Source organism: Onychostoma macrolepis, chromosome 22 (genome assembly GCF_012432095.1).
Source record: "Onychostoma macrolepis isolate SWU-2019 chromosome 22, ASM1243209v1, whole genome shotgun sequence".
Taxonomy (NCBI): Eukaryota; Metazoa; Chordata; class Actinopteri; order Cypriniformes; family Cyprinidae; genus Onychostoma; species Onychostoma macrolepis.
In genome coordinates this window covers 23,046,244-23,118,332 of record NC_081176.1, presented here as the reverse complement: position 1 = coordinate 23,118,332, position 72,089 = coordinate 23,046,244, and the positions used below count along the sequence as shown (strand labels likewise).

The window sequence follows — 72,089 nt, the reverse complement described above, 5'->3', positions numbered from 1 at the left end:
TCTTCTGCACCTTTTCTGAGCGCGAGGAAGCGCTGTTATACAGCGCCTGACAAACAGGCCTGGCGTCTTAGCCCCACATACTTCATTTAGAAACAATTAAGATGCCTCGTTAATTTTAAAGACATAGCCTTATTATTAGCCTGTTTTTGCGGTGAGATTTATGCATATTCCTCCATGCACCCAGTATTTAAGCAGAAATTAATGTGCAATTTAGTCAACCAGAAAAATCTTTTGTCTATGGTAACTCTAATCAATACATTTACTATTTAATTAGTTATAAGTATCCAGTTATTTATATTTAATTTGTTGAGTTAACAATTAGTTCTGATTTAATAAAAAAATAAACATGATTTTTTTTTTTAGAGTCACTTGGCCTCATAAATTGTCCTTATGAAAGATGTCACTGCAAGCTAATCCTTTGCCTCCCTTTAATTCGAATACATCCATGAACATATTGGGCAGTTTTGAAAAGTGCTTTGAATGTAGTCCGTCTCATACAGCCTCAACAAAAATGCGTTTCTACCCAGAAATATAAAATGATTTAACTAACTATGAGATGGCAAGATGAGAGAGGGGGTAAAATCTTTGCGTGGCAGGTGGAGCTGCCACTCGACCAGTCATGGATATATGTTATAGCACATGTGACAGAAAATTACGTGATGTGACGTGATATAGGTATCTTGTCCTTAAATATAGTGAACGGAGTCCATTATTATTGAATAAATATTGTTCAGTCTTTAGAAAAACCTTTGCAAGCCCAGTTTAAAAGACATGTTATCATCTGCTTTGTGGGGAAATACTCAGGGCAGTGATGATTCTGAATTAAATTGCTGTTTACTGACACTGTGATTGACTTTTTGTCCTTTTTTTCAGATCATTAATCCACATCGTTTTTCAAGTAAGAAAGTCTTTAGTATAATAAGCCTCATCTGAAGTGGCTGCGCGACGCCCCAGACCGAGCGGGAGGAGCTGGAAGACAGACGCAGCAGGAGTTAACACTTTAAAAGAAAAAAAGAAAAAGAAATAATACAATAAAAATGATTGTTTAATTTTTAAAGAATGCGTGGGGTGTCATTTGTGCTAGTCTAGGTTATAGCCTAAAGGTATAGTTTCTATTTTCTATATTTTGCTAGCCCATCCTGGCTGTCGATAAAGCAGGATTATAGCCTAATAATAATGTTTTTAATATTATATTAAAATTACAGACCTTCAGATTAAACCTGTGGTATATTAAAACACCATTGAAGTTTTGTTGATATGCTGGGATTTCAACATTGTTTCAATATCCATTGTAATCGAAATACCATTGAAATTCTGTTGATCTCTAGGTATGATTTAAACGTTGTTTCAATGATAATAGAGGGTGCAACATGATGAAGAATCAACATCAGAGTTCGACGTTGATTCAATGATTTTATCGTTGACAGCGGGATGTTGATTTAACATCGTTTCAATTACTATTTGCTATCTGGGCAGCTTTTTCTATGCGGTTTGGCAGTTCGTCTTCACGCAAACTCTGCACCAGGTCACTGAAACCGAACATTTTGAAAACTCCTGCCAGGGAGAAGATTTAAAAAAAAACTCCGGTTGCAGTTTTATCATGTAACGTTAGACAGCAAAACCAGAGTTTTTGGCTTGTGACATCGGAGCCTGCGCTGTTATCTCCGCCTACTTGAAACTTTGTCAGGCTTCTGATTGGCCAACATGGCCTAAAACACATCAACGTTACGCATTTACATAAATGGTACAAAAAAAATGACAAATAAAATGTCCTGAAATTTCATCATGTATTGTTTAGTAGGCCTACATCAAACTGTAAATTGAATGAGAATATGAAAGCAGTGAATGCAAAACATTGTTTGAAGTCAGTTGTATATAAATAAAACAACAGGATATACTATTCTATAATATAACATGTAATATAATATAATATAATATAATATAATATAATATCATATGAGGCATGAATATAATTTCACATGTAAACACAATTAAACACAATATGAGCTTTATGTTATGCATTTTAAAAATATATTTTCAAAATGTATTTCAATATATTTAACAGTGTTTCACATATATGTGAATATATTATCTTTCTGTATGGGAAAACATTGGGATTTTAGTCAAAAATATTTGAAATGGATTTTAAATGTGGGTCAAGTTCGGCAATACTTATGTGGCCCACATATCTACATTTGACATCTGGCCCATGTCTTGTGTGCCGTCTTAAACCCGGTACCACCGCTGCCAAACTCGGGCCATGTTTGGCCCACATGCTGTATGCCAGTGCCGGATGAATGGCAGATGAATATATGAATATATATATATATATATATATATATAAAACAACAGAATATATTATTCTATAATATACTATATAACATCATATATTATATAATATCATATGAGGCATGAATATAATTTTGCATACAAGTAAACACATAATAACACAAAACATGAGCTTCATGTTATGCATTTTAAAAATATATTTTCAAAATATATTTAACAGCTTCACATTTATGTGAATATATTACCTTACTGTATGGGAAAACATTGGCATTTTACTCAAAAATATTTGAAATGGATTTTAAATATGGGTCAAGATCGGCAATACTTATGTGGCCCACATATCTGTATTTGACATCTGGGCCAAATACTACATTTGACATCTGGCCCATGTCTTGTGTGCCGTCTTAAACCCTATACCATCTCTGCCAAACCCGGGCCATTTTGGCCCACATGCCGTATGCCAGTGCCGGATGAATGCCAGCTGTGCCAGATGCATGCCAAATCTGGGCCAAATTTGTTTGCTGACTGGGATTTAGCTTGTGGATATCAATGCAGTGTGTTTTAGAGTGTGTTTTGAAGTATTGAGGCGATTACCCATCCTGAACTAACTCACACTAAGATTTGCATATAATTTCTATCTCTCTTTTACTCTCCCTATCTGTTATCGCTCACCTCCCATTTAAAATAACTTTAACAAATACAAACTTAAACAAACCATCTCGGTGCACTGCGGCTAATTATCATAGGAAATTAGTTAGCGATCTCACCTGTGGTTTAATAAGCATTTGTGTAAGGTTTTTAACGGGTATCAGTTTAATAACTGGTTTTATTAGGAATTAATTCTGGGTTGGCCTCATTACTTTGATAATACAGTTATTAAGTAAATTATGAACTGTCCCTATGATTTTAACGACATCAGTTGATACGTTGCTATTGACAAGTATTGGAAATTGTTAATTGAATGTCAGAATTAATTACAAATTTGAAATTAATTTCATTTCATTAAGTAATTTCAGCTCCTGCTCCCACCTAGCAACGTAGTCACGTATTAGTTAATCATAGGGGCTTTGATAATTTGACAATAACATTAAGGTCTTAATCATTGACTATCAAAGTGTTTAATTTTCTGGCCTGAAAATTTTTAATTTTCTTTAGAAGTAATTAGGATGGTACAGATTAATTTGTTCTTGTGACTTTCATGACACAAGGAGGAATTAGTAACTTGTTATAGGGATCCAAATTCAATTCAAGATTGGGAATTTTAATTTCAAAATTAATCCCAAATTTGAAAGTTTAATTTCATTTCATTAAATAATTTCAGTTCCTGCTTCCACATAGACTGATTAACATAATTATAAGTGCTTTTATAATTTAATGAATTATAAATTGCTCTTATGAATTTCTAATGACATCAGTGAATGCTCGGAACCTGCTATCCTTGGGAAACCAAAATTTGTAATTTAATTTCATAATTAATTACGAGTTTGAAAACTCTAATTCAATTTAATAATTAATTACAGTTCCTGTTTCCAGATTGCAACAATAATTGCTGATTAATGAAATGTTAATTGCTCTGATAATTCGAATGACAACCATCTTTGGATTTTGATAATTGATTATCATTATTTCTCTGAAATTTTTAATTTCATCAAATTTTGGTTTTGGCTTCCCTATTTCAATGATACATTATTGAGCAATTTTAATCCTAATCCTCCTATCAGTTTTAATGATAACATCATTAAAGTATAATTAGAAACCACAATTTCTAATTTGAAACTCCAAATTAATTTGCAATCAAGTTCTGGTCCTACTTGTTAGGCCTTATTTTCTCTCCTTCAGTTATTTAATTAACTCAGCTAAAACTTTATGGAGTTACTCTTTGTTTAAGCCTAATAGTAAATAGCGCTCCCCCTAGTGCTTGGCTGGTGAAGTGACATTGCCTCCACGGTAGGCCCGGCCACGGGATTCCGCTGGACAATTTAACTTCCCATCAAACCTAGGACATAAGAGCCTTAACCTCCCAATTAAGCAAAACCCCAAAAGGAAATTAGAGTTTCCTCAAAACTTAGGACAGTTGGTTTTAGCCTATTAAAACAGCAAAACCAACCCCCTAAGGGTATCAATTCAACAGCACCACCACGCTGACACCCTTGATACTAATCCTAAAATTGGGAGCAACTCCTCACTCTTTTTCCTCTTCTCTGGTCTCCTTGCTGCTATCTTCTAATTTGATTATTGCTACTGTTTGCTGAGATTGTGCCTGTAGGATTGTCACAAGCAGAGGACTTTAACCCTTGAACAGGTATTTGTGGAACTTGAGACGACATTCAAAACTGTTTTCCATTTAATGTCCCCTCTGTGAAATCCTACCCTGCCAGGCTAAAACAGGTCACAGAGAAGATTGAAAGAAGTTCGAAAACCTTAAGCACGCAAGAAGGACACTCAAACTAGCGTTGTGATGTCAATTTGCCATTAAGGGACCAGTACTGTCATTGCTATTGTTTTCCTTCACCCCAGAGAAAATTAATAGCAATCACAGACTTAAAAAAAAATCCTCTGACTAGAAGCACCCTTCTAAATCAGACTTAATAAAAAAAAATAAAAAAAACCAAGAGAAAAATCTGACACCAGAAAGGAGTATTTTGTTTTTGTTTATTTTATTTTGACTTTCCCTTACAGGAAAAGGGAAGCATCCAAGTATTACCCTGTTCCTTGCTCTGTTGGTGTTCTTCTTTCCTTTTCTCTGTTCTCCAGCTGTGTGACCTGTGTGTGTGTGTGTGTGTGTGTGTTCAATTTTTCCCCCACAGAGGCTACAAATTAGAAGTACGCCCCCAGAGGACCACAGTCACAGAGAGGCACACTCAACATTAGCACACAGTTTACATTGCACTCTTACACCCCTGTTTGCTTTGTTTGTTTTGTTTTGTTTTGTTTTGTTTTGTTTTGTTTTTCTCTTCAAGGTCTGTGTCAGTCGCGGTTCGAGATCCCCCTCATTCCGACAAAACATGTCTCGCACAGCAGAACATGTTGGCCACTGGGAAGACCTAGAAACATGGCTCAGTGTGGCGACAGACAGCCTCCTCCCTAAGGCTGCTGAAACACTCAAACATCATACACAGGACCAGCTGGACGACAACATAACAAGCCTCATGGCACAAGACCCAAGCCAAAGCTGCACTCACAAAGAATTAGCCAAGATCACCGGCTCCTTAAGTCACACACTCATCGCCACCCTCAAATTGAGCGACAAGCACGCTGCACAGCTCCAGCAGGAGTTAACACGGGCACAACGATGCATCGAGCAGCTGGAACTGGAAGCTCAGGAACGACGGGAAAGGCCTGATGAGGTGGAACAAGGCGCTGAGGAGGAGATCAACAAGCTAAAAGAAACCCTAGTAGCTAACACCCAGGAAATGGAACAGGTCAAGGCAGACTACGTTGATCGTTCTAACAAGCTACAGTATGCAGAACAGCTACTGGAAACGGTTTCAGGGATAAAAACAGCAGAATCAAAGCCCTTGAAACTCACCTGGATGAGTCAAGAAACGAGATCAGCCGCCTAATACGACAGCTCGACGACCTCAAAGAGGAATCCGATAGTTTCCAAGAGGAACTCAAGCACGCTTACGAACTGCGCCGTGTGCCGTCGAGGAACATTGGCAAGTTTACCCCCAGCGTGCCAAATAGCCAAAATGTCCAAGCTTACCACCAAGATATCGATTTCCATCTGGAAATGCGACCTAACGTTACGGACAAAGATAGACTCTATTTACTCCGAACGACATCCAGTCCTGAAGTTTGCTGCTTCCTGGACAGGCAGCCTGCTCACACAAAGACTGATTACCAACTGCTCTGAGAAGCCCTCACTAAAGAGTTTTCCGATCCTGACTCCGAACAAGGCTTTAGTGGCTGCCCTGGAGACAAGACAAGGACGTCACAAACCTCCTCAAGTCTACTACAGCCGACTCAGACGAGCATACTTCGGAACTCGCAATGAACCTGACATGGAAGATGATTTGAACTTCAAAACTCTCTTCCTGAGAAACCTCCATCCCAGAGTAAGTCACCATCTTGGCGTTCTCGCATGACCACGAACAATGAATGCTCAGCAGTTGCAAGACCTGGCGCAGAAGGCCTACGGCAAACAAAAGATGGCCTCAGAAAAGGGCTCCAAAACTCCAGCAGTTCTTGACTTCAACACTCAAAGTCAAGGGCTGGCTCTAGAGGGCACCCAACGCCAAGACACTGCCAAGCCGCCACCCAGAGAGTGGAATGCACCCTCGTCCAACAAAGAACGAGACTCCCACGCTGGTACCCGATCTAAACAGAGGTACGAACGCTGGGATGGACCTCGTGGACGTCAACGCTCACTTGGACGGAACTGGGAGAAGTCATGAGACCAATCAAGGCCTCAGGAGAATCAATGGGAGAGATCGTGGAACCAGCCAAGCTCATTTGGAAACTCAAGAGGGAAAAGCTTATGGGAATCCGATGGAAACTCCAAGGGAAAACGACAAACTCACCCTGGAGCAACCAGCCCAAGGAATTGACGAAAGAAGTCACAAAGATCCCAAGCTGACCGAGCTCAAACTGAATCCACACAAGAACAAAAGACACCACCGTGTTTCGACTCACAAGAGCTGATGAAAATGATGATGAAAGAGTTCTTCCAACGAAAGGAGGAGGATCGGAAGTGGGAAAAGAAAGAGAAACCAGATTCAGCCTGACTAGCGGCCAGAAGAGAAGGCAGCGACCAGCTGACCCAACCAGGCACAGAAAACAGCACCCCCTCACCTCACTCTCAGAGAACCGTAACTACCCTAACTTCAGGTGGACACGAAATCCCACGTGAAAGCCTAGCAACAGAGTTAGACACTAACTCAACACTCAATCCTCTAGATCACAGCAGCGTCCAACAAACACCTGCTGACGAATCCCATCACGTTCCTGAAAGTGCTGTCTTGGTCGTCTGCCACATCAGTCCTGACATCCTAACAATTTCCTCCCAAACTCCAGTCCCTCAACTCCTAGGCGATCTCATTGAGAAAGATATAGCAAGAAAGTTTTACCTCTCCATCATCATCGAACAACACATCAGAGTCGAAGCCCTTCTGGACACAGAGGCCAACATTACGCTAATGTCTGCCGAACTCCTCGAGGAAGTCCAAGAAGGAGCAAAGAGGACTAACAGAACCCTCAAACTCCAAAGGTGTGAGCTGAACCTCCAAGCGTATTCCCACACGGGCCTACGACTGAAACATGTGGCTCCAATCCACCTGACAGTGGGATCAATGGATCTCATTCATCCAATATATGTCTCCCCCCTCAAAACATACCCACTCCTCATTGGGAAAGATCTGCTTAATCGTTTTGAACCTCTAATAGACTTCAAGCATCTAAAGATGTGGACACAAGTCCGCAAACCTCTGCCTTGCCAGTCATTAGACTCCAACGAGTCGCAGTGCCAAGTCACAGACACCGCCCCCAATTCACGGAATGATGGTGCAGTATCAGAACCAAGGCCTGAACCAAGCTCAAGCAGCAAGGACCAGGACCCTCTCCTCTGCTCACTGCAAGAGCCTGAATCAAACGCAGGCCCCCTTCGAATCATGACGGCAATAGATGTCCACGGCACGTCAGTGTCAGATGCGACACTAGCCCTGTGGGCAGAAAACTCAGCCATTAGCCTGAAGCTATTTAGAATATTGAAGCAAAGACACCAAAGTCTACCACATGTTGCTAGACACAGCCGCTTCCCTCTCAGTCCCTGGTCGACAACCATGGCCACCTCCAAGATCGTCTGCGCTGTAGACATACGATGGAACAACAGACATCTGAGTCACTACTTCCTCGTAGTCCCTGATCTACCTCATGACATCTACATTGGAGCGGATATCATCGTCCGGCTCAATGCTTGCATTGATACCGTGAACGACATAATATGGGCCCCCCCGTCATGTCAACTGACAACTTCAGTCAATCTCAAGAACCTCCAGTCTGGTCAAACCATGCAAGACGCATGCGCTATGATCACTGAGCAAGAAGCCACAATACCTGCCTACAGCAAGAGTGTCAGTGTCCGCCTCAACATGCGGCCTGGCCAGGCTCTCAACAGTAAGCTAGGTTTCTTCCAACCTTCCAGGACCTGCCTAAAACTCGGACTGACCCTGGAAGCCACACCTCTCATTGAAGTGTCATCCCATGCTGTGTACGTGTTGTTCAACAACTGTACGGCCCAAGACATCTACGTTCCCAAAGCCAGTCACCTGGGATGGCTCATCAACCAGGCGTTCCACAACTTTGAACTGACGGTACCTGTCATAGGCCCCATACCAGCCCAGCTGATGTCAGACGAATACAATGACACCATAACATTCACAAAACCTCATTCAAACCCTATTCTGCCGGTGTCCAAAGCAAGTGTCTGCCGTTCAGAACTAATAGATGACACTCACCTCGCTGTCTACGCTGTCTCAACACAGCCTGCGACAGAATCACCTACACAGGTGACCATCGGGGCCCAAAGCCCCTCAAATGATTCAGCTGCAGAAGAGCCCTGCAGAAGGTTCAGCTGCAGAAGGTTCAACGCACAAATTCAGCAGATCCTGAGTGAGGCGGATGCCCTCCAAAATGAAGTGGATCGCCAAGGACTCAAAGAGGTTCTGCACAAGTACAAGGACTCCTTCGCAAAGTATTCACTGGACTGTGGACTGACCAACATCCACACCGTGCGCATCCTGACAAACCCAAATGCGCCACCCACATTTGTGCGGCAGTATAAAATCCCAATAGCGTCATATGAGCCAGTGCAAGAAATTGTTGACTCCATGCTGAAAAAGGGGGTCATCCGGCCCTGTAACAGCACATACTCTGCCCCGATATGGCCAGTCCTAAAACCCAACGGAAAATGGCGGCCCACCATAGATTATCGCAAGTTGAACCAACAAGTACCCTTGTCACGATGGCCTATGACCCAATTGGACCAAGAAATCCCCAAAATCAAAGGCTCGACGATCCTTTCCACACTGGACGTCGCCTCCGGGTTCTGGACGATCCCTGTCCACCCCGAAGACCAACATAAGCTTGCATTCACCTTTGGCAATCGACAGTACACCTTCACACAGTGCCCTTTCGGCTACGCCAACTCACCAGCAGAGTTCAACATCTTCCTGAACAAAGCATGCCCTGACGCCAGAGCCAGAGGCAACCTCGTCTATGTGAATGATATTTTGATGAAAAGTTTAAGCGTTGAAGACCACCTCAAAGAAATCGATCATGTCCTAAACCAGCTGACAACAGCAGGAGCTAAGATTGCTCTTCACAAATGACAACCGACTAACATATCGGAATTGCGAAGCTTTCTGGGAGTGTGCAATTACTCACGACAGTTCATCGAGAACTACGCTGACATCGCACGACCACTAACGTCCCTCCTGAGAAAGGATGAACCATTAATTTGGACGGAAGCCCAGGACACAGCTATGAGCCAGCTCAAACAGCGCCTGTGCTCTGCTCCGTGCCTGGCTTACCCAGACCCAGGAAAAGAATTCTATCTGGACGCTGGATTCTCCAGCCATTGCCTCAGCGTAGGCCTATACCAGCTCCATGACAAAGACAAGCGAGTGGTCGCTTATGCCAGTAAAACGCTGCTTCCCCCAGAATGCATGTATTCAGACGAGTACGCAAATACAAAGGGTCCGTGTGAAGCAAGTACTGCGTAAAAATTGTCCCATATGCCAGCTTAGCGTGAACAGAATTAATTTAAAAAGGCACATAGAAAGGAAACACACAGGAAAACATAAGGACATTACAGCAAGTTCACACCTTCTAAGTGAATGCATAGATCCAGAGAATGGAGTTTATACTGTTCATAAATCTTTTCACGGGGTCACTACACCTCTGCACGTTCAAAATAAAGTCTGGGGGGAAAATCAACACGTTTTCTGTGAATCTGCTGAGTGCCAGGTGAACATGGAGTTGGCATGGAGAAGTGGGTTAAAAGCACATCAATGCGTACACCTTAAATCATTAACTTACTGCACATCCTATGTCTCCTCTCCTGTACTTAGTGAGGAAACACTTAATGAGATGGTGAACAGCCGGTGGTTTGGCGAGGATAAAAAGAAGGTCTGCCTTGATCTGCAAAACCTTGCAAATGCCAACCATATACCTCTGTCTGTATACTCCCAAATTGGAATCCCTCAGTCCAAAAAATACATATCTGTTTATGAGCCGACTGTTTCATATTACAGTCGTTTAGGAAGAGTCATGGTGTCATATGAGACAAAAAAGGATTCATGGCACTGTCCTTGTGCAAGGACGAAGAGATCATGCCAACACAAGTACATTGCAAAATGGCACTTATTTCAGACTCACCATGAGCTGTTCAGGAAAGTCTGGTGCACTGAGGAGGTGGAATTTCAAACATCAACAGAGGATGGAGGCCGTCATGATGAGGTTGAGCTGGGTAACATTCCTTATCCTCCAAAAGATGACCAAAAGTTCAAAGCCATGGTTGAGTATATTTTGAAGTTCAAAAAATTACCTGCTGTTCTGCCAGAACATTTACGTCATGCATTATTGGAAAAAGAATACCCAAGGCACCTCATTCCACTGGAGATGATGTGCCAGCAGTGCCCTGGCAATGTACCCATGAGTGACCCAATCCTCATTACAAATAAGGCCAAAATCCTAACCAGGTCGCGTATTATTGAAGGTAGGTCAATGAAACTATTTATATCGTATGACAATCCACTGTGGTCGATTTGCTGTGCTTTCATTAATCATTGAATGTGTTGTAAACTGTACTGAAAATATTGTTGAAACTTCTGATTTCTAGACAGCTCTACATACTGTAAATCTTGCCATCAATGCGGAACCTTCTACCGTTACCAAGAGTGGAAAGATGGCCTACACAATTTTAATGACCGGATAATCCTTGATCTCTCTTTATGCTTAACCATAAGGAACATGCTACAGGTATTTTTATTTAATTTAAGTATAACCTGTGAATGAATCTTTTTAAATGGAAAATATATGAAATTTAAACAGAACATTTTCTGTATTTTCACTATAATGTTTCTCCCTTAGGTGCATACTGCAGTGAGCAGAGTGGTAGAATATTTAGAACTGACTACAGGGGTACAGTTTCCCTCAGCTAATACAGTTCTTCATGGGTATCTTCATTTTGAAGCACTCACTGATCATGACTATCAGTATTCCTGTGTAAATTGTGGTGATCATCCACCAGTGGTCATTATGGACCTCCATAAAAAGGGAGCCTTCCATTTGTCAGGTAAAATGTTTTCATGGAATAGACTGATTTAGATGTCAATTACAGACCAGGGGTGCGTTTCCCAAAACGAACTACAGTTGCAAGTTCTGTCGTTACCAATTGAGCTCAATGGGACTTACGACCATAGTTCACTAACAATGCTTTTGGGAAACACACACCAGGTTACTTTCAGAATTTACTATTTGTGTAATGTTTTTAACATTATTTCTTTAGTAAGTGACCTTGAACGACCTCCAGAGGACTTTAATGGAGAGGTTGATATGGAGCATTTTTGGGAAGCACTTTCAACGGAAAGGATCAGTCGAGGATTTGTAACAAGTAATGCAAGCCAAGATTAATTTGTCAAAATGTAACACCTTTTTCAATGACTGAAGATTTGTGTGACAAAATAATTAACAAAATAATTAACAAACTAAAACATGTTACATTTATATTTATCAAGGTGTCAATATCAAGATGTTTTAATATATTTCTTGTGTTTTGATATTCCCAAAGGTGATCAACACAATCCATTTAAAGTTCCGCCAACTTTTCACTTTTGGGCGCCGTGGATAGGCAGAAATACACGCCGGTCAAACAGTGTCCTCAATACGGAATTTGAAAAAGTCCGTCCGGCAAAACCAGATGAGGTCTGTGAAATAACAGTCTCTGAAGACCGCCTGACAGAGGAGCTGTACAAGCAGAAGGTAAAAATACATTTAATTATATTTGTCTTTTTAGGAGTGATTTACAGGCCATTATTTCACCTGAAAACATGCAGATCCTCACATTTTATTTTATTTGACAGGTTCAAGTGGTTAGGAAATTATGCAGGGAGTGTGGGTTGGATTCCTCTGGATCGCGAAATGACCTCCTCCTGAGACTGTCCAATGAATTGAAGTCAATGCACACGTATGACAAGGTCTTTCAAAAGATTTGGGCTGCGTCAGGTAAGCAAAATGTCACAGTGTACTGTATGTGTAAGACACTATTATTGTTAAGGTTTTTGGTAACACTTTACAATACGGTGACACTAATATGCATTAATTCATGTTTAACAAATGCACAGATAATCATGAGTTAATGTGTAATTCATGAAGAACTAAACCATTTATTAACAATTACTGCATCAGCAATAAATGAACATTCGATATGATTCATAGAGTAAGTAATCAATAAATTGTTATCAGTTAAATGTGTCATAATATATTAACTACCTAATAACTTATTTTATTAACTAATGAAGTAAATTCATATGTTAATTACCACATTGGGTCGAAGCCATGCCTTTAAACTTCCAGTTGCCTGCTTTAATTAATCTTTAGCTAATGATTTGCATGGGTATCATTATGTTATGACTTTACTTGTTGAGGCACTCGACTAACTAACTAATTCAAAATCTATAACCACAATGACATATTACTTAACAATTAGTTAATAGTCATGTGCCTCAACAAGTAAAGTTAATATATTATGACGTATTTAACTGATAACAATTTATTGATTACTTAATCTTTGAATCATATCGAATGTTCATTAGTTGCTAATGCAGTAATCATTAATAAATGGTTTAGTTCTTCATGAGTTATACATTAACTCATGATTATCTGTGCATTAGTTAAGCATTATTTAATGCATATTTGTGCACCCGTATTGTAAAGTGTTACCAGGTTTTTCAATGGGTGGAATAACTTCAAATGGTGTTACTCTTTGAATATCTGAAAAGTGATTTCACATACACATATCAGTGAGGATGAAAAACGTTTTAGTTGGATAAACAAAGGTCGTCTTTTTATAATCTGTTCATTTCTGCCTCTTTCCATTTCAGGCGGATGGGCTGTGATTATGTGCCCGTGTGGCATTGTATACAGTATAAAGTGCAACATTAGAGCTGAAAGCCCACGTGACTTCACAGACATGCTCCTTTCTTGGAAATACATGCCAAATATTGTAATATATGACTTTGCACGTGGACTAGCAACACAAATGAATCTGAGAGAACCAGAAAGGTTGCCCTTCAAACCATTTGAAGGACGGTTAAAAGCCCCAACTGCAGAAAACATAGCACTAGCCAAAGATGGGAAACTAAAGGTCTCACTTCCTTGGTTGAATTGCAAGAAAGTGGTCCCAGACTGTTATGGCCATCCCATAACTGGTTCAGCAGAGCATTATGCTCTGTATGATCGTTTCCATGAAGATAACACAAAGGATGCCCGTGATGCCTTGCGGAAGCTTGGCCTGGTCCCGCAACTTGCTGGAATAGTCAACAGCCAAGTAGCAGAACAGCTGTTTGTAAAAATGAAAAAAAAAAACAATTACTTCTTAAACATGGCTTTACCATCAACTCATCTGTTTCTCATGAGGAATATCATTCACCACTACAATTGTCACAAAAACAAACAACGATTGGGAGACATAAAAAAGGCTTTCGATACCAAGATAGCTATGAATATCCACAGCCAGGCAGTGTTGGGTAACTTTTCAAATTTCATATGCAAATCTATCACAAATACAGCATATTATTATTCACTGTTTTGCATAGTTTAAATATTTATTTATAGTTTTTGAAATTACAGTATTCATTAAGACACCTTCCACTGCTTAACCTAGTACATTGGACATTCGTAGACTTGCACTAACACATATGACTATTAATGAATTAATATATTGTGATTTTCTACTTTTGATTCAGCAGAATCCGTGCCCCCGACAGTGGCCCCCGGCACAACACCGACAGCGGCCCCCGGCACGACCCCGACAGCGGCCACCGGCACATTCCAGACAGCGGCCACCGGCACATTCCAGACAGCGGCCCCCGGCACGACACCGACAGCGGCCACCGGCACGACCCCGACAGCGGCCCCCGGCACATTCCAGACATTGGCCCCCGGCACGACCCCGACAGCGGCTATTGTCTACTCTTTGGCATTTATGCTCTTTGCAAAAGAATGGAATCCTATACAGGACCAACTGGTAAGTTAATTAGTTAAAATAGTAATTGTTTTTCATGTCACACACTTATAATAATAATAATAATAATATCTGTTATTTGCAGCTCAATTATGTGCTGGACACAGGACGTCCTGCAGCTGAAATTATTGTGAAAGAAGGGCCCTTATGTATCACACGTGAAGAATTCTGGAGCCTGGGGTTGCTAAGAGACATGGATTCTCATGTGAGTACTGGGAAGTTAATAAACACAAGGAAGGGAAACAGCATTTTTATTTGCTTTTATGCTTGTTCATTGATGAGTTTTGATTGATGCCATTGAATTAGCTCTCATCACTTGTTCATGTTTACAAATATAACGAACTGCATATTTATACTTGGCATTAGTTAACATAGTCCTCCCTATCAAAAGAGAGTTTTTTGCACAACAAGTGTTTGAAATGCGGAGCCAGACCATGCGTGCAAATGTACATGGACTTTGTTGCTCCACAGGCAAAAGTCTTAGCAATAGTACTATCGGGGATCACTGCAGAAAATAGCGCACCTAAATTTAAAGAAAAAAGAAAGAGATTGAAATCAAAACATTTTTATTTGTGTGGGTGTGACTATGTGTGTTTTCAAAGTACAGCCACCACAAAGTCAGATTTCAGCACCTCTTTTGACTGAAATCATTTTGAAGCACATAAAATCATACAAATACAAATCTTTGCATACAAATCTGTGACTGCATTAAATCAAATTTTGACATTTGGTACTTTGCTGCACATAACCTTGGAATTTCAAAATGATGTCATAGGTGAAAGTTCAAATCATTTAATTTACCTGTCCCTTCACTGGAATTGAAAGAGCAGTGAGACTCAAACACCACAGGACCTCAGCTTTTAATGTGTCCTCTTTGGGAATGCCTGTGATTATTGACTGTTTGGAGGACGTGGCGATGGTGGTAGTCGTTGCAGGTGTACATGGTGTAGGATTTCAAGGACCCTGGCAGGGTTCCCACTCTTTCAAGAACACCAGATTCAAGGACTTTCAAGGACATTTTTAAGCACCATTTATTTTATATCAAGCACCTATCAAATTCACACGCCAGCATATGTAGTGTCATGAAAGACCTTACAGTACTAAACATTTTACTTACACTTAACATTTACATTAAAAATTTCAGAGTAATAATGTTTTGAATGTGTAGGTTTCATAAATTTAGACCGTTTTGGGCAGTCGTGTTCAAAGGAATTTAATTAAATCCGTTCATGAAATATTCTCAATTATGTTAAAAACCTACTTTTGTAAACTAGTCTCTGTTTTTTTGCTCAATCTCGATCAAATCACTGTAGTAATATTCTCTGGACTCTCTATATCAATAATTATCAAAAAAAATATTGAATTTTGTCCTTTGGTTAGCTGTAATGGGGTCATTAAAAGAGGGGTGTGGCCAAATATACCCAGAAGCCTATAAAACCTAAACGAAAACTCGAAACTTTACGAAACTTGTTGAAAACATGTGTCAGAAGACTCTTAACAAGTTTCATGGAGATTGGACCATAGGTGGCGCTATAACAGTGAAAAAGGCCTCTAAAACACAACATTTCTATAGTAAATGACCTCAAATTGCAATAAAATGTTCATAATATCTTCATATCATACGTTAGATCTTCTCATTCTGATCAACTTTGCCTCTAGGATCACTGCTGTCAATCAAAGTGTTCTTTAAGTATTTCAGATTATTTAAAAAACCTACTTCTGTGAACTAGCCTCAGTTTTCAACTCAAAATCAATCAAATCAATGCAGAACTATTCTCTAGACTCTCTAGGTCAATAATTATCAAAGAAATTGTTGAACATTTGAATTTGCACAACTATAAATCGGTCATTATATAATATGTTCTTTACATAGTGTACCCAAAGGCCTATGGATCCTAAAAGAAAGCCCACAAATTCTCAAAACGGTGTAAAATGATGCATAATTTCATTCTAAACAAGCATGCAAAATTTGAAGAGAGATTGGACAAAAAAATAACACTATAACAGTTATAAAGGTTAAAAACAATGTGTTGTTTGAGAAATTGCAATTTATAACCACTAGATGCAGCGGAAGACCACTAATGGGCTCATTCATCTAACTCAGTGGTTCTCAAACCGGTCCTGGAGTACCCCCAGCCCTGCACATTTTGTATGTCTCCCTCATCTATCGCACCTGATTCAACTCATCGGCTCATTAGTGGAGACTGCAAGACCTGAAGTGGGTTCATCAGATATAGGGAGACATGCAAAATGTGCAGTGCTGGGGTTACTTCATGAAGAGGTTTGAGAACCACTGAACTCACTTAAACAGTACTGTTCATAGGTTTGATGGATTCATGCTTAGATATTATAAAATCACTGTTATAACATTTGAAATCACATTTAGTCAAAATTTAAGAGAGACTGGGCAAAAAAAATAAATAAATAAATAACACTATAATAGTTATAAAGGTTAAAAAAAAAAAACAGTGTTGTATGAGAAATTGCAATTTATAACCACTAGTGGTTTCTGCAGGAAAGTGGTCAGGTTTGCCCATCACTGGCCTAGACCTTTAACAGCATTAAAGTCATAAAAGCATTAAAGTGCTTAAACCTTCATGGAGCTCTCTTCTAACGAGCCGGTGATCTAAATCAGATGCGGTCAATAAGCAAGGCAGCGCACAGCAGAAGGTCTCCAGTAAGATGTTGTATATGAATAGCAAGCATGCAAAGTTTCATGGAGATTGGACCATAGGTGGCTTTATAACAGTCATAAATGTTTAAAATCATCATATTTCTTTGGTAAATTACCTGCATTTGCCCAAAATGCTATTTTTAATCATTGATTTAGGTGGTTACAGCCATGTAAACACAAAATCTTTTTTTTCTTATGTGCTTAAATGCTTGACCCCCGGTAATCGCTGCTTGCATCTATATTATTATTATTATTATTATTATTATTATTATTATATTATTGTTATTTTTATAAGATTTTGTATTGCTTTTATGATCATTCAAACTATTTATTTCATTTAAAAATCTGCTTTCAGTATTTTTATACTAAACTTTGTTAATAATTATAACTTTATAGTGAAAATGTAATGTAAAACATAAATGTAAATATATATATATATATATATATATATATATATATATATAAAAGATGTCATGTAAGAGCTCAGTAGAAACACAGACCCTCCGCTTGCAACTGGTGTACCGACGGAGGCCCAGACCGTTGGTGGAGTGCCACCCAAAAAACGCCGGCTGACCGACAGCGTTTTTAGATTGGTCGGCTCGCCGATGGTGTGCCGACGGTGGTCCGACCGTATTAAGCCGCTGAATTTGCGCCGCCCAAAAAATGCTGGTGGAATCATTGTTTGCTGGGCTAATAATAATAATAATAATAATAATGATGATGATAATAATAGCTAATAATAATATACAAATATTACGGAAAAAGACTATAATGGACACACACAGCTAGCAAGAATGTGGGATGGATAAAAAGATTTTCTTGTAGGTCTATTTTATTTTATGTACTTCATGCAACATTTAGCATATTTGTGATAAACTTAATTCGAATGCTGGTTACATCACGTGCAATTGCCTACAGTCCCGTAACCTATTGATATAATAATTTAATTATGTAATACTTTCTATAATAATTCAATTTAATTCAAAATAAAATATTAATGAATCCCTGATAATCCCAGGTTGCTATGGTCACGTAGGTTTATTTACACATTGAACTCTTGGACACAAGAAAAATATGTCGTTCCCTGAACATGTTGTTACCTCGACAAAACGATCTTGTGGCCACGACAAAACTAAGTGAACCGAAGACGGCCCCTCCCGGGCACCGTAGGTTCTTACAAAACTGGAAGTTATTTTGCAAGAAACAAATATTTTATTGGATTATAGTAGATATTTTTCCAGTGACCTTTTATTTTGAGTTAAAAAAAAAGACTATATATATATATATATATATATATATATATATATATATATCTTTTATCTTATAAAATTTGTCTATTGCTCTAAAATAATCTAATCAAATCTAGTCAATAAATTTTGTTATTTAGACATATCAAATATTGGTAACAGCGTTTCAAAAACTGTGAACCTTATAGAAAATAAAACAGCTCATGTAATATTTAGTATCGCATTTATGTTTAGTGTTGACATTTATGTAAATGTGTGCCTTTTATTTATTTATATTTTTGAACAACAAAACCTGCATATAGTATTTTTAAAACTAATCCCTGCTTTGAACTATTGATTGTGCCAAGATTTAGTTAGCACATGACAACCATTTGCAAATAAAGCTAAAGACCTTTGAGTTTAGCACGCCAATGTTTACCAAGTCTACACTGTAAGATCCAGTAAATGACATCCAACTTTTAAGGTTAAAACAACATTTTTTTTTCATTGCGAGATAAGGGGGATCAGCAGGTCATCTAGGAGACAACAACAATTTAAGCAAAGACAAATAGGTGTCAAGCTCTTCTTCTGTCTTCTATCTTTTGTTTATTAGTTCAATAGATTGCTCAATACTAATAAACACATTTCATAATGCAATGGCAGTTACAGATATTTTGCAATGCTTATACTATTGCAAAGTTTAAAGGTTTCAAAGTGTTGTGAATTTTCTCTCATCTCACTCATTTCTAACGGGACCGATTCATTCATCACATCATGCTTTTCTGGAATCAATCACATAAAGTACATGAACCAGTCAAAAACATATAACAGGATTAAGCAGTAAACATGGCAATTATTTTAAAATCTTCCGTTTGTTTCCTTTTAATATGTTACATTCATTTGACTCAAGAAGTTTGACTTCTTCAAGATAATTTTTTGGTGTGGTTTTATTTATTGAATTTTTAATTTTAATTTTTTTTACAGGAAATATTGCTTGTGCACACAGAGGTCTGGTGTAAGACAGACGTCTTTTTGACATATCGTAAATTATTAACTTGTTGATGACCAAGCAGGCAAGCATTTCAGAGGCAGACCAAAAAAAAAAAGGGTACAGTATTTGTGAATTGAGCTCAAAATGAGAGTTCCTGTAAAACTCCTCGGCTTTGGCTTCTGGTTGTTTTTCTTAAATTGTGCCCGATGTCAAGGCAAGTGATTTGTTGTTGTTGTTGTTATTTATTTGAATGTCTTTTTCATTTAGATTTTCCTGACTTTAATGTAAATATTATATTATATGCAGTTCCCAAAACATTTAACTGACCTTATGTAGCTTTAGAAAGTGTTGAATAGTTGTGTATGTACTTCAGCATTTAATATACATAAAACAGTTACGTCTTTGTGTCTGTTCTTCTCAGAATGTCTTCGAGAGGACATTAAATATGATAACATAGAACCAGTTGCGAAAGCTTCATACGCTGATGGTGAAACAGTGAGAGTGAGCTGCATGACAGGTTATACTGGCTTGTATAAATTAAAGTGTGAAAAAGGAAAATGGAAGCAATCCATTGAGCGACCATGTGCAAGTAAGAAAATGATCGATACAATGGCCGCATAATTATTCGGGTTATTAAATCAATGTTATCATGTGAAGTAAAACTTGTTTGATTTCTGCAGAGAAGAAATGTAGTCATCCAGGCGACACACCAAATGGTGATTTTGAACTTAAAGACGGGACGGAGTTTGTTTTTGGAACAATGGTGGTGTATACTTGCAAGAAAGGGTAAAAGTGCCTTATGCTTTTTTTAATTCTCTTTTTATTGTAGGAACTGTATACTATCCTCATCAGTTTGAAAATCCTTGTACTTGTAAAAACATTGTGTTCACAGGTATGAAATGGCAAGCAGAATCAATCAGCGTACCTGCAGAGATAAAGGATGGGACAATGCTGTTCCTGTCTGTGAGGGTACGATTTCTTGAAAGTCACTGTTCTTCCTTTTTATTTATTCACGTTTAATTTCTTTCTGTCATAGAATAGTGACTCGTAAGCTAGAAGAGAATTATAACTAAAAAGATTTATTGATTTATTTATTTTTGAGTGATTGGTTTGTTGGTTTATTTATTTATATTCATATTTATATTATTATTTATTTGATATTCATATATTGTCTAGCTGTGAGATGTCCAGTCATTCGCACAGATGGGGAAGTAATTGCATCGGGCAACACAGAGGAGGGAAATTATGGCGATGTTATTCACTTTGAGTGTGTATCTTCTGACAAAAAGATCGATGGAAGTAGTGACATTCACTGCAAAGAGACGGGAGAATGGAGTGACGCTGATCCAAAGTGCAAAGGTTCAGTCCATTGTTTATTTTTCGATTTGTCTGTATCTTCACTCAGTGATCACAGATTGCTGTTTTATTCAAAGCACCAGTTTAATTAATATTGTTTCTCTCACTTTTCATTCAGAAATAACATGCACAGCACCGGTCATATCAAATGGATATGTTGTTGAGCCACTGCCAGAATACCAGAAAGATGCCATATTAAAATACAGATGCAATGAAAGATTCAAGCCCAGAGAGGGAATCCCCAGATGTGCTAAATTTGGCTGGACTCTGAACCCAGAATGTGATGGTAATCCACGTTTCATAATAATTCAGATGGGAAGTTATACTCAAATACTTAGATTCATCTTTCACAAAAAGATAAAATAAAATAAAATAAATAATTAATAATAATAATAATACTGTTAAAATTATTCATTTTAAAATTACTATTAAAATAATAATAATAATAATAATAATTTGCTAGGGTCACACTGTCACACATTAGCTGAAACTAAAAATAGATAGCCATTAAACTTACATCTAAATTTGAAAATTCAAAAATAAAACTAAAAAAATAGGCCTAAGTTAATATATTTGTTTAAGGTAAGGCAAACTTTATTGTCCCACATCTGGGGAAATTTGTCTTCGGCCATCACCTATGCTGCAGTCAGCTCACAATTAACACACAGTAATCAACAAACACAAACAATAACAACAAAAATAGCACAGCAATAAATAAATAAACCTAATACTGTATAAAAATAGAGAGAGAGAGAAAAAAAAATCTTAATAAAAGCAAATTACAGCTGCATACTGCCACTATTTAACAGCTTTATAGACACAGGAATACATGAGTTTTTAAATCTATTGAATCTGCAACAAGGAACTCTAGACCTCCTCCCAGAGGGCAACAACTCATACTCTGTATACAAAACATGGGTTGGATCACAGACAATAGTCTGCAATGATGTCTATTCTTTAACACCAATAATTTTCCAAGCAGTGTGAATCATCCAAAACAGTTAAGCTCTCAGCAGCACAGACAGATTACCTAAACAGACTGTGATGCTTTACCTAATTAAACTCTCAAGGACTGCCTGATAGAAGATTATTATCACAGCCCATCCTCCCTATACGCAGAATACGCAAGCTGCGTAGGGCCCCCGAAACACCAGCGGGCCCCCTTGCTCTCAAAGATGTTTTAATTTTAGTTTCGTTTTTTAATTTGACCAGTGGTTATGAAAACATGAATGATCGTTAATTTTAATGCAGTGCGCTGTCACACTCTCTACGTAAAAAGCAGCCAAGTCATGTAACGTGAATGTCGTACAGTCGCTCTTACTAAAAATAAAACGATTTGAAAGCGTACCGAGCCGAGCAAGAGATACTGTTTCTGAAGCACTTTCCGTGAGCGATTCAAGGCGGAGTGAAATACGGACAAATGCGTTTCATCCATTCTTCCCCATCTCTAGCCCATCATCCCCCAATATTCAGACAAGTCCTCGTTATTTTTCAATAAACCTAAAATTGCAGTATCATCTGAGAATTTAATTATGTAATTATTAGAATAACCTTCTGCACTCCGTATACAAGGGGAACAAAACCGGTGAACAAAACCGGTGAACTAACACAGCCTCTGAAGTTCTGAATTCAGATAGTGTTCCATTAACACTAACCTGCTGCCTATGATTGGTTAAAAAAAAAAAGAGTAGCACCATTTTATAATAAAAGGGTGAACTTTAAAATCATTCAGCCTCGCAGTTAAAATATGTCTGCAGCATATTAAAAGCTGAGCTAAAATCTACAAATAAAAGATGTGCATATGAGCTAGAATCCTCTAGATGCCTATTTATGAAATGTGTCATGGCTATAACAGCATCATCTCTACTTCTAATGCTCCTATATGCAAATTGAAATGGGTCTGAAAGACAGCTGACCTCTTTTTTTTTAATAAGTTAATCATAAACACTTACTCAAAACACTTAAATACTATTGAAGTAAGTGCCACTGGACGATAGTCATTATTCTCCTTATAGCTAGCCTTTAATCTTAGTTTAATCTTTATTTTAACTTCAAGGTGGAGTTTGATGAATGCAGTCAACACACCTATATTTGTAGATAACTTGAGAAAATGGAAATTGATTATTTACTTGTCTTTCTATCATGCTGTAGGAACTGTCCAATTGATGTTGATTTTAATGGTAAAGATTTTTATTTATTTTTTATTTATTCATTTATTTAGTTAGTTGGTTATTTAGTTATTTTTTTTAATTGAGGAAAATGAGGCATTAGAATTTACATGCAAATTGTGGCACAGCTAAGCCTTATTATTATTCGATAACAGCAAAATTAGCTAATAACTACTTACTACAATGATGATCAGTTCAACTGATTATATGAAAATGCTCCAAATGTTTTATGATTTGGATTGTGAAGGAAGAAAAATACCTTAAATGGAGGCATTATATACATTTGAAACTAGCTAATTGTCATGATTCCTTAATTTTCAGAAAATCAGTTCAGCAAATAATGTACAGGTGCTGGTCATATAATTAGAATATCATCAAAAAGTTGATTTATTTCACTAATTCCATTCAAAACGTGAAACTTGTATATTATATTCATTCATTACACACAGACTGATATATTTCAAATGTTTATTTCTTTTAATTTTGATGATTAGAGCTTACAGCTCATGAAAGTCAAAAATCAGTATCTCAAAATATTAGAATATTTACATTTGAGTTTGAATAAATGACCATCCCTACAGTATAAATTCTGGGTATCTCTTGTTCTTTGAAACCACAATAATGGGGAAGACTGCTGACTTGGCAATGATCCAGAAGACGAACATTGACACCCTCCACAAAGAGGGTAAGTCACAGAGGGTCATTACTGAAAGGTGTGGCTGTTTACAGAGTGCTGTATCAAAGCATATTAAATGCAAAGTTGACTGGAAGGAAGAATTTGGGTAGGAAAAGGTGCACAAGCAACAGGGATGACCGCAAGCTTGAGAATACAGTCAAGCAAAGCCGATTCAAACACTTGGGAGAGCTTCACAAGGAGAGAACTGAAGCTGGAGTCAGTGCATCAAGAGTCACCACGCTCAGATGTCTTCAGGAAAAGGGCTACCAAGCCACTTCTGAACCAGAGACAACGTCAGAAGCATCTTACCTGGGCTGTGGAGAAAAAGAACTGGACTGTTACTCAGTGGTCCAAAGTCCTCTTTTCAGATGAAAGTAAATTTTACATTTCATTTGGAAATCAAGGTCCCAGAGTCTGAAGGAAGAGTGGAGAGGCACAGAATCCATGTTGCTTGAAGTCCAGTGTGAAGTTTCCAGAGTCAGTGATGATTTGGGCTGCCAAGTCATCTGCTGGTGTTGGTCCACTGTGTTTTCCGATGTCCACAGTCAACACAGCCATCTACCAGGAAATTTTAGAGCACTTCATGCTTACTTCTGTTGACAAGCTTTATGGAGATGCTGATTTCATTTTCCAGCAGGACTTGGCACCTGCCCACACTGCCAAAGGTACCAAAAGCTGGTTCAATGACCATAGTGTTACTGTGCTTGATTGGCCAGCAAATTCGCCTGACCTGAACCCCATAGAGAATCTATGGGGTATTGTCAAGAGGAAGATGAGAGACACCAGACCCAACAATGCAGATGAGCTGAAGGCCACTATCAGAGCAACCTGGGCTCTCATAACACCTGAGCAGTGCCACAGACTGATCGACTCCATGCCACGCCGCATTGCTGCAGTAATTCAGGCAAAAGGAGCCCCAACTAAGTATTGAGTGCTGTACATGCTCATACTTTTCATTTTCATACTTTTCTGTTGGCCAAGATTTCTAAAAATCCTTTCTTTGTATTGGTCTTAAGTAATATTCTAATATTTTGAGATACTGATTTTTGACTTTCATGAGCTGTAAGCTCTAATCATCAAAATTAAAAGAAATAAACATTTGAAATATATCAGTCTGTGTGTAATGAATGAATATAATATACAAGTTTCACTTTTTGAATGGAATTAGTGAAATAAATCAACTTTTTGATGATATTCTAATTATATGACCAGCACCTGTATATCTGATAGCTTTCTAAACAGAACATGTGCATCTAATACTTATATAGAGACAAAAATTGTACTCTATTCATTGAAATCTATCTTATTTGTTTGTTTATTTGATCAATTCTGCCCTACAAAGGCAAAAGACCTTAATGTCCCAATACCAGGAGACACGGAAGCCAGGAACGAGGAGACGAGGAATTCACAAAACGAGAGTCTTTAATATTTCATTTTTCTTTATTTAACCAGTTTTAAAATTTGTTGAGATTAAAATCTCTTTTGCAAGAGTGACCTGGCCAAGAAGGCAGCAACAAATAACATAGCATATACAAATTTACATCACAACAACAATTCAAAAGGATAAAACACACAGTTTATTAAAAGTAGCTTACATTCATGTAATGATGGAAGCACGGTCAGCTTTAGAATGCTTTGTAGATTATTCCAAGCCAAAGATGCATTATATCCAAAACCCTTTTTTCCTAGCTCTGTTCGAACCCAAGGGAATTTAAAATATAACTGGTCATTAGAGCGTAGATTGTAGCATACCTTTGATTTAGAAAAGCTCAGAGACAAATAAGATGGAATTAGACCACAAACAGATAAATAAATTAAACAATACCAATTAAAACTTCTTCGAGTATATAATGATGATAACTCAGCCTTCTCATATAAAGTACATTGATGTGATAACTACAACCAGTAATAAAACGTAAGGTGCTATGAAAAACAGAATCAAGTTGTTTTAGTTAATATCCTGGGGCATTCATATACAGCAGATCACCATAATCCAAGAGTGGTAGGAAGGTAGCAGATACCAAATATTTCCTTGCTTTTAAAGAAAATAAAGATCTATTTCTGTAGTAAAACCGCAATTTGAGCTTAAGTTTTGAGAGTAATTTCAATTATGTAACTTAAAAGTTAACTGACTATCAAATAGGATGCCCAGGTACTTATTGTTATGGGGCGAACGAGACATAAGACGTACGGATCCATATGCAAGCTTTATTCAGAGACGAGGTCATAAACACAGGCAGAGTCAAAACATCCGCAAACAAGTATAACACAGACAAGACAGAGTAATCCTAGGGCAAGCATGGGTCTTTGATTGGCGAACAATATCCAGAGGGCTTGAGAAGAGGGATAGTCCAATAACATGAGTAATAGTCCAAGCGAGGTACAAACAGAGTCAGAACGGCAAGGCAAAAGGTAAATCCAAGGTACACAGGCGAGAATACAAGACTAGACTAGAAACTATGAACACAAGACTAGACTAGAGACTATGACCGGAAATGGCTCCGTAAAGTTCTATCTCTAGGAGAGAGATAAATGCGGACAATACTCGGCAATCTGACTGAGGAAGTCCATGGCTTAAGTAAGGTGTGTGATGCTGTGTCATCAGTGCAATGGATGATGGGAATTGTAGTCTGAGGTGAAGTGCAACAGTTCGTGTAGTGCAAGAGTTCATGTGGTGAGTGAGTGACCTCTGGTAGTGAGTGAACGGAAGTTCATAGACCGGATTCGTGACACTTATAACTTACAACATATTCTAATTTTGTTCCCTGGAAGGATATAATGTCAGGAAGATTACTTGGTACAACTTTAGAATTAGAAAAAAAATAATTAAACTAGTTTTATCTGTGTTTAAAACCAGCTTAAGTTGACATAAACGGAACTGAACAATATCAAACGCTAACTGTAAATAGTGAAGTGCTTGTGAGGCTGATGAAGCACAGCAGTAAATAGCAGTGTCGTCTGCATACAGATGGTACTTAGCATTTGGAATGTTATCACATAAATTATTTATATACAAGGAAAATAAAATAGGTCCCAGAACAGACCCCTGAAGTGTTCGTCCAGCGACCATTCAGTGTAAGTTCATATCAACTCTAAGAAAGGATATTTTCATGGCCAATTTTATTATTTAAGTATTAATGCATTAGAGCATGTAGTAAGGATCGAAAATCGTAAAGGGACATTAATTTGCAAGGCAGAACCAGAAACTCATGTAATTTATGCACACAACTTTTATTAACTAAACGCTAACACACATAACTAATCTAAACAAACAAACAAACATACATACACTCACGTGTATATACAAAAGGGGAGCTGGATGTGTGTGAGCCAAAAGTGGATGAATGAAGCCATTAGAGAAAATAGAATGCAGTTATGGAAAGAGTCAGTTAACCACCTGAGTAAAACCATCAGCGCAGTTTATAATGGGGTCTATAGCTTATACTAAACCTCTGTTTAGTTTAGCTAGATGTACCATACTTGCACTTCCATGGCTGCTGGAATGCAGTCTCGGATGAAAAGTCTTGATGGTTTCAAGGTTTTGGACTCGCGATTACGTTCTTCCGGGTTGAAGAGTGATGAATTCCAAAGATGTTATTCTGGCTCTGAGGTCCGAGGAGCTTTGGTTGAATGGAAAGTCAAGGCCGCAAGGCCTGGCACAAGACTTAAGGGTCCAGAAGAGTTCTAGCTCACATCCTTCTAGGATCCAACAGAACCGCAGACTGGGATATGTTGGAGCCCACCGGGCACGCCGGTACCGGCTCAGGCTCTCCACACAGACAGCAATCCGGAGATTTAGCAGTAGAGCTTTTGCAGAAGAGAGCGCGTGGCAGAACTGTGCGTGAGCCCTTTAAGGTCTGTGAAGAGTCACACCTCTCAGGATGGGCTTGACCAATGAGAAAGGCTGAATTTCCAAGCGGGAGTTTGGAAATACTGGGGGATTTTATGACCCTTTGTCTGAGAGCATGGTAATTTGCCAAGGGGTTGGATTGGAAGTTGGTATACAAACTATTAACGATTCTTAGGACATTAATATGTTGCATAGGTATCAACATGTAATATTCACTCTCAATTAGATCATCCGAAGACGAATTGATAGAGACCAGACATGTTACAGTTAGAGTGATATTAACTAGTGATCCATCATGAAGTCCTTGACATACCTACTGGCACCGGGTATGTGTATTGGGTGAGGGGTCTGTGACTATTTGTTAATCTAATAACTAATTGATTTGTTAAATCAAATGCAAAATTGTGTGTCTGATTGGTCCAAATGCTACACAGATATAACTGACTTCTCTGTAGTCAAATGATTATTTTTAGTAATAATTTTAGAAATCTCCACATTATCAACTTGAGACAATGACTTAACCATTTTCCAAAACTTAACTGGATTATTTAAATTTTTTGATGTTTCAAGTAAATAAAAATTTGATTTGGCATGTTTTATCTGTGAAGTACAAACATTTCTTAGCTTCCTAAAATGAAGCCAGTCCGATTCAGACTTAGTACTTCTAGCTTTGGCCCAAGCTAAGGCTCTGTCCTGCAATAGCCTAGCTAACTCCAGTGTAAACAAAGGATTATTTTGGGCATTCACTCTTATTTTAAGCATCGGTGCATGCTTGTTTACCAGGTGCATAAAACTACTGTAAAAAAAGTTCCATGCTAACTCAACATCATTTATTAAAGTAATACGACTCCAGTCAAATATATACAAATCATGATGAAATGCTTGTTCTACGAAATGCTTTCTGTTTCTTGTACAAATAACTTGAGGTCTAGATTTAGGACGTTTGGTATTCCTCACAGCAGCTATGACACAGTGATCACTGACATCATTTGCAAATACACCAATATTTATATATTTATGAGGTGAGTTTGTTAAAAAGAGATCCAATAAAGTTGATTTTTTTAGAGCATTTAGTATTTAATCGAGTGGGACTATCAATCAGCTGAGTTAAGTGAAAGGTGTCACAAAAAGATTTGAAATTATTTGAAGCTGGAGATAACCAATCCCAGTTAAAATCACAAACTAATAATAATTTGTTGAAATTAATAGTGGATAATTGCTGTTGTAACAGGACAAGAGATTCAGAAATTGCTGAGGGAGGCCTGTAACAACCAAAGTCAGATAAACATCTTTAGAAAGTTAAATTTTTAAAACTAAAAATTCAAACACTAATGTTTGATAATGATGTTAGCACCATGGTTTGAAAATTATTTTACATACACTGAACAAAATTATAAATGCAACACTTTTGTTTTTGCCCTCATTTTTCATGAGCTGAGCTCAAAGATCTAAGATTTTTTCTATGTACACAAAAGGCCTATTTCTCTCAAATATTGTTCACAAATCTGTCTAAATCTGTGTTAGTGAGCACAACTCCTTTGCCGAGATAATCCTTCCACCTCACAGGTGTGGCATATCAAGATGCTGTTTAGACAGCATGATTATTGCACAGGTGTGCCTTAGGCTGGCCACAATAAAAGGCCACTCTAAAATGTGCAGTTTTATCACACAGCACAATGCCACAGATGTCGCAAGTTTTGAGGGAGTGTGCAATTGGCATGCTGACTGCAGGAATGTCCAGCAGAGCTGTTGCCCGTGAATTGAATGTTAATTTCTCTACCATAAGCCGTCTCCAAAGGCGTTTCAGAGAATTTGGCAGTACATCCAACTGGCCTCAAAACCGCAGACCACATGTAACCACACCAGCCCAGGACCTCCACATCCAGCATCTTCACCTCCAAGATCGTCTGAGACCAGCCATCTGGAGAGATGCTGCAACAATTGGTTTGCATAACCAAAGAATTTCTGCACAAACTGTCAGAAACCCTCTCAGGAAAGCTCATCTGCATGCTCGTCATCCTCATCGGTGTCTCGACCTGACTGCAGTTCGTCATTGTAACCGACTTGACTGGGCAAATGCTCACATTTGATGCCGTCTGGCACTTTGGAGAGGTGTTCTCTTCACGGATGAATCCCTGTTTTCACTGTACAGGGCAGATGGCAGACAGCGTGTATGGCGTCGTGTGGGTGAGTGGTTTGCTGATGTCAACATTGTGGATCGAGTGGCCCATGGTGGCATTGGGGTTATGGTATGGGCAGGCGTATGTTATGGACAACGAACACAGGTGCATTTTATTGATGGCATTTTGAATGCACAGAGATACCGTGACGAGATCCTGAGGCCCATTGTTGTGCCATTCATCCTCATGTTGCAGCATGATAATGCACGGCACCATGTTGCAAGGATCTGTACACAATTCCTGGAAGCTGAAAACATCCCAGTTCTTGCACGGCCAGCATACTCACCGGACATGTCACCCATTGAGCATGTTTGGGATGCTCTGGATCGGCGTATACGACAGCGTGTTCCAGTTCCTGCCAATATCCAGCAACTTCGCACAGCCATTGAAGAGGAGTGGACCAACATTCCACAGGCCACAATCAACAACCTGATCAACTCTATGGGAAGGAGATGTGTTGCACTGTGTGAGGCAAATGGTGGTCACACCAGATACTGACTGGTACTGATACTGACCACCCCCCCTTGACTGAATTTGAACTAGGTAAACTTGCTTGGTGACATATATTATACATAAAAAAGGACACTTCTATGTCATCATGTATGTTAAGGAAGCATAATGAATGAGAAAAGTCTAAACTGAATGCTCTATTATTCCACCCATGATCACAATCGCACGACGTACTCCAAGCACGCTGGAACATCTGTACAAAATCAGTGTGACAAAGAGACATATCTATTACAGGCATCCTCAAAAAAGAGTTAAGTCTATTAGTAAAAGAGTCAGAACCAAAAGACGCGCCATTGTCCTTTAACTTTCTTCTTTGCTGAGGTGTAGTCTTAAGGCACTCTGACTTGTCCTCTTCCAACGAAAACGCTGCCCATCACCACAATGCAAAAGGGATCCACGCCAGATGCCAGACCACATCCAGCGCCAAAAAAGAGAAAGCAACAGAAAAAAATAAAAAAAATAATTCACCATTAAAAACAACAAACAATAACCAATTCCTCCCAAACGCTCATGGTCACAGCCGCTCGCAGTATTAAGTAAGCACTTTCCTTCAGCAAAGGAGGGCTTAATCCATTAAGCCAAAAGGACTGGCATCTCGATCTCGAAACCCAACGCGATCAGCAGAGCTGGCCAACAATCCGCGTCCACGGCGACAGGAGAAAGCCGTCAGAGAATAACCACCATCAAAACAACAGATAGTAACAAATTTCAACGGAACGCTAATGGACAAAGCCACTTGTGTTACTGTGTAAAAATAAGCACTTCCCTTCAGTAGAAGAGGACTTAATCCAGTTGACTCAATGGCCAGCGTCTTCCCTTCGTAGCGATGTACGAGCCGCACACGATCAGCAAACAATCAGGGAAAAATCCACTCGCAAAAATAAGCTGCCCTGCTTCACATAAATAAAAATAAAGCAGCAAACTCCGAGAATAAGAGACGAAACATAAAAACTAAGACAAATGTACACACAGACATAGACGTGCTACCATCTTGGAAAGGGGTGATCCAACAGGCAAACATAAAGCACAAGGAAACATAAAGCACAAGAAAGACATTCAAGGACCGACAAACACTAATTGGAAGGACTGGGGCTTATAAAGACAGGACAATCAGGGAGGAAGACGAGACACACCTGGAAACAAATGAACAATCAATGTGAGGGGGAAACTAGGTCATGGAACACATGGGGAGCAAAAACACAACAAAACAGTTCAGGGGTGTGACATTACTCCCCCCTCCCGGAAGGCGCATCCCGTGCCGTAATACTTCCACAGGAGTGGGCAGACAGAGTCCAGGGAGGCGACGAAGGAGGGAGCCAGAACAGGAGGAGCCAAGTTGGACCTAGGCCACAGCCATGATGTCGACCCAAGTTGGAGCATGGAGGGAGGAGCCATGGAGGAGGGATGGCCGCCGACTCCAGGGGGCCGACCAACGGCGGCGGAGGAGCTCGAGGCGGAGACTGAGAGCCAAAGAGCAAGGGCGACGGGGAAGATCTGGAGGGCCCAGGTGGAGCAGATGGAGATGGGGATCCAGATGACCGCGGAGGAGCCGGAGCGACAGAGGACTGAGGAGGAGCCAAAGTGTTGAAGGAGCCGGAGGGACAAAGGGACGAGGCGCAGCCGGAGGAGTGGAGTCCCGAGGCACAGGATGGTCGACGCCAGACCAAGGCGGAGCCAGAGGGACAACGGAGCCTGAGGGAGCCTGGCGGAGCCAGTGGACAGATGGGCCACGGTGGAGAGGAGAGAGCTAGGAGTCATGGTGGAGCCGACGGGACAAGGAGGCTGTAGGCGGAGGTGAGGGATACTCCAGCCCTGGCGGCGCTGGAGGATGGCAGTCCCGTGGGGCTCGCACCGCATTGATGGTGGGCTGAGGGTGAGCAGAGAGGCTGCCAGACAACAGCGGTGGAGGAAGCAGGAGCAGGAGGGAGGGTGGGCATTTGTGAGCCTTCGGGCTTTCAGGGATGAACTCAGGAATAGGAGCGGGCACTGGAGGGCGCTCTGGAGGAGCGGAGCTGGACGGGACCAGCGGATATGAAGAAGCAGGGCCGGCCCAAGCCTTTTTGGGGCCCTAAGCAGAATTTTATTTGGGGGCCCCTCAGTGCCACCGATATGACTGGTTATTGTCAAAGCTTGATTATTAACACACTATAAATCTAACACACCCATTATCAGTTTTATTTGTTGTAGCTGTGTTGCTTACATCATACCATTGTCTGCCTGGCATTTTTTTACCCTTCTGTGATTTTTAATTGTAACAGTTGCAAACTTACAAGAGTGGTCAGGTGTTAATTTCCACTTTAACATTCATTAAAGTCTTAAAGTATTAAATGGCATACTTAATGTGGTGTGCTGAAAAGTAGCTAAATAAATCAGCAGACAATGCATTTACAGAACAGAATGTTATTTTAACAACATGAATATTAATCAAAGTTGTACTTTTATTACAAGTCATACTTTTTTTATATTAAACCCAGCAGAGAGCATCTGTACATATAAAACAACTCTTCTAGCTAACTGAGGCAAAATGATATTGGAATATAATAGCAAAGCCCCAAAATGTAGGCTAAGGTAAATAATGTTAAGCTGTTATCAGTTTATGAAACAGAAGCTTATTTTTATTACAAAAATATATACCAAGGAAAGTAATTTTTACGCAGAAGACAAAAACTTTAATCTAAAACTAAGTAAATGTTATATTTATAATATATTAAGATGTCCTGATTACTGATGTTTTGATATTCAAACATGAACTTCCCTAAAACAAAAAGATACCCTACCTAGGCTATGCTAATGGGTCTGATCTGATCAGGGGTGCATTTCCCAAACTATGGTCGCAAGTTCTGTTGTTACCAATAGAGTTCAATGGAAATAACGACCATAGTTAGCTAACGATGGTTTTGATAAAGGCACACCTGATTTGTGCCACGAAAGCCCCATGTTGAATCTGTCCCCCCTCCACCCCCAAAACGCGATCGATTTCACCCCTTTGACACGCCACGCTTTGGCTGGCGCTGAGCCAGAGAAAGACGAGCTCAGAAAAAAGAAAAACGCGCTCAGTGCTTTTCATATTTCATAACTGTTCAGTGTTTTCAACCGAATAAAGTTTATTTTAGGTTTCAGGCATTTAAATACACTTCAGTTAAGTAAAAAAAGACATGTAGTTTGTTAAATAGGCTACACACGGATTTCTATAGAAAGTGACAGTAATAATCCTTTCAATTAATGGACGATGTGTTTTATTCCTATCAAATACTATAAAGTTTACTCTGTTTTTCTACCAGCTGGCCACTTACTTTCATGTATTTCGGGAGAAATAGGTGAATTCACGTGATGTTAATCTGACAGATCCACACGGCAGCGTCCAGCACATATTGTCAATATGCCTGCATGACACGTCGCTATGGAAATAATAAAATTATTTGTATAGATTATTGAATTATTTAATATTGTGCTTCCCTATAATTACCACTGTCCATTGACATAATGTGTCACGAATTAAAATAAAATGAAATAAACTGTAGGCTACTCTTGGCAGTAGCCTACAGCTACTCAAGCAGTCGCTTAGTTCGCTTATGCCTTGGGCCGGCTCTGCGAAGAAGGGCTGGACTTGGGATCTGTGGCCCTCCCTGGGCCAAACGGGCAAACAGTAGCCCTCCCTGCCTTGCTGTGGCACAGATCACGCACCATACTCAGCTCACCCTCAGCCGTGGTGCAGGGGCGAAGCTCCTCTCACACACCTTGACTGACGTCATCAGCGGCTCAGGCTCCGCGGCGATCCTCAGCACTGTCGCTCCATGTGGCTATGGCTCGTCGGTCGCGGCGGGCTCTGGCTCTCCATCAGCGGTGGGCTCAGGCATGCGCTCCAGGCAGCGGGGAGATGGTGGGCTGGGCACTGGGTCAGGAGTCCACTCCACAAAGGCGGTGAAATTCGCTCGAGGGCCATCCTCAGACGACAGCGCTCTGTACGCAATGCTCAAACTGGCATCGTAGAACACACAGAGCGCATCGTCTGGGTAGGTGGTGAGGCTTGCGAGGACCAGGAACAGTCTCGAGCGATTTCTCCCTCTGCTCCAGCAGGAGGATGAGGAATTCGGAATGGAGGAGGGGATCCATGGCGGTGAAGACCACGAACCATACTCAGCTCACCCTCAGCCACGGTGCAGGGGGCTGAGCTCCTCTCCACGCTCTCACTGTCCACGGAAACACAACGGAAAGAAAAACACTGAGAAAAACGAGGAAACAAAACAGAGGGGAAAACACGGAGATTACTGTTTCGGTCGGTCCTTCTGTCACAATACCAGGAGACACGGAATCCAGAAACGAGGAGACGAGGAATTCACAAAATGAGAGTCTTTAATAATCCAATGGGGAAACATAAAGCACAAGGAAGACATTCAAGGACAGACAAACACTAACTGGAAGGACTGGGGCTTATAAAGACACGACAATCAGGGAGGAAGATGCGACACACCTGGAAACAAATCAACAATCAACGTGAGGGGGAAACTGGGTCACGGAACACATGGGGAGCAAAAACACAACAAAACTTGACACTTAACTCGCTAGAGTGTGAAACTGAGAATGACTTTAAAGTTTTTTATTTGTCCAGCCAAATTAATTATAGGTAGGATACTGGAAATTTGGCAATTAGATGTTTTAGTAATGAAAATTATCTACATTAAAAAATTGTGAGCTCAAACTTTTTTACCCTTAATTTGAAGTTACTGTACTCTGCATTTGCATTGTCTGCAAAAAGTGAGAAGTCACACCAAGGCAAAAGACAGTAACTTCCACATTATCAATATTTGGTTGCTGATCACCATTTACAAAATCGTTACAGTAACACCTGTATAAAATCTAGTGGTCATGGGCTCTCTCACATAGGCTATTTCATATAGAAATGTGACTGTATTCATTGTTTTTCGACCGTGACAAGCGGAGTTAAACATGTGAGTGGATACCGTTTTGCAACCAATTTATTTGGGTAACACTTTACAATAAGGTGTCATTTGTGACCCTGGACCACAAAACCAGTCTTAAGTCGCTGGGGTATATTTGTAGCAATAGCCAAAAATACATCGTATGGGTCAAAATTGTCGATTTTTTTTTTTATGCCAAAAATCATTAGGATATTAAGTAAAGATCGTGTTCCATGAAGATATTTTGTAAATTTGCTACCGTAAATGTATCAAAACTTAATTTTTGTTTAGTAATATGCATTGCTAAGAACTTGGAAAATTTGGACAACTTTAAAGGCGATTTTCTTAATATTTAGATTTTTTTGCACCCTCAGATTCTAGATGTTCAATAGTTGTATCTTGGCCAAATATGGTCCTGTCCTGACAAACCATACATCAATGGAAAGCTTATTTATTCAGCTTTCAGATGATGTATAAATCTCAATTTCAAAAAACTGACACTTAAGACGTCCAGGGTCATGTATTAACTAACATGAACAAACAATGAACAATGCATTTATTACACTATTTATTAATCTTTGTTAATGTTAGTTAATGGAAATACAGTTGTTCATTGTTTATTCATGTTAGTTCACAGTGCATTAACTAATGTTGACAAACACAACTTGTGATTTTAGTAATGCATTAGTAAATGCTGAAATTAACATTAACTAAGATTAATAAATGCTGTAGAAGTATTGTTCATTCTTAGTTCATGTTAACTAATGTTGTTAACTAATGAACCTTATTGTAAAGTGTTACCTTTATTTGCTATGCTCAGTAAAGTAAAAGAATGCTTTGACATAGCGTAATGCGTTTATATTGACTAGAATGACATAACCTAAAATAATGACTTGTGGATTGATGTGGATGCCAGCAAGCAGGAATGCTTGTGGATTAAACATCTCCGACGACGTTCATCGCCATAGAATGATTTTATCAGGTTACAAGAAAAGGTAGGATATGGATTTAATTGCGAACTGTTAGTAGGCTCCTGATTTTATGATTGATCATGCATGCTACGGCATTCGAGTCCATACGCGTCCAACTAAAAGTGACAGCCTGGTGAATAATCTGCATTACAAAAAGGAAAAAATAATAATTGAAAAAATAAATCTTTAAAGATTATTCACAATTATGTAGGCTATTGCTGCCAAGGTATCTCTTTACAGTGCTTTGTTATATGGATCTGTTTGGTAGAGAATGTTGCGATAGAGGCTATTTACACTAAGTGAAAATAGCAGTATTCTTTAGTGATATGCTATTTATTCTATGTTAAAATAGCAGGATCCTGCTAATTACTTATTGCAAATATTGAATAAAAGGGTATGATTAATTGTGGCGAAAAACATTATTAGAGAAAAACATTACTTATTGCAAATATTGGCAATTATCTGCACCTCTGCATTGTAATACATTATAAAATAGTATGCAATAACTTATTGAGTGTAATTTTTTAAGTTTATTTCAAATTATTAAATGGATGCCACCTTATTGGGACAAAAGCTCTCCCTACACCTATCCTAACCCTACCCGATACTTTATGTTCAACTTTTTGATTATTTCCTTAATTTTTATTAAAAAATAAATGCTTTTCTGATGTGATTTGAAATTTAAAAAGGGAGAAAAAAGTTCGCCAAAAGGCAGATTCGAACCCCAGTCGATCGTGTCAAAAGAATAGTAGCACACGCTTTACCATCTGCGCCACTGAATCTAAGAAGTGGTGACCGTCTTTTGCAAATTTGACTATCTTAATCATACGTTTGTGGGTGGAGTTAGTGTAAATAGCCTCTTCCAACAACATGGCTATTTGCACTTAAACAGACACTCCGATTTTTTTTTATATATAGGCTTTCCTGTAGCTAAAATAGTAGAGCATGGCGCTAGCAACGCCAAGATCATGGGTTCGATTCCGAGGGAAAGCAAGAGCTGATAAAAATGTAAAAACTGTAACTTGAATGCAATGTAAGTCGCTTTGGATAAAAGCGTCTGCTAAATGCATAAATGTAAATGTATATATTCCCAACAATTAAACAGTTGCCTACAGAAAAAAACAGGGGGTGCTGCAGCACCCCCACTTCCCGCGCCTGTGCGCATATACCAGGCGTTGCGGTAATAGCGTGTAAAAACTCAGATCAAAGGAAAAGCGATCTCTGGCATTCATTTATTAAGCCAGTTTCTCTGTCAATAATGAATAAATGAATGAATGAATGAATGAACGATTAAATAAATAAATTTTAAATACAAATTTTTAAAAACGGTCTGATAAAATGTAAATGACTTAAATGTTGAGTAATATTAAATGTAGAATTTCCAAATAATATGAAAATAAATATCTGATGAGAAATAACAAAATAAAAACCTTTCATTAACTTGCAAATATTTATCTGTAAATTCACATAGTTATAAAAAGAAGACTCCCTGTTTTCACAGACCAATTTCAATTCAGATTAATAGTCCACTACCCCAGTGTGTCAGGACTATATGATGTGTAATTCCAAAGTGAAAGCCTTCCAAAAACTCAAATTTAGTTTTGTCTGTGATTTCAGATTGGTATAAAAAAGAAACTTCTGATTTCCACAGACTAGTTTCCCATCAGATTAACAGTACACTTTCTCACATTGTCACTTACACCATTTCAGGACAGTCTGATGGTGAATTCCAAAATAAGAGCCCGCCAAAACTTGTATATACACTGTTTTGTCTACACAGTCCTAAAGTAGTGTAAATGATACTATGAGAAGGTGTACTATCAATCTGAAGTGAATGTAGTCTGTGTAAACAATGAGATACTCTTTTCTACTTATCTGAATCATTAGAAAGTCCTGACATTATGTGAGTGATATTCTGAGGTGATGTGCTATCAGTCTGAAGTGAAAATGGTTTGAGGAAGGACTTCAATTTGTAATATTGCACCAGACAATCCTGACATTGTGGGAGCGACACTGAGCAGGTGTACTGGTTATCTGAAGCGAAAGTGGTCTGTGGAAACAGGGAGTCTCCTTTTTAAACCAATCCAAATAGACACACTCTAAAAAATGCTGGGTTAAATATGGGAGAACCCAGCAATTGGGTTGTTTAGACCCAGAGGTTTGGTTACTGCCCAGAAGGTTGGGTTAAACATTTAACCCAATTGTTGGTTGAAAACAACCCAGCATGTGTTCTGTCCAATAATTACCCAGCACTTGGTTGTATTTAACCCAGCATTTTTTAGAGTGTAGACATGGCAGCTTAAATATGAGATTTTAGGGGGGCATTTATTTTGGAATTATACATAAAATAGTCCTGACACTGTGCGAGTGACTCTCTGAGCAGGTGTACTATCACTCCGAAGTAAAACTGGTCTGTGGAAACAGGGTTTTTCCTTTTTAGAGCTATCCAAAATCAAAGAAAAAATTGGTCATATATGGGTTTTTTGGAGGGTTTTCTTGTATTTTGTAATGCAACATCAGATCGTCCTGAAACTGGCTGAGGGACACTCTGAGGTAGTGGACTATTAATCTGAATTCAAACTGGTCAGTGGAAACAGGGAGTTTTCTTTTTATAACTATGTGAATTTACAGATAAATGTGGTTATATGCAAGTTTATGAAATTTTTATTTCTCATCAGACCGTTATTTTCATATTATTTGGAAATTCTACATTTAATATTACTCAACATTTTAAGTTATTTTCATTTCATCAGACCGTTTTTTAAACATTTGTATTATTTTAATTTAATTGATTTTATTTACTTATTTATTAGTTCATTCGTTTATTCATTACTGACAGAGAAACTGGCTCAATAAATGAATGCCAGAGTTCGCTTTTCCTTTGATTTGAGTTTTTACACACTATTACCGTAACGCCTTGTATATGTGCACACCAAAAAACAACGTGGCGGCTAGAATGACTGTATTTTTCAAAGTGGAGGCTGGCCTGACCGCAGTTGTTATAAGGTGTTCTGCCTTGGTTTCTCTGGGGCTTTCCGAAGTTACGGTTAAGACGACCCATTATTTTCTCAGAAAAACAACGAAATTGACTAAAGATACTTATGCACATGATAAAGGATGTCTCGAATGTCCCAAAAATTTCAACAACTAATTTTCGACCAAAATCGAAGTTAAAGGTGCAGTTGGAGATCTCGGAAAATGCTAACTTTAGCCTGATAGCACTGAAAGTGAACGTCCCACCCTCCCTGCAATCGCCGTCCAAAGCCACGCCCCCTGAACACACATACGCTCAAAGAGCAGAATACCAGAGTACAACAGTAAATTACTACAATAGACTACATCAACGGTTTCCAATTACAGTCCTCGTGCCCTCCCTGCTCTGAACATTTCAGATGTATATCTTATCACGTCCTACGGTTGTTCTGTTTGACCGTAAGTCATAAGTGCCCTGCGAAGTGGACATCACCAGATATTCCGCCATGATTCCAGTTCAAAGCGAGCGTATATGCTCCATACAAAGGGCATTAAAGTGTGCGAGACGTGAATTTAAATTGTATTTATTTACAGAGGTACATTATGTCACACTTCATACTTCTCTAGTAAGTTTCGTCTATGTGTGAGGACGCTGCGCAGCGCAAATCTGTGAATGAATGTTCCGAAGTGAAATAAACTTCAACGGATTTCCCCTGCTCAGGGAGTAGAGAGCAATGAACACTGTGTAGGGAGCATGTCAATCGGAACACAGTTCATGCACTTATGCTGCGTTCACGCCATGTCGTAATTACCGTAATTCCGAGATGACAACTCAGTGCTGTTGACCTCCTCGGACTGAGGATTATCCGTTTCTATAGACCCTTTTTGCGCCGACGTCACAGTTACGTCACAGCGCTAGCTGGAGGCAAAACAAACAGAAAACTAGAGCATTCAAACCAGCGCAGATTCGGCTACATAAGGAGCTTAAAATATCATCTTGTTGTGATGCTGGATGCAAGAATCGACGTAGTACAGGCTCCAATTTGAAATTTTAACGCATACCTGCTGCCCCTGCCAGACAAAAACCGACGACAGCTGTGGTTAAACGAGATACGAGCAGACTAGACAGAAACGATCGTTAAAAATGCTCGCTTTTGCAGCACACACTTCTTCTCAGAAAAGGTTAAATAAAGTATTGTCTTTTGTTGTGATGGATTATGGTTTGTGTTACGTGTCTAAAGATTTCTTATGCATCTCACAACTATGAAATAATGTCTGTGTGCATGTGTGAAAAACAACAAACTGACGATTTATATGCTTAATCATCTGTAATATACATTGTTGTGATTGATAGTGGCTGGACTTTCTAAGAACGTAGTAAGAAAAAATAATCAAACACAGAAAGTTCAAAATTTATTTCTGGAATTTTTATTTCTAGAAACTATTAACATCTTCCTTTAAATGTACTGTATGTAAAGTATTGTAAACTTAACTTACATAATTTACAGGATGTATATACTTTAAAATAACTATGTGGCCATGATACATACATCTTCAAATAATATATCACATTGAATGTTTAACTTACTTTTTGTATTTTGGCCCAGTTCACTCTCACGTCTCAAAATTAGCTGTAAAAATAGTTGCCTGCTGAAATTGAAATATATGTACATCTTCATGACTAGATAGACACAGGTGAGTTTCTCTTTACTACTCGTTAGGTTTCTCTATATGCGACTGGAGTCACTCAACCTGAGGTAATCCTGTCAGATCGTCCATCCATGAGCATAGGGGTCGGCCAATCTGATTTTGTCTGTTAAAGTTAACTTATTTAAATAACAATCATGGTCCTGCACAGTGAGTGACCTTACATATGCAGGTAAAATCGTATTTTCTCCAGCCATTGTTAAAAAAAAACAAGCTAACAGACTTCATAGCTATCGTTAGTGAAGCGGTCAGTGGAATCTTTCTGCCTCCAGCTAAGCCTCGCCCACAGAGAAACGTCACAATGTTTACTAACAGAAAAAGGGTCTATAGAGCTTGGCAACCGACGTCACTGCGCAGGGTATTCTGGGACGTAAACAAGAAGGCGCCACCATATTGTGAGGCCACATCGGGCGAGACTTAAAACGAAAAACAATGTTGAAAAGTCGATTAAAAGAACAAAATGTACTATACAGAGACAAACTTCTACCGGACGCAAGAAAACTGTACCTGGAAAAGATGACCAACCACCAGCACCTATATTTTTGCCTGATTTTGATTTAGATAACCGCACCCGATCGTCACATTCAGGGTTCATATACATTACGGTCATGAAAAACCTGGAAAAGTCATGGAATTTTAAAACAGCAATTTCCAGGCCTGGGAAGTTTTGGAAAAATAAATAAACCCAGAAAGTTTTGGAAAAGTCATGTTTCACAATTCTATGTACAGTAGAATTATGCTTAATCAGGTCCTGAATTTCGGTGTGGGATTGCGCATATTCCCGCAGCTTTCGACTTTAAAATGAGGGAAATTCCTGCAAAACATTTATTCAATATAGCGTGTAGGTTAGATGAGTAAATAAATTCACACAACCAGTCATTTGAAAACAGCGTGAGTGATTCAGCTGTACTGCGTCCTCTCTTGACCTTCTCTTCACATCTGCTGCACGCTGCGATACAAGACTTTAACTCACGTTTCGGTACAGTTGACAGAATTGTCAATTGCCTAATCAGTCATTGTTGCATCGTCACAGAAATGTATTATTTGCACGTTTTTTAAATTCTTTCTGTACTCGTGCGCTCCAGAGGTGCTTTTCTGTGCGCTGTATCCACATCCAAAGCGCGCGCTGCAAACAAACAAACAAAGCTTGTTGCGCTTAAGTGGCCAAACACACACAAAATAACGTCAAATGGTCGTCCTGGCAAGTATCCTCATAAGCATTGTCGGTTTTGTCTTAAGTTGCGAACGCATATGTATAAGTATTGGATCCGTGAAACAGGTCTTGTGACAGCAGCCTAATAAAGCTGTGCCGTCTGTCATTAATGTTAATCAAACAACAAAAGACAGAGGAAATCCCTCACTGCTCTTGACTAAATAATGTTTTGTTGAATAACTTTAATATGTTGATTTACAGTTTATTCAATTTCTGTATCCTATTTAAAACATTCATATTACAACTTCCTCGGCGCGTCGCAACCAGTGGCCTCACAAAATGGCGATTTTTCCCATCAGCCACCGCGGCGCTAGAGCAGTGACGTCACGCCCCCATCCACTATCCACCTTTTTCTTCAACACGGAAGTAAGCCTATGGGTGAGACTTCCGGTTGATTAGCCGCTATAGGTAAATAACGAGGAGAATAACAACGTGCAGTAACTTTTTGCACTACAAACCAGTGTGTTCATGATTAAGATAATACATTAAAATAATATGATAAGACACACTAATTTGCAATATGAAGCAGCAAAACGAACTGTTTTGTACAGCTAAAAATAGCTGGATGCGGATGAGACCGGAAGCTAGACCCATAGAATTTACAAATGGCCGCGCCCATTTTTACATCAAGAAAAAGGTGGATAGCTTCAGTCAACAAAATGAACCCGCGACTGCGTAAAAATGTTACTGGCAGCTGTAAAACGCATAACATTACATTTGTATGCTACTGCTAAATATTGCAGAACACAGAAACTGTGTCAGGTAAAAAAATAATTACAAACCATTTGTTTGTTGTTATTATTAATGCAGCAATAAATATTGCTAACCTAAACAAACAACAACAAAATAATAACAGCATGAGCGAACACTTACATAATGTTTTTTTATATTATAGTACACTATAGTATATACATATGTATCTATTTTCCCATTTTTTAGAGCAGTAATAGCTTTCTTTGAAAACTCCGCCATTTTTCACTGGTCCCGCGTGAGGTGCAGCGATCACGTGGTACAAGCTGTAGCTCTCTGATCCCAGTTCACAAGTTGTATTTACGAGCTCTACGAGGTTTTTACAAGTTGGTATCTCGTAATTACGGTTGTTACGATATGGCATGAACGCACCTTTAGTTCTCTTTTAACGAGCTGAATCAGGTGTGTTAACTAAGAGAGACATGCAAAATATGCAGAGCGGGGAGCGCGAGGACTGGAATTGGGAACTGCTGGGCTACAACATGTGTCATTCACCGGTGAGAAAACTTTATAGCACAGTTAGTAAAAGTACTACAATACCAGGAAGAAAGATCGGGTTGTTGATCTTTGCCTGCCACTCTTGCTCTGCACAGCGTGCGTGAACGCGATGATGACCGTATCCTGTCTGCGCGAACAGGGGCAGAGATATGCAAATACATACGTTGACAGGCAGGTAGGACAATTAAAACGCTCGGACCTAACATTTTAATTGGACGAACATTTCTTGGTCCTACACCTTCCACACAATATATAAATACAGATAAATACATTTAGACCACTTAACTTAATGATTGCTATCAGGATGTGAAGAGACTTTCAACCAGAATGTTTCTGAAGACAATCACCTCTGGCACCTTTAAGGTCTTTTGTTTTGCACGGCAGAATTTGTCTCCTGCAAAAGACAAAATATTTGCAGTAATATGACCAAGATGTTGATGCTTCATCTCTTCTTACCCTTCTGTATAATTATGTCTTGTACAGAGGTAACTTGTGAGGTTAAGTCAACCACATTTGGGGTGCAAAACATCAGCCCCAAGGGAAAAACTATTTTCAAAGTTGGAGAAAGTGTGACGCTCACCTGCTCTTACAAATACTGGATCTTTCCTGCAAAAGAAACCATCAAACTATGTACATGCCAAGATAACGGACAGTGGGATTATATGCCTGTTTGTGAAGGTAAAATTAGAGAAACACTTCTGGATTCTGGTGATGAATTTATTCCATGTTATTAAAAGCATGTGAATCTTGTTTCAGAGATTAGATGTGAAGTTCCACATGACCAGCATGTCTATTACCCGCACTATTACTTCAGAGGAGATATGAAACTGGAAGCAAAAAAATCATACAGTTGTGAGTCTGGATATAGTAAAACGGCTGCAGAGGCCACATGTACACGAGACGGATGGACACCAAAACCACTGTGTGCTGGTATGTTCAGCTGTGAAGTATTAAAATCTTTGCTACTCGCATAATATTAATAATATAAATTAAGTTTGTTTGTTTATTTACAGAAATAATGTGTGCAGCACCTAACATTGAAAATGCAGAGATTGTAGGAGGTCAGAGACTAAACTACAGAATCAATTCAAGAATAAACTATAAATGTCGTCCTGGATTTGAACCACAGCAGCTTGTACAAATCACCTGTGACTCCCAGGGCCAGTGGACAGGCATACAGCAATGCAGAGGTTTGTTACTGTCATTTTGCCTCTAATCCATTAAATGTCATGATACAAGGATTTTATTTATTTATTTATTTGTGTGTGTGTGTCCAATCAAATAATTATATGTTTGTGCATTGATGAAATCTAATTTTATTTTTTTTTTTTGTGTGTGTGTCCAATCAAATTATTATATGTTTGTGCATTGATGAAATCTAATTGGTATGATTGATGTTTGTTTTACAGCAATGTGTGCAGCACCCAACATCCCAAATGCAGATATTGTAGGAGGTCAGCAACCATACTACAGAATCAATTCAACAATACAATATAAATGTCGTCCTGGATTTGAACCAGAGCAGCCTGTACAAATCACCTGTGACTCCCAGGGCCAGTGGACAGGCATACAGCAATGCAGAGGTTTGTTACTGTCATTTTGCCTCTAATCCATTAAATGTCATGATACAAGGATTTTATTTATTTTTATTTTTTTTGTGTGTGTGTGTCCAATCAAATTATTATATGTTTGTGCATTGATGAAATCTAATTGGTATGAGTGATGTTTGTTTTACAGCAATGTGTGTAGCACCCAACATCCCAAATGCAGATATTGTAGGAGGTCAGAGAAAAAACTACAGAATCAATTCAAGAATAAAATATAAATGTCGTCCTGGATTTGAACCAGAGCAGCCTGTAAACATCACCTGTGATTCCCAGGGCCAGTGGATGGACATACAGCAATGCACCGGTTACAGCTTATTGACAATTTGTCTTTAATGCCATTGAATTTTATCATTTCCTTTTATTTTGTTATTTCATTTGCAAACTAATTATTATATATCTGTGCTCTGATGAATTCCAATTAGTATGATGGATGTTTGTTTTACAGCAATGTGTGCAGCACCTTACATCCCAAATTCAGAGATTTTGGGAGGTCACAAACCAAACTACAAGATCAATTCAACAATACAATATAAATGTAGTCCTGGATTTGAACCAGAGCAACTTGTACACATCACCTGTGATTCCCAACACCAATGGACAGAAATACAACAATGCACTGGTACTGTATGGTACAGTGGATCAAAATTGTGCCTTTTAATTCCATTGAATGTTGTGATATTGATTATTTTATTTTATTTTTAATTAAATTATTATATATCTGTGTTCTGATTAATTCTAACTAGTATGATGGATGTTTGTTTTACAGCAATGTGTGCAGCACCTTACATCCCAAATTCAGAGATTTTGGGAGGTCACAAACCAAACTACAAGATCAATTCAACAATACAATATAAATGTAGTCCTGGATTTGAACCAGAGCAACTTGTACACATCACCTGTGATTCCCAACACCAATGGACAGAAATACAACAATGCACTGGTACTGTATGGTACAGTGGATCAAAATTGTGCCTTTTAATTCCATTGAATGTTGTGATATTGATTATTTTATTTTATTTTTAATCAAAGTATTATATATCTGTGTTCTGATTAATTCTAACTAGTATGATGGATGGATGTTTTACAGCAATGTGTGCAGCACCTTACATCCCAAATTCAGAGATTGTGGGAGGTCACAGACCAAACTACAAGATCAATTCAGCAATACAATATAAATGTAGTCCTGGATTTGAACCAGAGCAGCCTGTAAACATCACCTGTGATTCCCAACGCCATTGGACAGGCCAAAAGAACTGCACTGGTGTGTTACAGAGGATCAACATTTTGCCTCTTAATTCCATTGAATGTTGTGATATTAATTTATTAATTATTTTATTTTATCCATCTATAGGACTAATTGTGAATTTACAGCTTAAAAAAATAATTATTGACTTTATATTTTACATATATTTGGGAGTAAAATAATTTTCCAAAATTTGTTTTCTACATTTGACCTTTGATCTCCTTTCTAGGGTTCCGTCATTTATAACTGACTTTGTCCCATTAGGGTAAACTATTTTTGGCAAATTGTCTGAAACTTCACACACAATCAAATGCTTTTTCACTATCTGAAAAGAAGTGAAAAGGTCTTACCGTTTCAAAAAAAAACATTAAAAATCTTCATGAACATTCTTTTTTTTTTTTTTTTCTTGTGCTGCTACAGTATATTTGATTTGGAACTCACGCATGAAAATGTCTAAAACTTGACACAAATTCAGATGCAATTTCACTGCCTGAAAACTATGTCATAGTGATTCAAAAGCATTACAACAACTTTAACATTGTGTTTCGTCTTGGAATTTCGAATCAATTATCGTAAATCAAGTAAAAGTCAACAAGACTCTTCTTTTTCAGTGTACCCCACACAACCCACACGTAAGTAGATGCTAAATTGTTAAGTCATAATTGAACCATCACTGCCTGTCAGTATAGTAATGTCAATAGACATTGGCATCTTCCCTGACCTCTGGTTGTTGTATGGATCACATCTTTCAAAATGGCATACAATAATGTACCCAAATGCATGACTTCCACAACAACCTATTTTTCATCACTGCCCTCACACTCATTGCTTCTATCCTCATTGGTCCTCAACAACTTCTTTTATTACTACAACCTGATTATCTGATGCACTCCTATTACTATCATCAATACGTTTTGAAATAAGTACAGATTTGTCTCTCCATCTTCCAAAAATGAACCTAAAACACATGCATAAAAGCTGTTATACAGCCTGCCCATGCTGGTTAACAGTACCAGTTACACCAAATATGCATCCCATAATAGGACTTTGTCAGTTATGCATGACATTCAGATTTTTTGGTCTCTGAGTTATTGTTTTTATAAAAGTGCATTAAAAATGACAAAAAAAAAACTTTAGAAAACACATTTGAAACACAATTATATTTTTAGAACTTGAATGTATTTGTATTTTCTAGTCTAAAATGAGCTCACTATGGAGCCTTGAGAGCATGTGACCTAACATGTGCTAATGCCTACTTTACTACTTTGTTGTCAAAAATGTGAAGCACGTGGCTAATAATTTTTAATTTTACTGGTTGAAGGGGATGTCATTTGACATCACTAATATAACATTTTGTTGGTTGAACATTAATATTGTATTTTACATGCAATTTTCTTAGTGTCATTTATAAATGACGATATCCCATAGAGGGTTATTTTAAATCAAAACATTGTATATCTGTGCTCTTATGAATTCTAACTAGAATGATGGATGTTTGTTTTACAGCAATGTGCGCAGCACCTTACATCCCAAATGCAGAGATTGTAGAAAACTACAGAATCAATTTAACAATAAAATACAGATGTAGTCCTGGATTTGAACCAGAGCAGCCTGTACAAATCACCTGTGATTCCCAGGGCCAGTGGACAGGCATACAGCAATGCACTGGTATGTTACAGCTTACTGACAGTTTGCCTTTAATTCAATTGAATGTTGTGTTACAACTTTTTCATTATCCAGTCAAATCAATATACATTGCCTTGCGAAAGTATTCAAACCCCTTCATTTATTCATGCTATTTGTATTTTCTAGTCTAAAATGAGCTCACTATGGAGCCTTGAGAGCATGTGACCTAACATGTGCTAATGCCTACTTTACTACTTTGTTGTCAAAAATGTGAAGCACGTGGCTAATAATTTTTAATTTTACTGGTTGAAGGCAGGGCCAGATTCTCCTTGTGCCCATCGATCGTCCACTGGATACTAAAAAAAAAAAATCTAATCATTAAATTAGTTACATATTAAAATGACCAGAGATATAGTGCAGCAGTATTTTTCTTGTGCGCGTTCTACAGCTCCCCCACACTGACAGAATTTCATGTGAAATGTTCAAAGCCTATGGATAGATTATTGCTGACAGGATACGACATTCGGTAAGGGAATATCATGATATTATCTGTCAAAAACAGTATTTAACACTACACAGATCTGTACAACAGGTTACATAATGAAATTAAATTAAATGAAAAACGCAAACACTAGCGCCATGAATAAGTCTATGCTATGTCATTCAGTATAGTAGTTAAATGTTCACAAATCATGTTATAAACATTCATAAGAGCACTAGACAAAGTTATCAGCTATATAGCAATGGTTATTAATAAAAACTATAACAGTAATACATTGTTGCATGAATAATAAACAACTGATAAAATTATCCACCCCAAACTATGGTACAGTAGGCCTATTAACAAATTTTGATGCAATAGGGTATGATTTAAAAACGATCATCGTTCGCTCATAAAGGTAAGAGTAATACATCCTTCGGAACTGTAAAGGGTCTACTTTTATTTGTGTGCATTCACAATATCAAAAAAACCTTGTGCTTTTATTAAAATAAATAGGAAAACAGAGGATAGGCTTGCCGTCTCGTCTTGAGGAGCGCTTCAATGATGAACCGAAACTCAACGAATTGAGTCACAAATATGATAAATATATCTATAGAAAGCTTTAAATTACTACTTTAAAACAAAATAATTCAAATCGAAAACAAAAACTCTTTCATTATGTAATCCGTAAAGATGCATTTCTCTCTAAAGGCTCCTCCGAGGAGATGGCCAGTCATTTTTCATCACCGTCTAAAATATAAAAATAAGGAAAAGCCTAAAACAGGCCCGATTATATTTTTTCTGATTTTTACGTTGCTCTGCTCTTAATTTCTTAACATTTAAAGGATTTTCTGCAACGTAATTTTGTCTGCATGTGAATTATTTATTAGCCTATTTTTTAATCCATGCAGCAAAATGCTTTAAAAACAGCTGTAAAAATTACTTTATTGCATTCCAGATGATTTTAAAGAACTTTTCACTATAAATTTTACGGGTTGCTTGAATGTAAAACATTGTCATGACTTTCGTTGTATTCCCATTTGTAAAATAGGCTACAAATTAATTGTGGTAGTCTAACCTGACCTGTTTATAAGCAGAAATGGACTTTGGCATGCAAAAGACTGATACGTTCATTATTAATGGCATGGCTGGTTCGGTCGACAGAAATACGGCTATAATTTACTGCTGAAATGTTTGCGGGGCAAATCACAGGTCAGTCTGAGCACTCATGGTACGCACAGTGCGTCCAGCCGTAAACCTGCAGGCGCCACTGACCACAAATGACACAAGCATGAAATGATGGTTCTCAATTCCGAATTGGGTTTCTGCAAGTTGAAGAACAGAAAAAAAAAATAGCAAGAGATAATGAGAGAGAGAGTACCAGTTCCTGCTGTAATAATGTTACACGTAACTAACGTTAGTTACGACGACATAATAATATAAATAGTAAAATAAACAAAATTATTGTTCAATCTTACTTGTGAAAGGTAATCCCACGCAATCTGGTATCTGCGCGGGTTATTGCAACAGTAAACTGCACAAAATAAGGGCATAAATTGCTCGCTCTCCATTGACTCCGGTGCTAGCGTAGAGTGAGGAGACCCAACCAATATGGCGGCGACGCTGGATTACGTTCCAGCATGTCATGAGGCGTCTACGTATATTATGTCTATGCTCACAACCGGCGCAACGTCATAGAATGTCTCTGAACAGGTTCACGCCCACTTTTGGGGGAAAACAAACCACCATACAGCATCGGATCGAGGAAGTGGACTAACCTTACAACATGCCAAAGAGTTGTTGTGTGGTTGGGTGCACCAATAATGTTTGTAAAAACCCAAATTTAGCCCAGGCTACCTGCCATCATCATCCATATCTTGCTGTTATGGAAATATTATGAATTACGGATGATGCTATCGAAAGCTAAGCCAGGCTAGTTGTATGGCTGGACAGAAAAGTGCACTCAGTACTCTAAATATAAGGACATAATATATACATTTAAAGATGTTTACTTTCAAACGAAGCAAAATCATTCACTGGCTTACCTGGTGATTAGATTAGGTACGAGTAAATGTCCGGCAAGACACCTCTGGCCACCGGGTGGGGTTGTTACACCAATTTGACGCTGGGATAATGAGTTTTTAAATTGACCAAATTAAGTTTGTGGATGTATCTTTCATGCTCTATGGCAGGCAGGGTGGACATATAATTACTTGACATAATTAATCCTAGTGATTACTTAAGTTATTCACGTCTGTCGGCTGTGTACGGACGTTGCTTTTTGCCGCTATTTTGTATTGAAGTCTATGGGAAGTCTAGTTTGTTTTCCCCCAAAAAGGGGCGGTAACGAAATTGACAGTTAAGTTCCCGGATGTGCCGGTAGTGCGTATCACTGTGCGTTCACACCGCAGGCGGCGAGAGCGTCAAAGTGGCCGGAAGTCTTTCATTTTCAATGTGAGCCGGCATCAAGCAGTGGCGAGAGCGTCGAGGAGAGTTGAAACAGGTCAACTTTATGGTAATGAGCTATGACGCGGTTGGGCGGCAACCAATCGGAATGTAGAAGTCCTCCGCTTGAGCGGAGTCCAGAGAACGCAGCCCTGTAAACTTTGGTTCCGACTACATTAGTTCCCAAGCAAAATGGAGGAGAGATTAATTATTGCTGTGGCGGGTTTCACTATAATATATGACGTGTCCCTGTTTGTATACAGGGACATGAATAAAAAAAATGATGTGTGGACTAAGGTGTCTGACATTGTTGGTGTTCCTGGTGAGTTGCTGATGTGCATTATCGTTATATATTTTCTGAAAATAAGCGGGAATTGCATGGTAACTTTAGCGCCAGAGCATGCAAAACAGTGTTGCTGCTGCAAAATATTTCTAACATATTAGATTGAACGAAAAATAGGTGTTGTAGAGAGGAGGGCGAGTTGTCACATATTTTAAAATGTGGTGGTGTCAAATTACTTAGTTGGAGAAAATAATGATAAATGTCATTAGGCTTAAATATATACAGGCAGTGGCACATACAGCTATGCCATTTCAGATATAGCATGCAAACAAGCTATTCTGAAATGTGGTTAATGAAGTGTGTTTTCTATTGTATTTTCACTAGTGGATGAGTGCAGAAGAAGGTGGAAGTCTCTTAGAGACACCTACAGAAAAGAGAGGAAGAAGGAGGCAGAGAGAAAGAGGAGTGGAGCAGGGGCGAGCAGTGTCCGGCCATGGCGCTACAGTGCAGTCATGGGCTTCCTCAACCCCTTCCTAGATGATAGAATAACTGCAAGTAATATGGTAGGGGGGGTTGGGGAAGCCCTGACCCCAGAGGAAAGCGAAGATGCTATGGCCAGTCACAGTCAGGCAGCACAGACAACACACACAGACAGTCAGCAGTGTGAGGTGAACCAGCTGAGTGAGAGCCCGAGCCAGTCCAGCATTCAGGGACAGACAGGGCACTCTCACAGGAGAAAGAGAGCACACACCAGCACACAGTTTGAAGAGAGGATGCTAACAGCTTTGGAGGCTGTGAGTAGGAGAGCTAGCACTCCTCAAGAGGACAGTGATAGTTTATTTTTTAAAAGCCTCCTGGAGGACTTCAGGACGCTGTCATTAAGCACATTATGGAAGTGTATTTTTTTTCTACCAGGGGAGAGTGGGTGTTGTCACACTTCATAGTATATTTATGAAAATCATGCTCTTTTTTTTTTATTAATTTGTGGCTCTTAAAAGAGCCGTTAAAAGCCATGGCTTATGCCACAGGTTGCCAGGAGACAGCTCCCTCTGTGGAGAAATAGGTCATAAATTTCTCCCGGGCACGGATGGCCTCCTGTGTGGTGTTGTTGCTGCCCACTCGGGTGACCTCCTGTAGGCCAGCAGCTTCTCTGTCTCCAGCCGATGGTATGGGCGTCCTGGTCATTTTTGTGGACCTCCTCAGGATGTTGTGGAGGACACAGGTGATCTCAATGACTCCTCTGTACATACGCCACTGAGATGTGAGAATACCAAAGGTATTCTCAACAATCAGCCTTGCCCGTGACAGCCTGTAATTGAAGACCCTTTGCCTGCTGGAGAGATTATGTCCTGGGAAAGGCCGAAGTGCCTGGCCGAAGGTGGAGTTAGCCAGCGCACCGCCATCGCTCGTCCTCCCGTAGCTGCCCACATCCACTACCCGGAAGCAGTACTGGGCATCTACCACTGCCAGGAGCACAACCGAGTAAGTCCCCTTGTAGTTGAAGAACAGGGAACCAGAGTTGTCAGGGGCCCTGATCACAACATGTTTGCCATCGATGGACCCAAGGCAGTTGGGGAAGTTCCACCGATGGAGGAAGTCAGTGGCGATCCTTTGCCAGTCTTCAGTTGTGGGGACTGGCATGACCTCCTGCACCAAGGCGTCCCATATTGCCCTGGCTACCTCTCCAACAATCCCTGCCACGGTGCTCACTCCCACACGACAGCTGAAAGCTATGGTGCGGTAGGAGTCTCCAGTGGCCAAGAATCTGCAAAAACAATAACTAATAATTACTTAGACAAAATGAACAAACAAAAAAATCTGTGGTGAACAGAAGTACATTTAATAATAATATAATCTCTCTCTCTCTCTCTATATATATAATATAATACCACAGGTCACTTTTAATTTTCCTGATTATACTTACATTAAGTAATGTTTATGGGCTACCTGAACAATGCAGGACTTTTACTTGTATCAGAGTATTTTTACAGTGTGTTATTAGTGATTTTTACTTTATTATGTAAAGGATCTTAATCCTTCATCCACAACTGCAAAAAATACTATATTGCCAACTGGTAAATAGCAATGTAACAACCAATGAAACCAATTTCCAACCTAATAAAATTACAAAACAAAATTTCAACTCCAATTCAAACATAAAGAAAAAAAAATTCCCGCTAGAACGTTTGTTTTTCAGCGGGAATGCAGTTCATTTGCTTAGAACAACACCGATTTGACCAATTGCATTAAGGCTACACTTCAATCTGGACAGTTTGTTATGTAGGCTACACACAAATTAATGTTAATTAAAGACCAAGGCTAGTAAATGTCTCCTAGAATGTTGAAATTAGACTTGCGGCGGTGTGAACGCACAGTCAGTGGACTATCGGCAAGATTTGAAAATTCCGATTCAACTATGAAAATCCTTAGTTGGGGACACCCCTAATCTATACATAATATGGCAAGAACAGAGACCCGTGATTAGGATCACATGAGAGAATGATCTGCACGCAGAAGTGAGAGCGCAGAGAGATGACACGCAGTGTGATCGGGTGTGGCTAATTCATGATGTTCACTTCTTTACTTTTAATAAATCAAGTGTTATGATCTGCCGAGCTCCCTGTTGGTGTCCTCCTTGCAACAAAGCCAAGAACCCACAAGTCAGCGTGTGGTAAGAACTGTGAAGCTCGCATAGAAACTACGCGCGTTGCAGTAGTCAGGGGTTAAAGTTCTCCGGCACCGTGCCGGATCTCCAAAATAAAAAATAAAAGTTCAAAAAGCTGCGACGCGCGATGGTCAAAGTCCATCTAGCCCATATTTACATGGAGAAACTAATTAAAAAGCAGTGGAGATTTGTGAACAGCTCAGAGTAATCGTGTCATCTCCATAAGAACGATGATTGCCAGAACAAATTTACCGGGCTTTTTGAAAAGGTCCTGTTCACATATGATCTCTTAATGGTAATTCTTCCGGTAATTTACGAGTAAAGACTGTATGTGTGAAAGGGGCTAAACTCTTTTTCTGTATATGCTGTGAGAATTGCTTAAAGTTCATCTGGGAAAACAATGTGCATTATCTCACTAGATTTGTAACATAAATCATAAACCTTTGGCAACACAGGAGAATACGTCAACCTATGTCTAAATGCCATGTTGTACATCGCAATGTCAAAATAAAAGTTTCTGCATGTGGCCAAATATTAAAATTTATTGGATTAAAACATCGTTTAATCACACTGTAAAGCGAAACGTCACCAGGCCGTTGGCGCCCTCTGCAGGTATTTGTTATAATTTACTTAAATTGGTTATGTTCATTCAAATGTATAGGCATATTATATTATGTAGCCTATTTTAACTGTGTTGTTCAATAAAACTATGTAATTACTTGGTTTTGATATCTTATTTGAGCCAATTATTATTGCCTTATCGTTAGTTTATATATAAATAATCATACTACAGCCAGGTTTTCACTTAGGTCTGTTTGTGTTAATAAAAATATCAGATTACTCAATTGTCAAAATAATCAGTAGATTACTTGAATACCAAAATAATCCTTAGTTACAGCCATAGATTAGTTAAAATATTTCAAAATAAAACTGTATTTTTACTTTTTGTAATTAAAAGACAAATATTTTGTCATTGAAAATTTCTTAAAAATAGCATTCAAATTGTCTCGTTCTAGCGAACCAATTATCTGTATTTTGTCTCATCTCGTGATCTGAATATATTGTCACACCCCTAGTGTATATAAGTGGTGATATAGCTCATAATTTTCCAAGTGTATGATATAGCTTTCATTCTTCAGGTCAACCATGAAAAAATAAAATAAAAATCAGTTTCAATAAGGAAAGCAATAACTTTGCCATAGTATCCTTTCAAATGTTTAAGGTGCAACAGTCATTGCATGCTTTGCATGTGCTGCCCCCTCCCCCCGCCCCCAGGAAAAAGTTCAGGCTCAGGATTTTTTTTTGCTTTAACCCCTGAGTAGTGTATATTTCTGTTGAATTATTCATGTGTAAAAGAAGCTCTTTGCTTAATTAGTGTCATTTGTTATCAAGCTAGTCTGAAATAAACCAGGCAACAGTTTCAACTCTAGGATAAACTTCAGCATTTTGTGTCCTGAAAGAAGATGTTTAGTTAATATCATACATGTTTAGCTACACTGTAAAAAAAAATTCCGTAATAAATACCGTTAAATAACGGACTGTAACGCGACCGTAAAAATACGGTAATTTTCCGTAGTTAAAAAACGGAATTATTCCGGCAGCTGGGGCACCAGAAAAAAAGCAAAATAACAATTAAAATAGGTTTGTTCCTGTAATTTTCATATCAAAACATCAAAAAGACTACAATGCTGTTCCATCATATTACTTAACATTTAACTAATACATTCTCACATTTCTGTAAACATTTTTTGGTTTTACAGAATGAGCATCAATATGCAGGATGCATATTGAGTAATTTCACATTTCCAAAAACAGTATAAACATTTACTGTACTTTCATACCATTAACATTATCACATAGATTAGACGATTTCAATTTTTCTAACAAAAAAATAAAAAATAAATAAATATATAGTACTACATATTTGATTTTAAATGTACAATTTTTCAACAACAGAATATGTGTCAAGGGCCTAAAAGTCCATTTCCTGGTTTAATTATACTCCATTCGGTTCAACTTGAATGCATGGAAATGCATAAGACACTGAATTTAAAAGCTCACCGACATCATATAGCTTTGACAATCAAGGTATCTTGGTTACATCACTGAATACAAATTACACTAAATATCCAAGGCATTCACATGAGGTTGTATCTTCAATAGCAACAAATTCCTTCTGCAGCCAAATAAAAAAATTAGTTCAAAACTGGGGATCAGTCTCTGGGGCTCATCTAAGTGTCCTGGTCTCCGCTGACGTTCAGGGCTGTAAAGGTCATCTCTAGGTGCTGATCCACCATCTGGTTTGGATACGGACTGAATCTGGGTGGCTCCGGTGACCTTGGAACAACAATGAAAGAGACTAATATTAGTGTAGATGCCATTTTTCTTACAATATAACAAGTACATCATGGGAAATGTTCCCGGTTTCGGTTGGCCAAATTAATGCAGCCTAACAATCCTTTAACAGATTTGAATAACAGAAATTTGTTAGTGTGTTATGTGTAATCACTCAGAATAAACTGAACTTTATCATCCCTTTTGTAGATGCTAATATAGTAGAGGATGTAATGATATTATCAATATAGTGGTATCACGATAGCAAAACTCGATATTATCGTGGTCACATGACAATATGAAACGATAGGTCTTCTGGGCAAAAAGTGTAATTTTTAAAATATATTTAAACTTCTTATTCTAACATAAAAGTTCTTTAAAGTTGTGTTTTGGGCCATTATGTTTTTGCACAGTCTCTGTCAAACAAACTAAAACCAAAAGCACAATATGGCTTAATTTTTTTCTGAATTTTTTCTTTTCTTAGTTAAGAACGTGGGTTGGAGCTCGTAATTTTGACCTCTCAAAGTGCATTAGATAGAAGAATTTAACTTTAAAATGTAAAAAAAAAAAAAGTCTTTATTTGTTCTTTTTTATTATCGCAATAAATATCTTATCAGGGACTTCATATCTAGATATTATCGTATCGTGAGATTTTGATATCGTTATTCGTTACATCCCTATAATATAGTTATCATTAGTTATTGGTCTTGGAGTGAAAGAGTGGGGCTTCAGGACAGGTTAGAGAAGCTATGTGTTAATGTATACACTTACCCCTAACATAGATCTGGGATAGGATCCTGGAGTTTCTTCAGACAGCATTATTCTCCTTGCTCTGAATTTGTGTTTGAGGAACTGGTACCATAACTGCAAACATAGAGAAACAGATCAGATTAAAAGAAAAACCTCCAATTCTAAAAATGTATATAAACAGAAATGACAAACTTCTGATCATTAGAACTTCTGAGTTATCTTACACTTTTCACATAAGGTAAAGTCTGCAAAGCAACTTACATAGCAATTTCCTTCTAGATTCTTAAGGAAAGTAATATTTCCCAAGAAGAAAACCTGCACATATTCTGCATTGGTAGAGTACCTGAAAGATAAAATTACAACAGTTAGCCATATAAAAAAAAAAAATAAAAAATAAAAACATGTTATCCATGTTTGTATTACTTAAAAAGTACCATAGATACTTTGAACAAATATTGGCGAAGAAAGGGGAACAAATTACAAATAAGTTCACATACCGAACTTACATGTGTTTGATTCTTGGAGGATTTCTGACATGTTTTTATCGGAGTCTGGTCTGAGGATTTCTGGAAAAGAGGGAATGACAAAACCAGCATGCAGTAAATTCAGCTTGAATCATTATAATTACCAATGTACCTATTAAGACATATTACTTCAAGTCATCCTTAACATTTCTTTTGTTGAAGACAAATGGCATTTTGATGGCATTCTGTTGGTACTGGTTCAAGTGTAACCACCTCCATCTCAATAAATTTGTTGAATTGGGTCCGTCTTGTTCTCGTTATCCCCATCCACCTTATTATATGCATGAAAGGAAGGACAGTTACTTTTCTAATATGAAAGTTGCACAAATTAAATGTAAATAATAAATGTATGTACAAATTAAAACACATACTTGTAGTTGATTCGTGAAAGTGCTCTCCTCACTTCTACTGGCTTTATGACATGAAGGACACTCTCTTGTACATGGTTCACGATGATATGCGTTTTCTAGATGGGTGGGATGTGAACATTTTTTTCAGGATATGTGCCTCATTTCTAGCCTTGACGCATGACCTTTTAGAGTTTTTCACAGAAACACCACAACGAATATAATATAATATAATCATATACATCTTTTAAATTATACAATTTTCACCTTTTTAGCTCGCCCCTGATATCAGCTGCTCAAGTAACAAGTAAGAAAATCAAATACAAGCATGTAAGTGCATGGGACATGATAATTAAAAATTCTACAAAAATCCAAAGAAATGTTAGTAGTAGTACACAATAAATAATTCCGTTTCTGTGCGCCTGCTTCAGTGAAGGCAGTGCATTAATTCAGAGGTGATTAAACTGACTGGAACTACAGGTGTTAACTAACTGTTTGAACGATCACCAGCCAATCAGAATCGAGTATTAGTAGACACACCAACTGCGCTGACACTAACCAGTCTAAGCTTGAATTACATTAAAAAATACCATAAAAAGATATAAAAATAGAACACGATCTATGTCTGAATGACACACATCTAACGTACACCGCATGAAGTTGACTCTAACCGAACTTAGGTCTCCCAATCAAACTGGTCTCAGAGTAGCCTGAAGTTTTCACTCATTTAAACAGCATTTTAATTTTCTAGACGAAGCCTACATTTAATAATTCAGATGTCACGTTATATGCCTATGATTAAATAGAGATCGGCGCTATAATCATCGTCTGAGGAAATTCCCTCTTGTGGAAAAATGGCGCTTAACGTTATTCGACAGAATGCATCTGGAACCAAAATAGGAGCACAACTTGACTGTCAAGCAACAAACATAACTACACTAACATACCTTCAACTAAAACGAGACCTCAATGTAAAAATCATAAACATTAGGCCTAACGGTCCGAGTCCAAGTTTAAAAACACACACAATCAAATTAGGCTTAATAACAACACAAACAACGACGGTCAAAACAAAGTTACAAATGCCAGAAACCAATATTGGTCAGAAAATATGCATTTTACCGGTTTATTTTTGATCCACATCCATGAATGATTGCTGAGTGTCGAGTGATTCCAGCCGCGCAGCTGCTCCACTGTGTGCCGCCTACAGGAGAGGTATCCTTCCGCCGCGCGGGATTTCCTCTAGTTCCAATATTTAAAATCTTCATAGTTATCATAAATGTCCGTTTATTTTAACAAAGAATGTATGATGATATGATAAAATAAGTAATTCGTAAGGAAGGATGCAACTCATTTGGGACCAGATATCACCGTTGACAGTTTTTTATTCCTGTAAAAACACTATTTAAAAATTATAAAATTACTATAAAAGGTCATCTGTTAAATAAAAATGCATATTTGTACGTTTTGATGAATTCGCGATTGTTTTTTAACGTGAAAAAAAAAAACATTTAAAAAAAACTGAACTTTTATGGTTATTCAGTTACAGGTTTGCCATGTTATTTTACATAGAACATGTACATTTACAGTATATTTCTGTAAATTCCCCGGAATTTCAAAAACACAGGGGAAAAAAACATACAAAATACTGTAAAATTACAGTTTTTTTACAGTGTATATCTGCTTGAAATGTAATGATTGATTGATTGATTGATTGATTAATTGATTGAAAATTGTTTTTGTTTTCTTTTTTTCAGGTCTAAAAGCCAGACAATATGATGAAAATATACCGGAGAGCAGCAGAGGTATGAAACTATGAAACATTTTGATAAAATTACTAGCCACATTTTATTTACAATACTATATTTTCTGTTCGCAGAGTTTATGTTGCAGTGCAAAATTTGAATGGAATAAATGTCTTGTAATATTTAGTAAATAAGTGTCTTTTGGCATGTAAACTGATTAACAACATTAACATCCACCAGCATGCAACTCTACATTTATCATAATCTTCTGTATTAAGATCTGATTATCCTTCCAGATGTGAATGAAGATGCAGAAATATACTGATGCAGGAGCAACTCACACACACTAACACACACACATACAAACACACTTGCTTGATACATCAATCTACTTGCTTATGTTACAAAGTCATCATTGATTCAGAATAAAGCTTGACATTCAAACTGTTACAATGAGTTTGGTTTCTTTTTACACTATATCCTCAATTTAAATTAAATAGCATTTGTAAAAAGGAAGACTGGCCTAATTTGAATTGAAAAGTAAGACTTGGCTAACTGATATTTGGTCAAACTAGTTCTTTAAGTCCCCCTTTTGTGAAAATCAAGTTTGTTTGTTTTTTTTGTTTTTTTAATGTTGTTTATTTGTCTATGTGGCGTTTTAGTGGCGTGCCAATCCATTAATCAACACCATTGCTGAGTATTTTCTCCTTAAAACTAGTTTCCCAAAGGCTGTCCCAGAAATGTGGTTTGAAACAGCCCTTTTTTTAATTAACCAATCATGTCAAGGGATCCTATCATTAGCATATCATTAACTGTGTCAGGAGGCCCTGGATCATGGCTGACTGGTATGACTGTGTGGAGGCGGGGCTAATTTGTATATTCATAGATCGGCATATAGTAAATGAGGCAGTTACATTCAAGCTATTTTAAGGCATGAGAAAATTACTTTCACAAGAAAAAAAAAAAAAAAACATTTAAATATGTCATTTTGATAATCAAAGGTGAGTTTTAAGGGATATTTTTTTGACTACAGGGAGACTTTAAGAGACAGTCTTAACATAGTGACTATGTTTATGCAACTGGCCCCTGGATCTACACGACATGGGCTTTACAGTTTAATTCTCATTCACACACAATCTTTGCACTTTCTGAGTCACTCACTCTTTCTACAGATCCTGACTGATGAAAGGTACGTAGTGCATGTGCACATACCGTACCGTTCTAATAGTAGATATGATTAAATGAATAACTAAATGAATTACAAACATAAATTACAAAACAATTGCATACATGGCCATGTCTCTTAAAGAAAAATAATCTACAAGTGTAGTAATAATAAATGGATTAAATGGCATGGTGAAAAATGTTCACGTGGGTATACAAGACACACAAATTATAAAACAGTGTGCTGCGGTAAAAAATACTTTTAAATTTAAGCTGACAAGTCTATATAAAATACTCCAACTCTTTTTAGACTCCCCCAACTAAAAAGTCCATTTATTTCACAAATAAAATTAAAAGAAATTACAGCTAATTTTTAGTGCACACACAGACAAAGTTACAATTTGATTAAGCCTAGGATAGGGGCTGGTGTGGAGCTGAGTCCTGTTTGGTGGGGTGGAGGAAAGAGGACGGTTGCTTTCAGCTACATTACACAGGCTTCAAAGATCCATTTCACCAGCTCGTAAGTGTGTTCATGAATACCGTTTTTTGGAAAACAGGTAATCAGAGTTTTTTGTTGTTGTTTTATCATTACTAATTTATATTTAAAGGTGCAATAGATTGTCTTCAGAAACATTTTTTGTTGTGCTGGTTGAAATTCTCTTCACACCCCAATAGCAATCGTTAAGTTAAGTGGTCTAAATGTATTTATCTGTATTTATATATTCTCTGGAAGGCGTAGGGAACCAAGAAATGTTCGTCCAATCAAAATGCTCGGTCCGAGCATTTTAATTGGCTTTCCTACCTGCCTGTCAAATATGTATTTGCATATCTCTGCGCACCCTGTTCGCGCAGACAGGATACGTCATCAGCGTGTTCACACCTACAGTCTATGGTTCACGCATGCTGTGCAGACAGAGCGAGAATGGCAGACAAACATCAACCTGATCTTCCTTCCTGGTGTTGTAATACTTTTACTAACTGCTATAAAGTTTTCTCACCGGTGAATGACACATGATGTATTGTAGTAATGTTGTCTCTGGTCATCAGGGGCACGTTCAGGCTCACACCGGTTCCCAAAGTTTTGCTATGGATTCCGGGTTGAACGACATATTTCCTGGAAACGGTGTGCGACAGGGTTTGAGAATTGTTTTTTTTTTTTTTTTTTTGAAAATCAGAAAATGTACATACAAAACAGGCTTTAAATGAACAAAGAAAAAACAAACAAAACAACAATTGCGGATACAAGGCAGACATAATTATAAGTTATATATATTGTACATCATTAACATCAATAAATAAATACAAGTTAGAAATCCAGATGAAAAAAAAAAAATAATAATAATAATAATAAAATAAATAAAATCAATCTAAATAAATGCAGATGGGGTTAGGAGATATTATTAATCACTAAATTGGTTGAAAAAATTAGCTAATGTAATAGCTTTATTGCTTGACAGTGTATGCAAGGAAGAAGCAATAATTCGAAGGTCATTTATGAAATGAGGGAAAGAAGGGGTGCATTTCAAAAATCTACACTTGTGAATAAAAAATTTACCACAACAAATAAGGTTGTTAATTAAGTAGTATTGCATACAATCTTTTTTAAATATTCCAAACTTAATTTGTTTATAGTTAAGAGGATTAATATGGATATTGATAAAAGACATTCTGTTATTCAAATGAGACCAGAACAGCTTTGAATGAATACAGTTGAAGAAAATATGCTCAGTGGTTTCAATGTCACTTTCACAGAATTGACAAGAGTTTTCCTCAATATCAAATTTGATCTAAGGAATTCTTTAAAGAAAGTCTATTAATGAAAATATTTCTTATAAATATGTTAGTACATTTTTGATCTCTAATAGACAAAGTATCCAATTTCAGAGATGGAAGAGAAAATGTCACAAAATAATGAGAAAGAGTTCCTTTGATCAATAATATTATACTTTTAGGAATGGCATTTACAACTGTATAAAACTCTTTAGGATGACATACAAATCCATGTTTCAGGCAGAAATCACTGTAACTGAGAATGTCACCATGGTTATCCATCATATCCAATAAAGAAAGAATATTATATTTAAACCAACTTTCATAAAATAAAGACTTATTGTGATTTAAAATAAAACGATTGTCCCAAATACAAGTCTTGTGAGGACTGAAATTGTGGGAAAAAGCTAGTTTGCAACACAATAAAACCTGTTGATGAAAGAGAGACAATTTGAGAGGTAGCTTAGACAATTCAAAATCACACTTGATTAAAAATTTGAGACCACCTATTTTCCCAAACACTGAAGAAGATATTGTAAACCATATACTGTTTGTTTTCTGAAGAAATGATCTTAACCATTGAGTTTTTAAGACATTGTTCAATATTTCCAAGTCAATAACATTCAGACCTCCTTCTTCAAAACTGTGAGTCAAATCATTTTTGTTTACATAGTGATGCCTATTTTTCCAAATAAAATAAAAAATTGAATTGTTATATTCCTTTATTAAATGAAGAGGGATACCAAGTGAAGAGGCTGGGTAAACAAGAGAAATTCAATTTTGGTTAAAAAGATTCTTCCAAAAATAGATACATCTCTTTGTAACCAACTGTTGAGAATTAATTTTGCTTTTAGAAATTTGTTTACAAAATTTTCCTGAATGTTATGATTATTATCTTTAGTAATAGTAATACCCAGGTATTTTACAGAAGATTTAACTGGGATATTACATAAAAAGTCTAATTCACTGTCATGAATTGCAATTAATTCACATTTGTTTATATTTAAGTGCAATCCAGAAGCATTGGAGAAGAAATTAACTAATTTAATGGCTCTATCAATTTGATGTTTATCGTTTAAAAAAAAGAGTTGTATCATCTGCCAACTGACTAATAGAAATTTGTCTTCCAAATACCCTGAGTTTGTCAAAACTATTGTCATTATTGATCAAAATAGCGAGCATTTCTACAGCCAAGATGAACAAGAAGGGGGAAATGGGACAGCCTTGCCTAATTCCTCGTGTAATATTAAATCTCTGAGATGTCCCATGCAATAGTGATATAGAACTATTAATGTCTTTATATAACATTTTAACAAAAGATGTGAAATTGTTGCCAAAACCGTATTTACTAAGAGAATCAAATATGAAATTGTGTTCAATGGTGTCAAATGCTTTTCTAAAATCCAAAAACATAATATAACCATCATCCTCAATCCATTCATGATAATCTAAAATATCTAAAACTAGCCTAATATTATTATGTATTGATCTGCCTTTCATAAAACCATATTGTGATTCACTTATTATTTGGTCTAGTCCTTCCTTTAATCTGTTTGCAAATATGAGAGCTAAAACCTTATAATCACAGTTAAAGGCCAGTTCACACCGCACAGACAAACGCCAACAAACTCCAACAAACTAGTCTGTTGGAGTTTGTTGGATCAGTGTGTTACCCCTGTTGGCGTTTGTTGGCGTTGGTTGGAGTTTGTTTTCACCCGACTGAACATGCTTAATCGGCGTTTGTTGGTCGTGGAATGTCTGAGCAGTGTGAAAGGGTTTTCCAACAAACTACAACAAACTCTGACGTGCCACGAACCGTTTCCATGACGATGCGCATATTTCACTTAAAGCCTGCTCCACCCACGGCCTCTTTCCTTTTTATTCGCCATCTTTTCAGGTGAAGAATGACACGCAAAGACATTAATAACAATACAATTTTGATTCTGGTTACAGGATCATCAGTTTCGTCCCCAATCAGACTTCCACCATCAACACCAGACGCGAGCGGCGCGGTGCAACGAGACAAAATACAATAGAGGTTCTATAGATTATAATCAGTGACGCTGTATACACTGGATGCGGCGCGATGGGACAACTGTCGCGTCCGGTGTAAGTTAGACACCGTGTTACTTGACTCTTTGTGACTCGAAGTTTGTTGGTGTTTGTTGGGGCAGTGTGAACATGACAGTTATTTTTAATAAAATTCTAAATCCAACAGCCAACTTGTTTGTTGGTGTTTGTTGGCGTTTGTCTGTGCAGTGTGAATTGGCCTTAAGAAGAGTAATGGGCCGCAGATTATCTATTTGTCGAGCATCCTTGCCTGGCTTGGGTATTAGAGTAATCAGGCCTTGCTTCATAGTCGAAGCAAGTTCATTATTGTTAATACATTCAAGAAGGACTTGAAACAATAAATCCCTCAAGTCTTCCTTAAAGAATTTATAAAATTCAGGAGTGAGGCCATCAGGGCCTGGAGATTTTCCTGAGGATAATTTATCTATGGCTTTATCAAGTTCTTCAATTTTAATGTCCACCTCACATAAATCTTTAAAATCTTCGCCAATCTGTGGTATATCAGTATGTATTCTATCAAAAAAAAATTTACAGTCTTGTGCAGAAAAATTTGAGCTATATAAAGTACTATAAAATTTAAAGATCTCAGAAGAAATTATTTTGGGGCAATTATTTATAATTCCATTAACATAAAGGGAATTTATAGTATTTTTTCCCTGTCGCCTTTTTTCGAGTCTACAAAAATAACTTGCTTTTTTCCCCTTTCTCCATCCATCTTGCTCTAGATCTCACATAAGCTCCTTTGGCTTTTTGAATATACAAATTATCAATTTTAGATTGTAAAGATAATTTTTTTAGTTTAGTTTCATCATCCATTTCACTTCTATTACATAAATTACTTAACTCTCTTGTTAATTCCTCCTCCAAATGCGCTCTAGTTTTACTCAAATTTTTACTGAAATGTATAGAGAATTCCCGTATCTTGTGTTTTAGGTACTCCCATTTACTTGTGAATGAAGAATGGTCTTTATCTAACTTTGCTCTATTTATCATTGATTTAATTTGCGAGCAAAAGCTACTGTGCCTTAATAAGTCAGAATTAAATTTCCAGTAACCCTTATTTCGCGATTCTCTTTTATTCGAACAGAAAGATAAAGAAATGCAGCAATGATCAGTTAAGGGTGCTGATGTGATTGAGATGTCTTTGATAAATTCAGGTAAATTAGAAGAAATTAGCCAATAATCAATCCTGGATTTGGAAATCCCATTTGGTTTAAACCAAGAGAATTGTCTCAGATTTGGATTCCCAACCCTCCAGATGTCTACCACATTGTTATCTAAACAGAAGTTTATGAATTGAAGGTTCGGGTGCGAGTTACTAAATTTAGGTGGGTAACGATCTGCCTCATCCATCACCATTGAAATCTATGACAACATTATCAGTTGGGTACAAGAGTTTCAGTTCAAACAAAAGATTTGAGATTTCAGATAGTAGTTTGTTGTTAAGAGTACTGCTATTGTAGCCATACACGTTAAATAAAATAAACAGAACATCGTCAATGTTTAAAACAACTGAAATCCAATGCCCGCTCGAGTCAATCCTTGACTGTATTATTTTTCCAGGGAGGTTATTAAATAATATGGCTACCCCTGCTGACTGTGTCGAAGCATGGCTGAAGACTATTTTGTCACCCCATTGACTTGTCCAGAATTTAACATCATAAGGTTTAGAATGTGTTTCTTGTAGTAATACACAGTGTGCACCTTTGTTTTTACAAAAAAGAAAAAAGGCTTTTCTTTTCACAGAATTACGGAGACCCCTTGCGTTTAAAGAAATACAAGATAAAGATGTCTTCACCGAGAACATCTATCTAATAAGCAAAATAAAATAATAGAGAAGAAAAATAAAACCTATTTATGTAAAATTATATCAAAAGAGTAATGCAAAAATGTTTATAGAACACAGAACAATGTCTGCCTTAAACAACGCACAGTAACGAGATCCCGCTCAACAGCAGAACGTGACAGAGCATCCCACTTACATCTCTCCGCCAAGGAAATTAGATTCAGTTGAAGTTATCAAAGTCAACTATTTTTGACGATCCGAGTGCCCTCAATGTAGCCGTAAGGGCCGCAGTAGTAGGCTTTCTTGCCCGCAGCTCTGGCATCGCTGATCGTCGGCCACAGCGCCGCACGAGCCTCTCGATCTTCTTTGGATAAGTCCTCAGTGAACTTTATCCCCCTGGCTTTGCAGATGTCCGAAGATTTCGTGGAGCGCCAGAACTCATCTCTGTACTTCCTCATACAGAATTGAACGATCACCTGCCTGGATTTATCCCTTTGCCGTGAGCCAACGCGGTGGACTGTATCCACGATGTCATCAAGCTTGTGTTGCAGGTGAGGAGCGATTTCAGCTAACAGTTGGACGATTTCTTTACGAATGTCTTCACCTGCTGTCTCCTTCATCCCAATCACTCGGAGGTTCCATCTTCTTTTGTAGCGTTCTGATGTACGACTGGTCAGGTCTGCATGTCATGCAAGAACCGAGGTGAGTTGTTTATCGAACAGATTCATCTTGGCTTTACAGTCCTTAATTTCCGCCGCGTTGAATTCCACTGCCTTGGATAGGTTTACAATCATCAAACTATTCTCCGTGATCTTACTTTCAATGCTACTCAGCTTCCCATCTTGCAAATCAAACCTTGCTGTTAAAGCTTCCAGAAGAGCTGCATTGGAAATCTCAAGATCCTCAGTACCTTTCATTTTCTTGGAGGAGATCTTAGTTGGGTGTTTTGTAAGGATGAGGGCTCTTTTCGTTTATCCTGGTCACCGCGATCAATTTCCATGGCGTATTCGTGTTCGTTATTAACATCCAACGCTTTCCTAGCTGTTGCCTTGTTTCCTGGAATAACTATTTTTGGGTGACTAGAAGCTTTTTTTGTCCCCATAATGTCAATCCTCTCCGACGAATCAATAATAAAATTAACAATTGGGATGATAACAAATGAAATATGAATGAAAAATTCTGAAACTGCTGAAGAGCCGAGAAAACTACATGTGCTTAGCTCGCCATCTTGTTGCCCCCCCAACAGGGTTTGAGATAAGTTTTCTCTTGTTTGGTGGGTGTGTCAAAAATGTCAGCCCAAACAGCAGCAATTATAAACCACGCGGTATTAAAGAGACAGCTCACACAATGGTTCCAAGTGAAGTCATTTAATATGTGTCCGCTGCAGCTCGGTATACACAACAATTGAAGATATTAGAAGATATGTTTGTCGTAAGAGTTTTATAGTAACATAGCATATGATACATGATGATGATGGATTTGTAAGTAAATGTAATTAACATCAAAATAAATTCACAAGAGCAAGTATATTGAGTGCACGTTTATTTACATTAAAGGCAAAATAACTGAAATAATAAAAGCACAAATAAAGATCTGGAACTTCTTTAAGTCTGTCTAAATATCGTGTAGTAATTGCGATGTCTTCTGGTCCATATTCTTTCCTTAAGAAGGTGTGCTAGACTGATTAATGTAACATAAAAATACTACATATTTATATATTTTGCTATTGTATTGTGGAGTGACACTTTCATAAATGTTTCTATGCTCCTCTGATTATATAATGGTAAATATTACAATATCATAGCACAACAACAGTGATCAGCAATAATGATAAGCCTAATACTCACAATAAAAATAATAAGGTCATATAGATCATAACACAGTCTCGGAGGTAAGAAGTGGATTATCCTTCATCTGAAATGTTTGTCTTTTCGTCCTGAAATGTGAGGCAAATGTTGGATCACAATCATTAGGAACCACAGTTTCCACAAATCCCTTCACTCGATTGGGATGTTCTCTTTTATTCTGGACAGCAAGGGCAGTGACTGTAACATTGAGCATATTTTGCAGTATTAAACACGTATTTATAGGGTCATTCTACAGAAACGTCCACTTTTGGTATGGCAATTATTATTTTTAAAATTATTTTTATTTTTTTTAACATTTAAACTTAGACCACATTATTAGATTACCTTTTGACTTTATGAATACATACAGGTGCATCTCAATAAATCAACATGTCGTGGAAAAGTTCATTTATTTCAGTAATTCAACTCAAATTGTGAAACTTGTGTATTAAATAAATTCAATGCACACAGACTAAAGTAGTTTAAGTCTTTGGTTATTTTAATTGTGATGATTTTGGCTCACATTTAACAAAAACCCACCAATTCACTATCTCAACAAATTAGAATATAGTGACATGCCAATCAGCTAATAAACTCAAAACACCTGCAAAGGTTTCCTGAGCCTTCAAAATGGTCTCTCAGTTTGGTTCACTATAGGCTACACAATCATGGGGAAGACTGCTGATCTGACAGTTGTCCAGAAGACAATCATTGACACCCTTCACAAGGAGGGTAAGCCACAAACATTCATTGCCAAAGAAGCTGGCTGATCACAGAGTGCTGTATCCAAGCATGTTAACAGAAAGTTGAGTGGAAGGAAAAAGTGTGAAAGAAAAAGATGCACAACCAACCCGAGAGAACCGCAGCCTTATGAGGACTGTCAAGCAAAATCGATTCAAGAATTTGGGTGAACTTCACAAGGAATGGACTGAGGCTGGGGTCAAGGCATCAAGAGCCACCACACACAGACATGTCAAAGAATTTGGCTACAGTTGTTATATTCCTCTTGTTAAGCCACTCCTGAACCACAGACAACGTCAGAGGCGTCTTACCTGGGCTAAGGAGAAGAAGAACTGGACTGTTGCCCAGTGGTCAAAAGTCCTTTTTTCAGATGAGAGCAAGTTTTGTATTTCATTTGGAAACCAAGGTCCTAGAGTCTGGAGGAAGGGTGGAGAAGCTCATTCAAGTTGCTTGAAGTCCAGTGTTAAGTTTCCACATTCTGTGATGATTTGGGGTGCAATGTTATCTGCTGGTGTTGGTCCATTGTGTTTTTTGAAAACCAAAGTCACTGCACCCGTTTACCAAGAAAGTTTGGAGCACTTCATGCTTCCTTCGGCTGACCAGCTTTTTAAAGATGCTGATTTCATTTTCCAGCAGGACTTGGCACCTGCCCACACTGCCAAAAGCACCAAAAGTTGGTTAAATGACCATGGTGTTGGTGTGCTTGACTGGCCAGCAAACTCACCAGACCTGAACCCCACAGAGAATCTATGGGGTATTGTCAAGAGGAAAATGAGAAACAAGAGACCAAAAAATGCAGATGAGCTGAAGGCCACTATCAAAGAAACCCGGGCTTCCATACCACCTCAGCAGTGCCACAAACTGATCACCTCCATGCCACGCCAAATTGAGGCAGTAATTAAAGCAAAAGGAGCCCCTACCAAGTATTGAGTACATATACAGTAAATAAACATACTTTCCAGAAGGCCAACAATTCACATTAAAAATGTTTTTTTTTATTGGTCTTAAGAAGTATTCTAATTGGTTGAGATCGTGAATTGGTGGGTTTTTGTTAAATGTGAGTCAAAATCATCGCAATTAAAAGAACTAAAGACTTAAACTACTTTAGTCTGTGTGCATTGAATTTATTTAATACACGAGTTTCACAATTTGAGCTGAATTACTGAAATAAATGAACTTTTCCACGACACTCTGCACCTGTATAAATGACAGCTTAATTATTTGTAATTTTTTTTTTAGCTTTTTTGTGCAATTATTTCAAGACCACATGTATCTTTTTTTTTTTTTTGTCACTGGTGTTACCTTCTTTAGCAATATTAAACATTTTTATGAAATATTTCTAAAAACAAAAATTCAGCAAATGTAGTCAGTTACAGAAAAATAATGAAAATGCAAGAAATAAGGAGATTGTTTTATTTATTTAATGTGACAGACAAAAACAGTACAGTAACACAGCACAGTAACACCAGTGACATACATAAGACCTGATATAATGATCGTCACTGGTGTTATCCATAAGGAAGGTAACAGCAGTGACAGTAACACCAGTGACAATTTTCATGAAAAATGCATTTTACAAAATGTCTGCTGCAAGGTATCAAGCCACATGTTGTCAATCATGGTATACTCACTAAATTAAGTAGTTTAATCCATTTGTATTATAGTTTTTATTATTTTTTTTTTTTTACAATTCTCTAACAATAAATAGGTCATACCAGTGACATCAACTAAAAGCTTCATATGAAATCATGAGATAAATGAGAAAATTTCTCATAACTGAAAACAATCAGTGGACTAAACATGGGCCTTTTTCATAGATCTTTAGAAATTAGGAAGGAGGAAGTCGAGTGATGTCATCAGTGTGATTTGTTTTATTCCAAAATAAAAGACTTTTGTTAAGCGGTAACACCAGTGACTCAACTCCAGGGGACCACTATTTTTATTATATATTTTATAATTTTTTTTGGCATTTTGTTTTATTATGCCATTTATATCATATATTTGATAGTTATGAATATAATGTTGTATTTTAAATGGTAGAAAATCCTGTTTTTGACCTCAAAATAAAGCACTTTCCCTCCCTGGCTGTGGGGACAAGCAGTTTTGTGGTACTTGGAATTCTATATAATTAATAAAAATAAAAAAAATAATGCATCCATTGATGGCTCAGGAAGGTGTAATTGTTCAAATAACATATTGTTTCATTTTAAAATATAAAAAAAATTGTAACCCTAATGTGTATTTCAATTTCTGTAAAGTCTAGGGACAGAAAAGTGGACGTTTCTGTAGAATGATTTCATCAGGCTCTGAAAATTCTTCAAAAAGAACACAAAGAATGGCCTTCTCAGCTGCCATAGTTGCAACACTTGCATCATCAGAACAGAACACTTGCATCATCACTTCTGAAATTTAGAGACAAATGTGAGAGATCCATAGTCTAGCTAAGGAGAAAAATCTGAGCACAATGTGTGATGTTGTTGAGATCTCTTCTAAACATTCGAGGAGACACATGTGAGAGATCCAGAGTCTCTAGCTAAAGAGAAAAATATAAACAGTCTGTGATGGTGTTGAGATCTTGTTTGAAACATTGAAGGAGACAAATATAAAACCACCGGAGTAATTGGATTAGGAGAAAAATCTGAGCACAATGTGTGATTTGTTGAGATCTCTTCTAAAGATTTAAAGGAGACCATTGTGTTAGAGTTTTAGAGTTTTTGTCTCAGGAGACAAGTTTGAGAAGCAGGAGACTCAAGCAAAAGTTTCCATTCAATCTTAAAGTAACCTCATTTCTGTCTAGGAGAAATATTTGAAATGTTAAAGAGGTTTCTTTTTTATTTTATTTGTATTTCCTCTGGTTAGCTTCAATGTCATTTATCCACACCATTTCAGTCAAAGACAATACATGCGTTGTCATATTTGAAGTTGTTTTATGTAGACAGTGTTTTATTGCACAATGATTTAACAGAAGAAACCATAACCTATATTTACATACATGCAAAAATTGGCTGTACAAGACAAAAGTGCAATGCTAAACAAAGCAAAAAAAAAAAGGTATTGCTCTTATACTAAACATCTTCCACTTGTAAGTCCTTTCTAGTGTGTTTGGAAAATGTGGTGTATATACAATGCTGGACATTGAAGATAAATTTAAACATTTAAACTAGTAACCTGTCACACAAAGTCCTTTCATGTCGCAATAATGGTAATCAATATTCATTTCACTTACATTTATGTATGATGCACCATTTACTATTTCATGAAATCGTAGTTAATGAAGCCCAAGTGCCACCTACAGGCCTATTATGTGAAGTGTAGGCTGGCGAAATATTGACATGAAAGGACTTTATTACTATTTTTGATAATTATTCAGCATTATGAAAGTGTCTTCTGCTCATCAAGCCTGTATTTATTTGATCAAAAATACAGAAATAACTGTAATATTGTGAAATATTATTACAATTTAAAA

General features: G+C 37.8%; 3 protein-coding genes, 1 long non-coding RNA gene and 1 pseudogene across 11 annotated transcripts in view; 4 read left to right on the top strand and 1 right to left on the bottom strand.

Moving 5' to 3' along the window:
• The window catches only part of LOC131529947 (uncharacterized), a 3,998-nt gene extending 3,144 nt beyond the window's left edge, over positions 1 to 854 (bottom strand). Inside the window, exon 1 of the long non-coding RNA XR_009268260.1 lies at positions 1 to 854. This exon is cut by the window's left edge and continues 1,514 nt beyond it. This is a non-coding gene — a long non-coding RNA (uncharacterized LOC131529947).
• Positions 1 to 1,025, top strand: part of LOC131529944 (complement factor H-like) — a 37,054-nt gene extending 36,029 nt beyond the window's left edge. For 5 of the 8 annotated variants that reach the window (XM_058759959.1, XM_058759962.1, XM_058759963.1 and 2 more), the window contains one exon: positions 874 to 1,025. The gene's annotated coding sequence lies outside the window, so the exon portion shown is untranslated. The remainder of the gene's footprint in view (positions 1 to 873) is intronic. The other 3 variants (XM_058759967.1, XM_058759966.1, XM_058759965.1) reach the window with 1 other exon arrangement.
• A 4,269-nt stretch (positions 1,026 to 5,294) lies between these two features.
• LOC131529941 (uncharacterized) lies at positions 5,295 to 7,016 on the top strand (annotated as a pseudogene).
• Positions 7,017 to 9,694: 2,678 nt separating this feature from the next.
• Positions 9,695 to 14,825, top strand: LOC131531016 (uncharacterized). The gene is made up of 9 exons (XM_058761565.1): positions 9,695 to 11,005; positions 11,129 to 11,268; positions 11,380 to 11,584; positions 11,798 to 11,902; positions 12,080 to 12,270; positions 12,372 to 12,513; positions 13,392 to 14,036; positions 14,256 to 14,536; positions 14,619 to 14,825. Exons 1-9 carry the CDS (start codon positions 9,895 to 9,897, stop codon positions 14,823 to 14,825), a joined length of 3,027 nt encoding a protein of 1,008 aa, XP_058617548.1. The 5' UTR covers positions 9,695 to 9,894.
• Positions 14,826 to 19,481: 4,656 nt separating this feature from the next.
• Positions 19,482 to 59,692, top strand: cfh (complement factor H). Its single transcript, XM_058759949.1, has 17 exons — positions 19,482 to 19,638; positions 19,846 to 20,013; positions 20,105 to 20,210; positions 20,317 to 20,393; positions 20,601 to 20,783; positions 20,899 to 21,066; positions 43,679 to 43,873; positions 43,952 to 44,125; positions 44,209 to 44,385; positions 44,605 to 44,778; positions 44,933 to 45,106; positions 45,248 to 45,421; positions 45,569 to 45,742; positions 45,890 to 46,063; positions 47,552 to 47,713; positions 59,258 to 59,305; positions 59,542 to 59,692. Exons 1-17 carry the CDS (start codon positions 19,569 to 19,571, stop codon positions 59,568 to 59,570), a joined length of 2,427 nt encoding a protein of 808 aa, XP_058615932.1. The 5' UTR covers positions 19,482 to 19,568; the 3' UTR covers positions 59,571 to 59,692.
• The last annotated feature ends 12,397 nt before the right edge of the window (positions 59,693 to 72,089 follow it).

Coding starts and splice junctions, on each gene's coding strand:
- LOC131531016 (XM_058761565.1), top strand. CDS start 9,895: ATGACAAAGACAAGCGAGTGGTCGCTTATGCCAGTAAAACGCTGCTTC. Junction 11,585..11,797: donor GGGAGCCTTCCATTTGTCAG/GTAAAATGTTTT, acceptor TTATTTCTTTAG/TAAGTGACCTTGAACGACCT. Junction 11,903..12,079: donor CAGTCGAGGATTTGTAACAA/GTAATGCAAGCC, acceptor ATATTCCCAAAG/GTGATCAACACAATCCATTT.
- cfh (XM_058759949.1), top strand. CDS start 19,569: ATGAGAGTTCCTGTAAAACTCCTCGGCTTTGGCTTCTGGTTGTTTTTC. Junction 43,874..43,951: donor TTATATGCCTGTTTGTGAAG/GTAAAATTAGAG, acceptor ATCTTGTTTCAG/AGATTAGATGTGAAGTTCCA. Junction 45,107..45,247: donor GGACATACAGCAATGCACCG/GTTACAGCTTAT, acceptor TTTGTTTTACAG/CAATGTGTGCAGCACCTTAC.